Raw genomic sequence first — 72,089 nt, 5'->3', positions numbered from 1 at the left:
CTAAACCTCATAAGAACATGGTGGACAAATCCAAGTTCAAGTGTTTCAATTGTGGTATAAGTGGACACTTTGCAAGTGAGTGCAGAAAGCCAACTTCTGAAAAGAAGAAATTTGACCAAGTAGATTACAAAAAGAAATATTTTGATCTGCTCAAGCAAAATGAGAGGGCTTTCATTACTCAAGAAAAAGACTGGGCAGCTGATGGAGAAGAAGAGGATGAAGATGTGGAATATGTCAACTTGGCTCTCATGGCTGATTCTGAGGAAAATGAAGTTAGTTCATCAAGCAACCAGGTAATCACTACTGATTTAACACAGCTTACTAAAGAAGAGTGCAATGATGCTTTTAATGACATGTCTACTGAATTGTATTATTTGCGTGTGTATCTTAAATCTCTTACTAAAGAAAATAGTAGGATTAAAGAGAACAATCTGTTTTTAAGTAATAGAAATGTTGTGTTAGAAGATAAGTTGATTGACCTAGAGAAAACTAAGCTACATTGTATATCTGTTGAAAATGAACTAGCTAAATCTGTTAAGAAAGTAGAAATACTTTCCAATCAATTAGAGAGAGAGCAAGAGGTGATTAAAGCCTGGAAGACATCTAGGAATGTTAGTGCTCAAATTTCCAAGGTCCAAGGAATTGAATCATTCTGTGAGACTGCCTGGGATAAAAACAAAAAGAAACTGGAATTAATTGATGGGCTGTCAACGGATGTGGAATCAACGGATGATGAAAGTTATCCGTTGAAGGAAGAAAATGAGCATCCGTTGAAGGTTCCTCAATTAAAACAGGCAGATGTTTCTAAAAGTGAAAATCTAAAGAAACTCAACAAAAAGTTTGGTTCAACTTCCAAGAACTTTGTCAAAGAAGAAGCAAGCACATCCAAAGATTTCAGTAAGGTGAATATAGGACACATGACCTTAGAACAGTTAAAGAATAGGCTCAAAGTGGTTGAGGATAAAAAGGAAACTAAAAGGAAATCTAATAGAAATGGGAAGGTAGGGGTTAACAAACATAACAATTACACACCTGATAAGTATGCTCCTAGAAAAAGCTGTGTGCATTATAGTAGTGTTAATCATCTATCTGCTAATTGCAAATCTATTAAGAAAACTCCCATACCTGTGCCCTCTTCCATGCCTAATATGTCTGCATCACCTCTGCATGCTATGCCTGTTATGTCTCAACAGAATCCTTATACACATTTTGCAAACATGCCATATTTTAACAATCCTTATCTTGCTGCATTTAGTATGCCTCAAATGCCATACAATATGCCAATATGGAATAACATGCTTGCACAATCCATGCCTTACCAAATTCCAAATGTGCTAAATGATTCTGTGACTAACCCTACACCTCAACCAACTACATCTAAGATCAAGGTTGACTCAAAGTTACCTAAGTCTAAAGATGCAGGAGGAATGAAGTCTGGGAGAAAGGCTAACAAGAATGGACCCAAGGAAACTTAGGTACCAAAATCAACTTGATTGATTTTATGGTGTGCAGGGAAAAAGAAGAAATCTATGGTACTTGGACAGTGGCTGTTCAAGACACATGACAGGAGATTTCTCCTTGCTCACTGAGTTTAAGGAGAGAGCTGGCCCTAGCATAACCTTTGGAGATGACAGCAAAGGGTTTACTATGGGATATGGCTTGATTTCAACAGGGAATGTCATCATTGATGAAGTTGCATTAGTTGATGGTCTCAAGCACAACTTACTGAGCATCAGTCAACTATGTGATAGAGGGAATACAATTTCCTTCAATTCAGAAGTCTGTGTTGTCACCAGTAAGAAAGACAACAAAGTGATTCTAACTGGAGTTAGAAAAGGAAATGTGTACTTAGCTGACTTCAACTTTACAGATGCAGAATCTATTACTTGTCTCTTCAGCAAAGCAAGTTCAGTTGAGAGTTGGCTATGGCACAAGAAGCTATCCCATTTGAATTTCAAGACAATGAATGATCTAGTCAAAAAGGACTTAGTTAGAGGAATTCCTCTAGTTGAATTCTCAAGGGATGGTTTGTGTGATGCTTGTCAGAAAGGCAAACAAAGGAAAGCATCATTCAAAAAGAAGCTTGAAACAACAATTGATGAACCATTACAGCTGCTGCATATGGATTTATTTGGACCAGTCAATGTATTGTCAATTGCAAGAAAAAGATATTGCTTAGTGATTGTAGATGATTTCTCAAAGTTTTCATGGGTCTATTTTCTTGGATCAAAGGATGAAGCAAGTGAAATCATTATCAATCACATCAGGCAAGTCAATAATCATCCTGACTTGAAGGTTAGGAATATCAGGAGTGACAATGGAACTGAGTTCAAGAATTTGTCAATAAGGCTGTTCTGTGAAGAAAATGGAATCATGCATGAGTTCTCAGCTCCAAGAACACCTCAGCAAAATGGGGTAGTTGAAAGAAAGAATAGATCTTTGATTGAGGATGCCAGAACAATGCTTGAAGAATCAAAGTTACCAACATATTTCTGGGCTGAAGCTGTTAATTGTGCCTGCTACACTCAGAATATTTCTTTGATCAATCAAGCTAAAGGCATGACTCCTTATCAGTTGTTCAAGAGAAGAAAACCAACTCTAAACTTTCTTCATGTCTTTGGATGTAAATGCTTTATACTGAGAAATCAATCTGACCATAAAGGGAAGTTTGATGCAAAGGCTGATGAAGGGATATTTGTTGGTTACTCAGCTGGAAAATCTTATAGGGTCTACAATCTAAGAACCAACATTGTTATGGAATCTGTGCATGTTGTGTTTGATGATAAAAAGATTGATGGACTAACAGATGAGGGACACAATGAGAGACTCAAATTTGACAACATTGAGATATTTTGTGATGATAGTGAAGAGGAGATTGATGGAGATGACACTTCAAAAGGGATTCAAAATATGCCCTTGGATAATGCACAAAAATCTGCATCCGTTGATAGAGGCAATGCAGTATCCGTTGAAAGACATAGTGCATCATCCGTTGAAGTACAAAATGAAGCATCTGTTGATCATAGTTCATCAACGGATAATCAATTTACATCATCAGTTGATAGAACTCCAAATTCCCTGCAAAGAACCAACAACTCAGGGGGAGTTTCAACTAATCAACACTCTGTCTCACATCATGACAATACTGAGGCCACCTCATCTAGAGCACATCTTCCACCTCAAAGGAAATGGACCAAGAATCATCCCTTTGAACTGATCATTGGTGATGCATCATCTAAAGTACAAACAAGAAAAGCTACTCAAGATGAATGTCTGTATAGTAGTTTTCTATCTCAGGAGGAACCTAAGAAAGTGGAAGAAGCTTTATTGGATCCAGATTGGATATTAGCTATGCAGGAAGAGCTGAACCAATTTGAGAGAAACAAAGTTTGGAAGCTGGTACCCAAACCAAAGAACAAGAGTCCTATTGACACAAAATGGGTATTCAGAAATAAGATGGATGAAAATGGCATTGTCATAAGGAATAAAGCCAGATTGGTTGCTAAAGGCTATTCTCAACAAGAGGGAATAGATTTTGATGAAACATATGCTCCTGTTGCAAGACTTGAAGCCATCAGAATTTTTCTAGCCTATGCAGCCCATGCCAATTTCAAAGTCTATCAAATGGATGTCAAGAGTGCATTTCTAAATGGGAAATTGGAGGAAGAAGTCTATGTAAGTCAACCTCCAGGGTTTGAAGATCCAAATTTTCCAGACTATGTGTATTATCTGTTGAAAGCACTCTATGGACTGAAGCAAGCACCTAGAGCCTGGTATGAAACCCTATCAAAATTCCTTTTGGAGAATCACTTCACTAGAGGTACAGTTGATAAAACTCTCTTCTTTAGGAATGTTAATGGCTCTAGTATACTTGTTCAAATTTATGTAGATGACATAATATTTGGTTCTAAAGATAATAAACTTTGCAAAAAGTTTGCTAAGCTAATGCAAAGTAATTATGAAATGAGCCTGATGGGAGAACTAACCTATTTTCTTGGTTTACAAGTTAAACAAGTTAGTGATGGAATTTTCATTAGTCAAACTAAATATATTCATGATCTTTTAAAGAAGTTTGACTTAATGGAATGTTCATCTGCAAAAACTCCCATGGCCACTGTCACCAAACTTGAATTAAATAAGACTGAAAGGTCTGTGGACATTACAAGTTATAGAGGCATGGTTGGTTCACTTTTATATTTAACTGCTAGCAGACCAGATATAATGTTTGCTACATGTCCGTGTGCTAGATTTTAAGCTGATCCTAGGGAGTCTCACTTAATTGCTATCAAGAGGATTTTCAGATATCTCAAGGGTACACCAAATTTAGGTATTTGGTATCCTAGAGAATCTGGTTTTGATCTAATTGGTTATTCAGATGCAGACTATGCAGGTTGCAAAATAGACAGGAAAAGTACAACAGGCTCCTGCCAATTCCTGGGAAACAAGCTTGTATCATGGTTTAGCAAAAAGCAAAATTCAGTCTCTACTTCTACAGCTGAGGCTGAATACATTGCTGCTGGAAGTTGCTGCTCTCAAGTGTTATGGATGAGGAATCAACTCCTTGATTATGGACTTCATGTTGACAAAATTCCTATCTTTTGTGATAACACAAGTGCCATAGCCATAACAGAGAATCATGTGCAGCACTCAAGGACCAAGCATATTGATATCAAGTACCACTTCATCAGGGAGCATGTCATGAATGGTACAGTGGAACTACATTTTGTTCCAAGTGAACAACAAATTGCAGACATATTTACCAAGCCACTTGATGAATCAACATTCACAAGATTGGTAAGTGAGCTAGGTATGCTTAATTACTCATAAAATTTATGTCCTTATTGCAATTTGAATTGAAGCCTGAAATGTATTAGTTGCTAGAACAAATTTGACTTTTTAACACAGATTATTCCATCAACGGATATTTCCTATCCGTTGAAAGTCAAAATTGTTCTGTCAACGGATGTTCATTATCCGTTGAAAGACATATACATTTCTGGAATTTTTATCCGTCAACGGATAAAACTGAAGTATCTTTCAATGGATGACAGTTTACTTTATCCGTTGAAATGTCACATCAGTCGATTCAGGTGTTTCACAGCCGTTGATTCTATTTTCTTAACCGTTGATACTCATACATACAGTTGTATGTATTTGTTTTAAAGGTAGTTTTTAGAATACTTACAGTTTATTCTTAAACGGCTGAAATTCACTAACATATATTTATTGTTTAATCTTTTATTTATACTTTTTAATTTGAGAAAGTATAAAAGCCCTTCTGATTTTTCATTTTTACTTTACGCTTTCTTGAAACTTCAAAGCTTTTACCATTTACTCTCTGCAAAACCTTCAAGTTATTCTCTGCAATTTCTACTTACAACAATGGCACCTGTAGTAAAAATTATGTCTCAATCTGGGTTCATCTATGAGAAGAACAATTTCATAGCTTTGGTAGCAAAGAATGAAGCCCACTCAGATTATCACAAAATGATGGACTTCATCAAAAACTGTAAACTTAGCTATGCAATGCTGGAAGCCCCAACGATTTACTGTGAAGTAGTTGAGGAGATTTGGACAACTGTTGAGTTCAACTCCATAGATATGACTATCTCTTTCACTCTCAAAGGTAAAAATCACTGTGTTAACTGTGATGATTTACTAGCATATTTTAAATTGCCTGAGAACAATGCCATGACACCACACACTGATAATGATGTATCCAGCATGTTAGATTCCATAGGTTATTCTCTTAACTCTGCTAGTTTAGGGAGTATTAAAAGAAAAGGCCTTAGGAAAGAATGGAATTTTCTTGGGGATGCCTTTATCAAGGTTTTCTCTGGGAAAATTAGTAATTTTGATGCCATAACTTCATCTCTTGTTAATATGCTCTATATGCTTGTTTCTGATAGGTATTTTAACTTTAGCAATTATGTTATGCTAGAATTGGGTACTAGATTAGGTAACAAAGCTAATAGACCTAATAACATCTATTATGCTAGATTCTTTATGTTATTGGCTAACCATGTTGCTGAAGGTTTGGTCATAACCAATGAGAATAATAAACTCAAGTGCTGGGCTCAAGAGAAAAGAGTTCTTGCAGATTTATTGAGAATGGATCTCAACAGCAGTGTACCATTGGTATATTTACCAATCATGGATGCACCTCAGGTAAATGAGGTAATTGTTTCTACAACTCCTACTTCTTCCAACCCCTCTATGTCTTTATCTTCTAGTGTGCCCATGGAATCTGTGACAATGCCCCAATAGATTCCTACCAAGGTCACCAAAACTAAAATTTCAAAATCAAAGACAAAGAAAACCACCTCTGTTGTTTCTCAAAAGACAACAGTTGTAACACCTACCCTTAACCCTGAGGGGAGTGAACAGGGTGTGAGTGGTGAGGGGAGGGGTGAACATCAAAGAAACCCCCAGGATAAGGAAGGAGAGATAAGTGCTTCCCAAGCTAGCCAAGCCACAGTTTCTCAAAAAGCTGTGGTGGTTGAAAAGGTCTCTAGCATATCCCTAGCTGCATCCTCCCAAAAGGATGTAACTATTGAAAATAGTTCCCAACCAGGAACACAGAACAAACGAGGGAGGGACACTGAAGCCAAACACTCGCCAACAAAAGCTTTTATTAGAAGAAAGAGGGCTAGAACCCAATCTTCTACACAGGGTGCACATACTGCACAGATACATCCATCTGTATCTATGTCTTCTCAAACTCAGTTTGATGTGGCTCCAACAAATGTGGAGTCACAGCCCCATTCTCTCACAATTCATACACATCAATCACCATACACTTCATCACCATCTCTGGATGTGGATATGTTATTCCCATCAATTCCTGATTCTCCCTCTTTACAACTCAGGGAGGAGCCCCACTCAAATACAGGTGATCATCATCTTTTAGATGATTTGTTGGATCACCCGCAAATTCTTTCAGATGTAATTGAAGGATCTGTGTCACCAAAACTCAAATCAATCCACACAGATTCAACAGTTATATCACTTTCAATTTCTACTTCTTTTCCTTCTTCAACGGATATCACTCATCCGTTGACAAGTGGTTGTTCTTCAACGGATAAGCTTAACAGCAGTTATCCGTTGATACCATCAGTGTCACCTTCAACGGCTATTTCATATCCGTTGATAGTCTCTACACACACAACTGAAACAATTCCAAGTGTAGAAGACATGATTATTGTACAATCACTTTTAGGACTGAGGGAAGGGAGTGACAATTTGAGTGAGAGGCTGGGTTGCACCCAGGCAAAAGGAGAGATTGAGAGCTCAAATAAGCATGCTATTTCTTCCAGCATGGCAAAAGTAAGTGAGAGGAGTACCACCTTAGTAGGTGAAGGTGAGGGTGTGAGGAGTGTGAGCCAGGGGGAGCCCCTGATGCAAGAATATAGAGAAAAAGAGAGAAAGGCAGGTACAGCAGATATAAGGGTGGATCCAGCCATTGCTAGTGAGTCAATGATTGTGGATGATGCTGAAAAGGAAAGACAATTTCAGCAACATTACAAAGCTGTAATTGATAACATTTCCTTGGATGCTGACACTTTTACTCATCCTGTATCGGCCTATCAGTTGTTGGCTGCTCAGGGCAATGAGGAGGCAGAAAAGACACTACATCTAGTACATACAACAGAATCTCTTCAAAGGGATAAAGCTGCTATTAACAAGATGCCTTCTACAGCTGGTGAGTCATCTGAGGAATTTGGAGTAAATTCTGATGATGATGACTCTGTTTCTTTTGATGGAAGCATGAACTTAGGGGGAGATGAAGGCCCTAGTTCTATTCCAAATTTACCTGAATGGGCCTTAACAAAGGAGTCTACATCAGGGCAATTCAATGTCTCCTTAGTCAAGCAAATCAGTACTATCCAACAGGCCATTCAGAAAACTTCACATGCTGGTACCAAGGCAATCCTTACAGCTCACCTGGACTCACTGCATCTCATGAAGTTGCAGCAAGTAAGACAGAATCTGAGTGTGGATGAACTCAAGAAGGATATTGCTGACTTGAAATCCTACAATTCTGAAAAATTGGATTCAGTCATGCCCTATGGTACAATGAAGGACTTATTGATGAGATTGAAAAAGGATTCAAATACTGAAAAGCGGCTGGCTAAGTTAGAAGACAGAGTCCAAGTTATTGAAAATTCTGTGGCCAGCATTCTTCATAACCAACAATCTCAAACAAGTCTACTTATGCAGCTGGCAAAGGTACAAGGCTTGACCCCTCTCCTTGATGATAACAAAAAGGGGGAGAGAAAAAGGGAAGGGGAAGGAGAGCCATCTACAAAAATCCAGATATCTAAAGTGCTAGTTCCTGCCATCACTACTTCTCCAATTATGCAAATCAAAGGAAAGCCTGATGGAATTGACCTAATCCAGCTAGCAGCAGCTGAAATTCAAGTGAAAGAGCAAAGGAGGAGAATTGATGAAAGGGTGCAACAAGTGTTTGGCTCAACACAAGATAAATCAATATCTGTGAAACATAGCACAAAGGTTGAACCAATCATTATGGAACAAGTGTGATGTAAGGACATCCCAAATTTCCAAAGGCCAAGAGGGAGGAAACCAAAAGGTTGAAGAAAGAAGCTGAAAAACTCAAGGCTGACAAAAGAGCACAAGCAAAGCTTGAACAACAGCTAAAGTCAAGTCAATTTGAAGGAGAGAAAGGAATTGAAGTCACGGGTGAAGACAAGATTGCAAACCTAGATGAGGTTTTTGGGAGTATATTTGGTGAGAGTATGGAGGAAAGAGAGGAATGGCAGAAGGGAAACAGAAGAAAGGCCAAGGCACATAGAAGGAGTGAAGATAACACTGAAGAAACTAAATCAATATCTAAACCACTACCTTCCATACCTGAACCTTGTGTTGCTGATCCCACTATAAACATCCATGGTGAACTAATCATCCCAAAAGAGGAACCTATTGATTGGGACACCATCAAATTGCCTACCTTTTTAACCACTCTTCCACTACCAAAGAAACAGAAAAGAAAATCCAAATCTACACCTCCCCTAACCTCTAAGAAATTCACTCAAAAACAAAAACCTAAGCCTAAGCCACCCATTTCTAAAGATGATTATGTTCACATCTGTGACATAAAAGAAATTTCAGACATTGAACTCTATCTGGATGAGCTGGAGGATGTAAGGGGAATAGCTGCCTACAGACAGCTACCAGAGAGATTGGTGTTCAGATATAAAGGAGCAGGGGAAAGAACATGGCCTCTCTACAGGATTCTGAATGAAGGCTACTCTACCTTGATCAGAGTCTTTTCAGCCATACAAAAGGATTCTGGCTTTACCAGGACTGCCAAGACTGAAATTCTCAACAAGATTGCCAACATAAGGAAAACTTGGAGGGAGCCCAATGCTTTGCCCAGAACTTTACTTATTCAAGAAAGGGGAATTACAATCCACAAATCACCTCATTGGTTGATGGAATTTAGAGATGATAAAGGAGTCAGAAGATTTTTCAGACTTGAAGACCAACTCAAGATTGCCAGCAATGAAACTCTCAAGGAAATGCAATCTAAGTTGGATATCAGTGATGAAGATGAAGCTGAATTCTACAGACAACTCCAACTCCAAATTGAGGAAAATGACAAAGGGCTAGGAAAGAAAATAAGGGAACAAAGAAGAAAAAGATGATTTGCTCAGACTAGAGGAGCACCCTTGGAAATTATGTAAATCTTCAATTACCTCCTAGTACATACACTTTTGCAGCACTTTTAAATTTCTACTTAGTTTCAATTCATATATTTGTTAAGTATTTTGTTATCATCAAGTTAACCCTGAATTTATGTCTACAATTCTTATAGACATAAATAGGGGGAGATTGTTAGGAATATATGTGCATTAGTTTGATGATATGTTTAACAAAACACTTAAGTAGAAGTTTAGAGTTTGCAGCCTCAACGGATAAGACCACTTTGGCTATCCGTTGATGGTGCAGCTTTACTTAGAAATAAGTCTAGTGTTGTAGCATATTTCAGTCTCTGTATTTAAGATATAATTCTTAGAAGTTGAGAGAAAATATAAGTCATGTTGACTACTAGAAGATATGCAAATAGGAAGGCCAATTGTAAATATTTTATGCCTTGTAATTTTGTATAAATGAAGTGGTATCAACGGATGTCTTAAAGACCTTCAACGGATGAGAAACAAAACTTCAACGGATGTCTCTAAAGCTTCAACGGATAGAGCTTCAACTGCTAACACATCAACGGATAAAGCCATCAACGGATGAAGGCTTCAACGAATGTTCTGTTAAATAGCAGTTGATAAGTGGTAGTTGTAACAGCAGACAGAGGCACATGGGTTGACAGAGATAACTGAAATGTGGAAGCCTAATTTCAGGAACATCAGAAAAAGCAGCCGTTCTACTCTAGTACAAAGAGGCAATAGTCAACAAAGTACTTGAGTGATATGGAGAAGAAACAAGTGGAGAACTTATTTTATTATTGTATTTTTATCTTTGTCTTCACTTGTACACTTGGTGATATATAAACCAAGTAGCAGCTAGTAATTAGATAAGAATTTTTTCCAGTGCTGTTTAGAAAAATCTTGAGAGAAAAATTATCTAGTTTGTACTAGGACGCAGCTGTGATCAACATCTTGAATCACAGATTTTCTGAAATACCATCTCTGGTGGAACAACAAATCCACCAGAAAAGTTTTTAAGGTCTGTTGTGTTCTTTACATTAGTGCTTGAATATATATCTGTCTGTATTAGCTTAAAGCAATTCACACACTTGTTTATCTTGAACACAAAACCTTTAAAACTGCTCAAAACTTGAAAAAGTTTTGAGATTTACATTCAACCCCCCCCCTTCTGTAAATCTCATTGTTAGTCCACTAGGAATAACAATAGGGTCTCAATATAATTGGTGCCTATTCAGCTTCTATCTCTTTTGTGGATATCTGGTAGAATGGTACTCGTGCAATGAAAGTTGGCGTTTATCAGTTTCGTGTTATCTGATTAGTGTCATCACCATCACATGCTAAGGTTAAGAAAAAAAGGCTATTGAATGAAGTATTTAATGAAGTTAGAATCCCATGTTTATCATATATAGTAATTCAACCTCAATTCTCTTAGTTAATGTTATTTAGTATAATCTCTTAGTTTAATAAAAACCCAATTTGTTATTTGTCTTAGCATTGAGCGATAACCATACATTGTTGCATAGGTGCATAAATTGAACTTAACCTAAACCAGTCTATGTGGGAACGAATCTGATTTATATCTTATACTACTTGCGAACGCGTATACTTGCGTGAATATTAGCGTGTGTTTTCGCCCTAACAAGTTTTTGGCGCCGCTGCCAGGGACTCGGTGTTAATTTTTAGTTTATGTGATTGTCATCAGTGGTCGTTAAAGTTCACTGACTCAGATTCTTTTACTTTCATGGTTTATTTGTTTGTGTTTCAGGTACTCATTACAATGGAAGATCCAGCAGCACAATCGAGAGCCTTGATGGATTTTTCTCAACCCAAGATTAATGACATTCAATCTAGCATTGTCCGGCCAGCTATCACAGCTAATACCTTTGAGATCAAGCCTGGCATAATTCAATGGGTGCAAAATTCAATCCAGTTTGGGGGTTCTCCAACGGAAGATCCCAATACACACATTAGGGATTTTATAGAGATCTGCGACACCTTCAGGTTCAATAGTGTTTCTGAAGATGCTATTAAGCTGAGACTTTTCCCATTCTCTCTGAGGGACAAGGCTAAGAGCTGGTTACACTCTCTACCAGCTGGTTCGATTACTACTTGGGAAGATCTTGCTCAAAAGTTTCTCACTAAATTCTTCCCTATGGCGAAGACAGCTGCAATCAGAAACGCTATTACTCAATTTGCATAATAAATGGGAGAATCGCTAAGTGAAGCTTGGGAGCGCTACAAGGAGATGCTTAGGAAGTGTCCTCATCATGGAATTCCTGATTGGATGATCATCACTTTTTTTACAATGGGTTGGGAGCACAGTCCAGACCCATGCTCGATGCAGCATCAGGCGGAGCATTATGGGCAAAGAGCTATGAGGAAGCTTATGATCTAATTGAACTGATGGCTGCTAATGAATATCAGTATCCAACCCAGAGATATCCACATGGCAAGGTAGCAAGAGTTCTTGAAGTGGATACAGCTACGGCTATCACTGCTCAACTAAAGGCGTTGTCTATGAAGATCGATTCTCTGGCTAACTATGGTGTTAAGCAGATAATTAGTGTGTGTGAGCTGTGTGCAGGTTCGCATGTGACAGAACAATGCGCTATATCTAGTGACTCAGCTCAGTTTGTGAGCAACTTTCAGAGATCGCAGCAATCAGTTCCAGACACTTATCATCCTGACAACTTGAATCATCCTAACTTCAGCTGGAATAACAATCAGAATGCGATGCAACAGCCATTCCAGCAGTTTGGAAATAAGCTGTTCAACCCTCCTGGTTTTCAGCAACAACTCCAACTTCAACAACAAACTCATGTTGCAGGTCTATCTTCGAATGAAAAATCTGAATTGGAGGAGTTGAGGCTTATGTGCAAAAACCAGGCTCTTATATGCAAAAGCCAGGCTGTTTCCATCAAGACTCTGGAGAACCAAATAGGGCAAATTGCTAATGCCTTATTGAATCGACCACCAGGAACGCTTCCTAGTGATACAGAAGCCAATCCAGGCAAGAGGGAAGTTGAAGAACAGGTGAATGCCATCACCTTAAGGTCTGGAAAGGTTGCAAGCCCCCAAATTCAGCAAGACAAAGAGCCTAAAAAGTCTCAAGTTCCAGAATCTGAAGTTTTGGCTGAAGAAGATGTGCACAAGGAAGTAGAGGTGGAACCAAGGAAGACTACTGTGGAACACACTCCTCCTGAGGGTAATACAGGGGAGAAACAGATCTATCCTCCACCTCCTTTTCCTAAGAGGCTGCAGAAAAAAAAGCTGGATAAGCAATTTGCTAAGTTTCTGGAGGTGTTCAAGAAACTTCATATCAACATACCTTTCGTTGAAGCTCTTGAACAGATGCCTAGCTATGCGAGGTTTATGAAAGGTATTCTCTCTCGGAAAGTGAATCTCGATGACTTAGAGACCGTTGCTCTCACGGAGGAATGCAGTGCTGTGCTGCAACAGAAGTTGCCTCCGAAGCTTAAAGATCCTGGAAGCTTCACTATTCCTTGCACCATCGGGAACTTGTCGTTCGACAAGTGTTTATGTGATTTAGGAGCTAGCATCAATCTGATGTCCTTATCTATCTTCAAGAAGCTTGGTCTGCCTGATCCGAAACCAACATACATGTCATTGCAACTAGCTGACCGTTCCATCGCTTATCCACGAGGTATAGTGGAGGATGTCTTGGTCAAGGTGGATAAACTCTTCTTCCCTGCTGACTTTGTAATTCTTGATTTCGAGGAAGATAAGAAGATTCCCATTATCTTGGGAAGACCATTCTTGGCTACAGGCCGAAATATGATCGATGTGCAAAAAGGAGAGCTTTCGATGAAGGTTTACGATCAAAAGGTCACTTTTAATGTGTTCAAGGAAATAAAGTTACCCACAGCTAAAGAGGAGTGCTTTAAAGTAGAGCAAATGCAGGTTTTGAATGCACCTCTGTGGAAGAGGAAGTTGGATTTTCCATTCGATTCTCTTGGGTTACTAGAGCTGAAATTTTCTCAAGACCATCTCGAGCCATCTATTGAAGATGTTTCCACACTTGAGCTTCACCCACTACCAGATCACTTGAGTTATTCATTCTTAGGTGCACCCCCTGACAAGGGGTTGGGATATATCTTTGATGATGAAGAGGGTAGCCGAACGGATCTTCCAGTGCCTACAGAGGGTTCTTCTCATACGCTACAGGTAGTTGATAGGACTGGTGTTGGTGATGAGCAGTACATGCGAGTGACTAGACGTATGGAGGCCATGCACGACATTCACCTTCATTTTGCTGAAGATTTGACACACGCTTTCGGTACTATTTTCCGAGACACTAGTGGCGAGGTTGATTGGCCACCTGATCCTCCACCCGAAGAGGGTGATCTTTCCGATGACTAGGTATGCCTGAAATCCTTATTATTACCTTCAATGACATTGAAAATTTTAAGTTTGGGGGTGATAATGTAAGGATTAGTAGTGTGTGTCCATATAGATTCATATAGATTCATGTTGCATGTTTAGTTGTAGTTCATTCATATTTTTGTATGATTGTTCATTTAGGACATATTTGTTTGTTTTTATGTAATTTCATATAGTTGCATTTGCATGCATATTTAGCATGATCCCTTAAGATGAACTATGATATTTGATAAGTTGATGTTGATTTGAGTGTGATGATGACGAATAGAGGGATGTTTAAGTCCTAATGAATTGATTTGCATGCCAGAAACAAATATTTTCACAAAGTCTTATAGGGTTGCTTTTGATCTAGATCATGATCACACTTATTTGTTGTTGAGATTTAATCACTTGGTTATATTTAGAATTTGTGATATTCTCGTAGTGACGTAAAAACACTGATTCTTTTTATCTGGAGAAAAACTTGGATTTCATTGCTAGTTGTTGTAAGGCTAGGTGTCAAATGGCTAGTAGCCGGCTCATATTTTTATGAGTAGTCTAGGGTTGAATGAGATGGAGCGAAACACACTCATTCAGAAATTATTGGAAAAAAAAAAGAAAAGAGAAAAAAAAAGAAAAAAAAGAAAGAAAAAAGTATATATTTATGCATAATTGAGCAAGAGTGAGCTCTTTAATACTCGAGTTATTAAGTTCTAGGGGACTTTGTGCCTAGTGACCTAAGGCTTTTATAGTCTGGGATCCACTAACCTAACGCTCGCTACATGGGTATTATTGTATAAGTCTTTTGGGACCTCATTCATTGCACGGTCAAATAAGCATCGTTGCTATGTGTTCAATAATAGTGTGAATCCTTGTATAACTCTAGTAGAAAGGAGGTGTTGTGAGTCATAATGCGTTTATTGTCTATTCTGTTTATAAACTTTTGATTGTTTCGATGATAGATAAGTTATGGTTATTAATCTAGTATCGAGAGTATATCTGTTAAGCATCCACACACACACGTTTCTGGTTTGTGAGTTGGTTTGTGGGATTTATTCGAACTCTGTTTTAAGTTATTGCATTCTTAGAGGCATTGGTTTATTCATTTGGTTATGGTTATTCTAAGGGGATCGATTGCATTATCATTTAGTTGCATTCACATAGTTGCATTCATGCATTAGGTTTGTTTCGTAGTTTTGAGTCTATTTATGCTTGAGGACAAGCATCGATTCAAGTTTGGGGGTGTGATAAGTGGATTTTACATCCACTTGGAATGCTTTATTACAAGCTTAAATTGGTGTTTTGGACTCAAGTTGTTGGTATTTTGATGTGTTTTTGTGTTATTGCATTTCAGGTATCAGTTATATGAAGAAAAGAGTTTTTAAAGGAAATATGATGAAAAGTGATCAGAATTGGAAGCCAAGGCCATTGTCAAGTTGTATAAAATCTCAATAGCTTCGCGTGGGCAGTTGAATCGCCTAATTCTGACGAGTAGAACTCAAGTTATGGTCAAAACAAGATTCATCAGAATATTTTCCCAGAAAGTAGCTGAGCGCCCGCTCAGAGAGCTGAGCGCCCGCTCAGGAGAGCTGAGCGGCCGCTCAGGGCGCGGCTGGTCGCTGATTTTGCTGAAAAAGCCTTTTTTGAGTGGAATTTGACGATTTTAAGGGTCCAGGTCCACTAGGGGCGTATATATACTTAAAAAAAAAGGTTTTCATCATCCGGGAAGATTGGGATACCAAGGATAAGGCCTAGAAGCACAGAACAACTCCGAAAAAGAAGATCTTGTTTTCAACTTGTGATTCTTTGAATTAGTTGTAACTTTGGATGCTCGTTTTTGTTCTTGTTGAACCTAGAACTCGTTTATTCATACTTTAATTATTATTCAGTTTATTAAGACCTTGTTTTATACCATGCTTTCATTGGAACCCATGGTGACGATGAGTTCGATTATGGGCTAATCGTTGTCATGGGGTTCTAACGGATTTACTTATGAATTTCAATAGTTAATTTATTTCGATATCTTGGTGTGTGGTAAATTATTGATATCCTAGTATTGGTTGTGCTTATTTGTCTTATGTGCGTAGCTAACATATAAGATAGCGTGTTAATCTCTATTGAAGCGACAGTGAATATAGAGGTTTAGAACTTGCCATGCTAGCATAGGTTCATGTATGTGTATGCATGATTCGTAGGTAACTCTAACCGTTTGACTTGCCCTATGTAATCAAGATAGATAACTTGAGCTTAAACCATTATGTTGTCAAATTCTATAGACATATAGGGTCTCAATATAATTGGTGCCTATTCAGCTTCTATTCCTTTTGTGGATGTCTGGTAGAATGGTACTCGTGCAATGAAAGTTGGTGTTTATCAGTTTCGTGTTATCTGATTAGTGTCATCACCATCACATGCTAAGGTTAAGAACAAAAAGGCTATTGAATGAAGTATTTAATGAAGTTAGAATCTCATGTTTGTCATATATAGTAATTCAACCTCAATTCTCTTAGTTAATGTTATTTAGTATAATATCTTAGTTTAATAAAAACCCAATTTGTTATTTGTCTTAGCATTGAGCGATAACCATACATTGTTGCATAGGTGCATAAATTGAACTTAACCTAAACCAGTCTCTGTGGGAACGAATCTGATTTATATCTTATACTACTTGCGAACGCGTATACTTGCGTGAATATTAGCGCGTGTTTTCGCCCTAACACTTTGCCATAAAACCCCCATACTGAGACCTCAATATCCTTCTTTGATTTGACCTAAATTCCTCTGTTCCCTCACAAAGAATCTGAAAGAGATATGTCCTAAATCCAATCATGTATGAGAATTTAGAAAAACTTTTATGTAATCTGTTTTGATTTCATTGATATTAATAAAAGGCTTGTTTTGTTTTTATTGCGCGCTTTATCTATTTAAATGTTTAAATAAGATATACCATAATTTAGAGTAAAGCTTTTTATGGATTGTGATGAGATCATAATAATGAGACCTAAAAGATGATAACTCTAAACTTAAATAGTTCCTGGTCGTAGGATTACTAACTGGTAATTAATAATCCGCAAAGATCGGTACATACTATGCTTGCTTCATTATGAAGGATGTCTGTTCTCATAGATATTTGTGTGGTGACACTATAGCTAGTATGTAGGTGCTTATTATAGAATAAGTTCACTGAACATGACTCACACAGCTGAACAACTGATGGAGTTCACTCACGTGTCAGCAGTTGTTCACATAGTGATAGTTGTACAAGTATCCTTAGACTTGAGGTCATCATAGTCATCTTGTGTACACTGAACTATGCTTTGGTTTAGTTCTTAGTCTCAAGGGACAATTATAAGGGCTCTACTGGGTATAGGAATTTGTACACGAAGATAGTGTATGATCAATAAAGGATCTACCCCTTCCAGTATAGGAAGAGAATGTTCAATGCTGATCCACTTATGTTAGTTCAGGAATCTCTGGCCAGAGTGAATGAAATTAGAAAGGAGTTTCTAATTTACATTAAATAGAACTAAGCATAGTGAATGCGAAAGCAAGTGATTAAATAAGATAGGCTTGACACAAGTTTCATGCCTTGTATTTAATCGTGACATTGCAGGGTAGAAGGAATTAATTGTACGGTAACTACTCACTGAATAGGTTCTTTGTATTCTAAGCAGTGAATTCATATTATCCGGATAGTCACGATATACTGAGAAGTATCTCTCACGATGTAGAATAAATATGATTAATTAATTAATCATATTTAATGAATTAGAGAATTTATATAAATAATGATAAAATAGTTTTATTATTATTTATTTCTACTACCGGCTTAATATTGAACCTACAGGGTCAAACCATAAAAGAGAATGATTTAATGGTGGAGGAATTAATTAATAATGGCTGATAATTATTTATTTATGAAATAAATAATTAATTGGCAAATTTAATAATTGATTAAATGAGATTTAATTGATTATAAATTAATTAAGAAAAAGGTTCTTTATATTATTAATTAAGAATTTAATTTTTGGAAATTAAATCAAGAGAGAGAATTATTTCTAAAGTGTTTAGAAAAAGGATTAATAATTAAAAGGTGTTTTAATTATTAGTGAGAATAATAAAGGGTTAATAATAATAATATTTTATGGGAAAATTTTCAGCTGAAAATTTTGCCTATAAATATACTATTATAGACCCTATTTTTTCCTCAACCAAAAAGATTTACAAAACCCTAATTCTCTCCATCTCTTCCTCCTTCATTACATTATTTTCTTGGTGGATACCGGTGGAGTGCTTCACACTTGAGGAGCAGCTGCTAAGGATCTCCGTTCATTGTTCTTGGATCGCTATTAAAGACCTCCATCTTTCCATTAACGTAAAGCTTCTTAAGGTAAACATACTGAACTACGAATTAAATATTATTTTTCGCATGGATCCTGCGGAGGGTTTCGTTTATGTGCTAAAAACCCTTCAATGGCATCATAGCTACTTGCGAAAAGTTTTTAATTCGTTTATGTGTTTAACTGTTTTCGATATATGAGCATGTACGTGATTCGCCATGATTTGATGTTGATATAATATGCTTATATATGTATGATTTTGAATATATGATATTCATGTGAGTTGTATAATCATAAGATGATTAGGTAATCTGTATATATACTGATATATACATGATTTATGTTTGTTCTAATTATGAGAATCATATTAGATACGGATTCTGAATTGGCTGCTGCAGATTTGCTGAAATCTGGGTCTGGTGTCCGATTTACGCAAACGAATACCCTATTCCATAGGTAAACGAGCGTCTGAACAAAATTGACAGCTAAAGCTATCAACGACTCGTCTGTAAGGCGTTTGACGTCGTTTACTGCCCGTAAACAGTGATTCTTGTTTTTCTGAATTGATTCTGATTTTTCTGATTTTTGTCATATTTTCTTTTTATGATTAGATCATGGATAATATGATATGTTAAGATCAGATTATGTGTTTTAACATGCTTTTATGTGTTGTATGAGCATGGTGGATGGTTATGGCCTTTCGACCTTAGTGTAATGGTTTTGGTTTTGGTTTTAAATACGACTTGTATGTCGTCAATCTTTGTAATCATAAATCTCGAATGTAACTCGAGTTATTCTTGTAAGTTCATTAGATTAGTTTTACTTTCAATCATGTAATGTAATTGAAGACTCAAGAAGGCTATCCAATGGAGGTGATACAAAGAAGAAGACGAGGCATACAAGAAGACTTATGTAATAAGTAGTTGTATTTATTTCCATCACCATATTAGATTGACCTTGATCTTTATAATGAGCTTGATAAAGATCACATAGGATGGGGCCATAACCAAACACATTTACTTTATTGCACTTTACATTTACTTGTTTATTTAATTTTATATATGAGATATATGCCTATGTTTACCATGCGATGATAGATTTAGGTGAACTTAAATCAATATAAGGCGTGCTCTAGAAAATCTAGAATAGGAATCGTTTCTTGCCTTAACAATAAATATTATGAATACGATCATGAGATTCTTGTGTTTATGAAACACGTAATTGAATATGAATTTTCAATATTGAGAGAAAGGATGATTCTGTCAACAACAGATTTCTATCGGTAAGAAAGGGTTATTAAGTGACGCCTCTTGACAATGCTCCACCCGATCTGGGAATCATCTGATTATCGATTATTGATTTGAAATATTTAATTTAAAAGGAAGAATCTCTTTATAATATGATTATGATTGTAACGTAATATAATCCCTCTAAAATTAAATAATATCAAGTAGTAATTGGCCAATGACACAACGGGCTTGTGTCGGTCAAAGCCTTCCAACATGGTAGAAAGTAGTTCTTATATTTGAATCATTGTCGTTTCGTGCTACAGCCGAGGGATTTGATTTCGAAATAAGAAATACTTGTCTATTACATAGAGATGTGTACATTGAATTAGAATCTAAAGGTCGGTACGTGCCACAGCCGTGGGCCGTTGGAGACTGATTCAATTGTACGAAATGTTGGGTTAGACTTGACTTAGAATATTGAGTTTGTCGTGCCACAGCCGTGACTCAATTATTCAAGAGGCTAAAGTTATATTAGGGAATAACATAAGATGTAATTGACAAGAGTTTTCTGCCTATTAAACATCACATGACGTTTCGTGGCACAACCGAGGTTGTGTGATGGAATGTAGGATCCCTATTCCCACTAGCATTATGAATGCTTAATTTTCACTTAGGGGGTTGAATAAATTAGATAAACTAGTGGGAGACACTTATGAATAAAGACACGATTCATATAGTGTTTTGAAATGAAATTGAATATTTGCTAAGTGTTGTTATGTGTTTATCATTTACAGATTTACTATATTTGTCATGTCTTCTGCACTATCACTCTGAATCATACTAGATGCTCACAAGTTGACTGGTCTTAATTTAGCTGTTTGTTTTCACTGTAACAAGTTGGGGCACTGGAAGAGGAACTGCAAGGTTTACCTTGCAGAATTGAAGAAGAAGAAGGGTAGTAAGACTACCGCTTCTGATTCAGGCATGTTCATGATCGAAGTTAATATGTCACTAGGTCAAATTTCTAGTTGGGTATTAGATACCGCCTGTGGTTCTCATATTTGCAATTCGTTGCAAGGACTAAAGGGAAGTAGGACTCTTGAAAAAGATGAGGTGATTCTACGTATGGGCAATGGAGCAAGGGTTGTGGCCATATATGTAGGATCATTTAGTTTACATATGCCTACGGGCAAGACTATTATTTTGAATAATTGTTATTACGTTCCCTCTATTGTGAGGAATATTGTTTCTATCCCTATGTTGGATTTGGATGGTTTTTCATTTATTATTGAGAATAATGAATGTTCTATCCTTAGAGATAATGTTCTTTATGGACGTGGTATTATAAATAATGGTCTGTATGTATGTGACGTAGAGCATGATTTACTTCAGATTGAACAAACTAATAAAAGAAAATGAGATGATGAAAATCTGACCTATTTATAGCACTGTAGGCTAGGTCATATTAGTGAAAATAGACTGCGGACATTGCATAAGGAATGGTTAGTTGACCCCTTTGATTTTGAATCATATCCTACATGCGAGTCTTGTCTATTGGGTAAAATGACCAAATCTCCATTTAGTGGACATGGAGAGAGGGCTGCGGATTTACTAGGATTGGTACACACAGATGTATGTGGACCAATGTCTACGCAAGCCATGGGTGGATTTTCGTACTTCATTACTTTCATAGATGATAGATCTAGATTCGGATATGTGTATTTGATGAAACACAAGTCTGAAGACTTTAAAAAGTTCAAAGAATATAAACATGAAGTGGAGAAACAAACCAAACTTAGTATTATAACTCTTCGATCAGATCGAGGTGGTGAATACTTGAATGGAGAGTTTCTAGCTTATCTCAAATAAAATGGTATAGTCTCCCAGTGGACTCCTCCATATACTCCACAGTTGAATGGGGTATCTGAAAGGAGAAATCGAACTTTGTTAGACATGGTTCGGTCCATGATGAGCTATGCAAATCTTCCAGTATTCCTATGGGGTTATGCATTGGAAACCTCAGCATATTTACTGAATAAGGTACCTTCCAAATCTGTTCCTCAAACACCATATGAGATATGGAAAGAAAGGAAACTGAGTATTAAACACGTTAAGATTTGGGGATGTCCAGCTTATGTTAAGAAAGTTGACCCAGATAAGCTGGAATATCGATCCGTAAAATGTAATCTTGTGGGATATCCTAAAGAGACTTTAGGGTATTACTTTTACACCGATCATCGGGTGTTTGTCTCCGGACATGCTACCTTCTTGGAAAAGCAGTTTATCCTTGAAGGAAACAATGGGAGCAAGATTGAACTTGATGAAGTTCAAGAAGCACAGACTACTACGGTTCAAGTGGAAACACCTATTCAGACTGAACAACCTTCTGTGGAACAGCCCATTCGTAGGACAGGGAGAGTGTCTCGCCAACCTGAGAGGTATTATGGCCTTGTCATTGAGAATGATAATGAGTTGTCAATTATTGATGATGATGACCCTATGACCTATAATGAGGCTATGAGTAGTGTTTACACAGAGAAATGACATAGTGCCATGAAATCCGAAATGGAATCTATGTATACCAACCAAGTATGGACTCTGGTTGAGGCGCCTGAAGGTGTTAAGCCTATTGGGTGCAAGTGGGTATACAAAAGAAAGATTGGAGCAGATGGCCAGGTGGAGACCTATAAGGCCAGGCTCATGGCAAAAGGATTCAAACAAAGGCAAGGGATTGACTTTGATGAAACTTTTTCGCCTGTAGCCCTGTTAAAATCAATTCGGATTTTGCTTGCAATTACTGCTTACTACGACTATGAGATCTGGCAAATGGACGTGAAAACGGCCTTCCTCAATAGGGAACTTGAGGAGGAAGTGTATATGACACAGCCAGAGGGTTTTCTTTCCAAGGGAAATGAACACCTAGTGTGTAAGCTACTGCGAACCATATATGGTTTAAGGCAAGCTTCTCGTAGATGGAATATCCGTTTTGATGAGACAACCAAAGAGTTTGGTTTTATCAAAAACATAGATGAACCATGTCTCTACAAGAAGGTTAGTGGGAGCGCGGTAACATTTCTTGTATTGTATGTGGATGACATACTTCTTATAGGAAATGATATATCGATGCTACAATCAGTCAAAGTATGGCTATCAAAGAACTTCACCATGAAGGACTTGGGAGAAGCATCCTAGATTCTCGGTATGAAGATCTATAGAGATAGATCTAGAAGAATGATAGGTCTTACCCAGGGTACATATATCCAGAAAATGCTTAAAAGGTTTAGCATGGAAAACTCCAAAAGAGGTCTCATACTGATGAGCCATGGAGTGTCCCTTTCCGAAAAAAATGTCTCCTAAGACACCTGCGGAAAGAGAGCGTATGAGTTAGATTCCTTATGCTTCAGCAATAAGATCTATCATGTACGCGATGTTGTGTACAAGGCCTAATGTTGCTTATTCAATTAGTGTGACGAGCAGATATCAGTCCAATCCAGGTGAAGACCACTGGAAAGCAGTGAAAAACATCCTTAAGTACTTGCGAAAGACTCAGGACATTTTTCTTGTTTTTGGTGGTGAATCTGAGTTGAAAATAGAGGGTTATACTGATTCTAGTTTTCAATCAAAAAGTGATAGCAAATCCATGTCAGGGTACATGTTTACTCTGAATGGTGGTGCAATTCAGATTGTTGAAAGAGGAGATGTCAACGTCGAGAGAGTTGACACACATAACAACGTAGCAGACCCACTCACAAAGCCACTTTCTCAGAGTCACTTTGATCGTCATAAAGACAAGATGTGTATTAGATACCAGAGTTATTGGCTTTAGTACAAGTGGGAGATTGAAAGAGATATGTCCTAAGTCCAATCATGTATGAGGATTTAGGAATAACTTTTATGTAATCTGTTTTGATTTCATTGATATTAATAAAAGTCTTGTTTTATTTTTATTGCGGGCTCTATCTATTTAAATGTTTAAATAAGATATACCACAGTTTAGAGTAAAGCTTTTTATGGATTGTGATGAGATCATAATAATGAGACCTAAAAGATGATAACTCTAAACTTAAATAGTTCCTGGTCGTAGGATTACTAACTGGTAATTAATAATCCGCAAAAATCGGTACATACTATGCTTGCTTCATTATGAAGGATGTCTGTTCTCATAGACATTTATGTGGTGACACTATAGCTAGTATGTAGGTGCTTATTATAGAATAAGTTCACTGAACATGACTAACACAGCTGAACAACTGATGGAGTTCACTCACGTGTCAGCAGTTGTTCACATAGTGATAGTTGTACAAGTATCCTTAGACTTGAGGTCATCATAGTCATCTTGTGTACACTGAACTATGCTTTGGTTTAGTTCTTAGTCTCAAGGGACAATTATAAGGGCTATACTGGGTATAGGAATTTGTACACGAAGATAGTGTATGATCAATAAAGGATCTACCCCTTCCAGTGTAGGAAGAGAATGTTCAATGCTGATCCACTTATGTTAGTTCAGGAATCTCTGGCCAGAGTGAATGAAATTAGAAAGGAGTTTCTAATTTACATTAATTAGAACTAAACATAGTGAATGGGAAAGCAAGTGATTAAATAAGATAGGCTTGACACAAGTTCCATGCCTTGTATTTAATCGTGACATTGCAGGGTAGAAGGAATTAATTGTACGGTAACTACTCACTGAATAGGTTCTTGGTATTCTAAACAGTGAATTCGTATTATCCGGATAGTCACGATATGCTGAGAAGTACCCCTCGCGATGTAGAATAAATATGATTAATTAATTAATCATATTTAATGAATTAGAGAATTTATATAAATAATGATAAAATAGTTTTATTATTATTTATTTCTACTACCGGCTTAATATTGAACCTACAGGGTCACACCATAAAAGAGAATGATTTAATGGTGGAGGAATTAATTAATAATGGCTGATAATTATTTATTTATGAAATAAATAATTAATTGGCAAATTTAATAATTGATTAAATGAGATTTAATTGATTATAAATTAATTAAGAAAAGGTTCTTAATATTATTAATTAAGAATTTAATTTTTGGAAATTAAATCAAGAGAGAAAATTATTTCTAAAGTGTTTAGAAAGAGGATTAATAATTAAAAGGTGTTTTAATTATTAGTGAGAATAATAAAGGGTTAATAATAATAATATTTTATGGAAAAATTTTCAGCTGGAAATTTTGCCTATAAATATACTATTATAGACCCTATTTTTGCCTCAACCAAAAAGATTTACAAAACCCTAATTCTCTCCATCTCCTCCTCCTTCATTACATCGTTTTCTTGGTGGATACCGGTGGAGTGCTTCACACTTGAGGAGCAGCTGCTAAAGATCTCTGTTCATCGTTCTTGGATCGCTATTAAAGACCTCCATATTTCCATTAACGTAAAGCTTCTTAAGGTAAACATACTGAACTACAAATTAAATATTATTTTTCGCATGGATCCTGCGGAGGGTTTTATTTTTTTAAGATTTAAATTTACATTTTCACTGCGTTTATGTGCTAAAACCCTTCAGAATCTCTATTTTCTCCCAGATCTGTTTAGCTGTGTCACAGTTGACAATGTTGTTGTACATCACATTGTCAAGTGACTCTATCAGAATAAATTGCAAGCTATTATCCAAAGAGACTCTCTCTTTTTCAGTTTCAGTGTATTTTGAGGGGTCTTTAGAGGCATAATGAGCTGGGATGACCATATCTCCATCTGTAGATTCCTCAACCCTTTCCATGGGAGTGAAATGACCATTTTTGAGAATCTGAATATATAATGGGTTGGCCATCTTTATGAATAGCATCATCTTTTTTTTTCAAAATATGTAGTTGATTCCATCAAAGGCTGGTATCTTGATACTGCTTATCTTTTGTGCACTCATACTTCCAAGATCTTTATCTGTTTTCTTTCAGATTTTGCTCTGATACCACTTGTTAGATATTAAGTGCAACACATAAAAAGAGGTGAATGTGTTTTCTTGATTTTTAGCCTTTTTGAAGTTGTTTGGATATGGTGTGTGAACAAAGCAGTTTAATTGTAGAGATAATGTGTTAGCATAATTTAAACATCAAGCACAACAAACATAATATTTCAAAACTCACTTAATTTATATTAATTATGTTTGTCTTCTACATATTCTGTGTTTTTAAAAATATAAGAACTCAACTTCTTTCTTAAACATGGGATTAGTATTTACTTTATAGATTATTAAACACGGGTTTACACAACATGCAATAAGATGTACTAAACCTTTTTCTAAGCTATCTCTAATTCTTTCTATTTTGGCTCAGTAAATCTCTGCAAATCTTGTAGGTCTGTGACCATCCTTTGTTAGTTAATCTTGGTCTTTAATCTTGCACTCTTCAAACTGCTTTTGTAGACTTTCCAATCTAAGTGAATAGATCGTTTGTTGGTTGATAATCTTGAATCTTTAACTTGTCTGTATTACTGTATTTGAGGTTCATGTCGAGATCTCAAGTTTGTTCTATAGAGAAGTGACATCTCGATAAGTATAATTACTTATCGAGATCTCTGAGTTCTCTATAAGTGTATTTGACTTGTCGAGGTCTCTGAGTTCTCTATAAGTGTACTTGACTTGTCGATGTCTCTAAATCTCTACATGTAGAAATGACTTGTCGATATCTCTGAGATCTCTATATGCATTTTGACTTGTCAATATCTCTAAGATCTCTAATGAGAAATTGACTTGTCGATATCTCCAATCTTTACATCTTCATTTTGACTTGTCGATATCTATGAGTTCTCTACATGCAAAAATGATTTGTCTATATCTCCAATCTTCACATCTTCATTTGACTTGTCGATATCTCTGTGAATTCTTTATAAGCCATTTTGGACTTCTCGATAAGCCATTATGGAGTTCTCGAATGACTTCTCTATATAACTTGATCTGTGACTTGTCGATACATTGACTTAGAATATTTTTCATAAAACAGATTTATTCAACTCCAAACTTCTACATCTTTTCTCTGAGTCATGATCCTTGCTTGTTTACATAAAAATAGTTCAGTCTAATCTTCTAACCATTTTACAGACTCAAGAAATGCAATACATAATACATATTTAGACTATCATACAACTAAATTTCAGGGTTGTCAACGTGAATTAGTCTTATTATTATACAAGCATGTCTTGCACAACAAGGCATATTCATAAATTCTACTCCTGTGGGATTCAAACCTGTGATCAAGGGGATAATTATCCCCTCTTTAAGCAACTGAACCAACCCTTGCAGGCGACACTGGCATTTGGATTGTACCGATTCAGGAAACTTTAACATTTTCTTCTTTTCAGAGGCCGAATAGTTTTGCCAAAGATTATAATACTTGACTACGAGTCTAAATGGGTCAAACTGTTCGTGAGCTGCTCGATCTCGTCTCGTAAAATATTCAAATTCGACTCGGTAATAATTGAGACGAGCTCAAACTTGAAATATTCAAATTTTTTACCGAGCTGACATCGAGTTTCAAATTACTCGGCTCGTAAGGTTCCCAAGCCTTATCGAGCCTTTACTATTTTTAATTTGTTTAAAACAAATTTATTTTGATATTTTATTTATATTTTACATATTTAATCGAATTGAAATCGAGCTGAACCGATCATATTTCGAGTTTTGTCAATATTTTGTTAATAGATTCAAGTTTCCGAGCCGAACTCGGGCCTATCAAAATTTTTACGAATAAAGTTTCGAGATGAAAATTTAAGGCTCGGTAAAACTCGAGCCCGAGCTCGAGTCCGAATATTTTTAATCAAGTTCGAGCCAAGCTTGACAGTGTTCGACTCGGCTCAACTCGATTACCGCCCTATACTTTAACATTCCGTTATACTTTGTTATCTAAATATTTGAATTTTTTTATGACAACAATTATTTGAATCTTTGAGTACTCATCCCACTTCCAAATCCTTATGAGTAATAGAACATCTCCGGTGGTGATAGTACAATAAGACAATCTTGATTGCTTACCTATTGAAGTGGTGGATTGTTATGATGTTGACAACCAATGTTGTCGGCAATTTTCCTAAATGATGATGAAGACCACATATATAATTGAATAAATTATATATAATGAATATTTTTTTTATTTAAGTATTATTTATAATTTAATTTATGGAATCACATTATCAATCTTCAAAATTGCTAACAAGGGTAGCGGCTCCGCTATTACATAAGATAAAAAAAATATTATCACATTAACATGAAATATAATTTAAATAAAAAAAGAGAATAAAAAGATTAACCTTAGGATAATTTTCACGAGATTATGAGAAAAAATATAGGTCTAAATAGTAATTAACAAGTAATATTTACTTATCATATTTATATGTGTTGTTTTAAAATTAGGAAAGTACATAATTATATACCGAATATACTATCCACAAATTAATCTGTAGGAAAAAGTTTGATAAGGTCTACCTCATGTTCATGGAAACCTCTGGTATTATCATTTGTCGGTGAGAACAAATAGACCAAAAACTAACGATATGGTGGAAGCAAATAGACCAAAAAAAACAGAGAGAGAACCGAGTTCAAAGTTGAGTACCAAGTAGGTATCAAAGAATCAGAGCCTAGAAACTCATTTCATTTCCTTTGGTCTCTTCTGTCCATGTCCACTTGCATCCTTCTTTTGATTATGAATGTCAAATATTTTTTAAAAAATGTCATGTAAATGTCATATTGGTAAACAATAAAATTCAACTTGTATAGGATCATACAGATTGTTGTAATACTCATCAAAAATAACTGCAAGGCCGTGATTTGATCTCGGTGATTCGTTTTTCTTGTTATCCTATTGCCAAAGTTCAGACATCATTACTGCAAATTTGAAAAATATGTAGAGAGATATGTTACAAGAATACACCATATGATAATGAGAATCACAGTTTATGAAGATGAGCTTGGGCAATATAACATAGATAGTACAGAAGAACATGTGCAGGATTATTCTCACGTGTTTTCACGCCCTAAATTAATGTAGCTGCAGTATAAGACAAACCCCAAGGTCTTGTAGCACTATAGTTGTATTGGCTTCCATGGCTGCTCCAACTTAAAATCGCTGATTGTTCATCTTGTTGGATCTTTATAAAGTACTCTTCAGGTTTTAACCTTGTGCAACACTGCAGGCGCCGAGTAGTATAACTTAAAAATCTTAGGAAGCCACACAGGCAACAAAAACCCAAACAGATTAAAGCACCACAACACCATATTAGTCACAGCAATACTTCTTCCAACATATATCCTTACTGCACTACTGCTGTAACTCCCACCATCTCCACCCTTGTTTTCCTTAGCAAACTCGTCTCTCAGCCACTCCATGAGGCTGAAAATTCTCACTGAATTATACACCACTGGCACGTATACTCGTATGGGCAGAGAAAATTTATCCGAAAATCCAACTCCTTCCATAAATATTTGACATAACAAAAGAAAAAGATGGGGAACAGCTGGTTTGATGCTCTCTTTACCGCGTAGAAAGAAACCTTGAGCTACGTAAGCAAAGGGTATGATAAGGCCTATTAGGCCAGTTACGATGATGTAGACGCCCATAAGCTTAAGCTGCTTAGATGTGAAAATGGGAGGATAGGTAGAGTTGGGAATGACAGGGAAAGCAACCATGGAAAGGAAATACATGTAGATGACAGTAAAGATTGCAAATGCAAATTCTTGGGGCCTTACCATTCCAGAAACAGAGAGGAGAAGTATTACAGGCAGAATAATGTAGTGTCTGAGAGTTAAAGAGTATAAACTTTTGGTACCAGGTTTGGTGAGTGCTACCTTGTCACTGGATGGACTAGTAGTCACACCAGACATTGCCACAGCCTCCTGAATTCCTGTTTTGGGAGAATAACAGAAGAATCTCAAGTAAGAAATGCGAGATATACTTCAGAGATTAAGTTGAGTGGATAGGATTTATGTGATTGGCAAAATTAAAAGATAATGGATTTTTATCTTGGACATCCCAGACCAACGGCACCAATTTTGTAGCATCACTTTTTTTCTCTTTCGTACACATTATTTTGACATGCTTGTTCGAAAAATCCTCCAATTAAGTTAGCAGCCTCGCTTGACATCTCATTCAGTAGAATGCACTTGGCATCCCATCCCATTTTCAACAGTTGCAATTTGCAAAAGACTCGGCCAAAGACAAGAGCTTAGCCTAGCTATTTCAGAAACCCTGTCTAGTAGTAGGATTTATTCTTTTTATTTATAATTTATATGACACTTAAACTTCTTGTTGAGCATACAAGCAAGTAATGCAGGTGTTACTTGGGTGCTATAATAATTTCACATGTGTGAGACCTGGATTTGTATCTTGACAGGATAACAGAACTATAAAAAGTTGAGTGTAAGAGTCCGTGACCAATTATTTTTTTGAAAATTCTCAGAAAATAGTTAAATACTTTTAACAACATTTTAGAAGAGAAAACTTAAAAACTCACAAGTGAATTTAAATAATCGGAAATGAAACCTCAAAAACTGCAACAAGTCTATTAATCTTTAAGGAAACTTTAAAGTCGAAAAAGAAACCAGATTGACCAATTACCTCAACTGCATGAAGTAAGAAATACCTTAACATATTTCTCCAAAAGAAACCCCTCTCAATCTATTCCGCCACGGGTAAAATCCAAGACTACTGGCTAACTATAATATAACCAAACTACACCTTCCCTATACCTCCTAGGTGATAATACTTGTTTAATATTGTACTTTTATTAGGTAACCCTTTTTGGGTTTTCTACTAGGCTTGTCACTCACACGTCTGTCGTGTGCTTCCATAGTACCAAAACGGGTTTCCTCGCTTTCAAGAATGCTACGCCCCTCGCTATCATCATTTGTGGCATCACACTGTCCTTGATGTTCAGGTTCTTGGGAGAGGACCAAGGTCTCATGGTCCCCGGAGATAGCCTCCTTCCATCCTACATTGAGAATAATGTCATTAGATACACTAGTATATTAATGCAAGAAAAACATATCTAGTAACAAGTAATAGAATTGAAATGTGTCTTCTCATACTCTGGGTAAGAAAAGCTCTTGCAGAATGACTGGAGAGTGTCAATTTTGGTGGCCGTAAGAATTCATTCTGTTTTCTATTGTTATCAACTTCAGATGATCCAGTAGAGCATTTGCCTGGCATTGTACCCGCTCCCACAATCACGGGTATAGAACCAATCATCACCTCACAACTTGTGCAATCTGTTTGACTTATTTCCCCTACATGCAACATAGCTTTAACACACTCCCGACCATTTTCTACTGTACCTTTTCTAGTGCCAATTTCACTGCTATCAACTTGAGGGTCCCTTGGGGGAAAATACTTTTGCATTGGATCTGGTTTCACTACATCAGGATCGTTACCCTCACTTCCCTGCAATTCAACATTCTTAGCTCCGAAAATATCCAAGAGTTCATTGGTGTATCCATCTTCGACATCGAGATCCTTTAGTTCATTCTTTTGCACAGTATCTGGTTTAACTACATCGAAATCCTTTACTTCATTCTTTTGCACAATTTCTGGTTTCACTACATCAGGATTGTTACCCTCACTTCTTGGCAACTCAACATTCTTAGCTCTGCCAATATCCAAGACTTCACTGGTGTATCCATCTTCGACATCGATATCCTTTACTTCATTGTTGAAGACGTGGACGGCCTCAAAAACTGAGGCATTATGATCTTCTATAGCATGCAACTCACCTGCAGATTGGGGTGGACAAGTTATTTCAGCATCTGGCACATTCTCAACTATAACGGCAGCATCCGCTAATTTATTTGTCTCCTTGTTGGAACGTCCTTTTGTTTTCTGTTCCTTCTGCCGAAGTTTTTTTAGTCGTTTCCTTTCCAACAGCTCAGCTTGCCTATTTATTAGGAAACAAGGGGGAATAATTACTAAAACAACAAACTTGGCCTATAATTTCCATTCTAATTCACACAAACACACACACACACACACACACAGATTTAGCCTTTATCTCTATTTTAATTTCACGCACACACGTAAACACACATAATGATTGCAACTTACAAAATAAAGGTAGGTCTAGCTTACCTTCTCTGGGCAGCTTCTTCTTCCTCCACAAGTAACTTTTGGCACCTTAAGGCTTCAGCATCTTTGTCAGCAATCCATGCTTTAACCTGAACAGAGAAAACATTAAATAGTGTGCAAAGAGCATAAGTCAACACACAAGTCCACTTTTAAAAACTCAACGAACTTGTTTATTGATGTTGGTTGTCCTCTTACATTCAAGCACAATAAACTTTGGTATATCGAATCAGTCAAATATGTTGTAGGAGGGAGGACAGAGACAGGGGTAGTAGTGATAAGACAAAAATATACAAGATAAATACCAGGTTTTGTTCAACAAGAAAGCTGGTGCAAGCAACCAGGTTCTTCATCTCAAGGCCAACTTTCCCAGCATCCCCATCAAAGATAAACTTTTGCAATGACCCTGCAGAGCCACATAAGAATGTGCTTTCACTTGCATCGTCAAGGACAGTAAAAAATTCCTGGGAGGATATCGGGAGCCTGGAAGGTGAAGCTTCTATTACATCCTACAAATAGAATTGTGTTAATAAATAAAAATTAACATAATATAAGAAACTAAAGTGTCTGTGTGTTGCTGGAGGGAGAAGATGAAAAGAGAGTATGCCTTAAACATAATCTCTTACCAAGAGTACATAACCAGCCTTCACATAAACTTGCGGAAGAGCACAGAACCCAGGTGCGCGAACAAATGATGCCAATGCTTTTATTATTGAGGAGCCAGGAACTCCCTATAACATAGTCAAGCTTAAATCATTACACAAAAGCTTTTCTGGAAAAAATGACACCAAGGAATATAGTAGTAACGGCCTACAATTTTTACATAAGTTGAGTGACAGAAACATAACAAAGTACTTGCACCTTTTTAAAGACATATTTGGGTATTGTTTGATCAATGATCTCCATACAGTTGGTCTGTTTCGATCCTTTACTTATCACATAAAATTTTTCATCACTTCATAGTTCAATTTCATGGGACTAATATTACCATGGGAGAGGGTTGGAAAAGAGTCTTTAGCATTACTTAATGTGTTAGGTATAAAATCAATTCAAGTTCTGGATTGTCCAGAGATTATGACCCTTGCATACGAACTTAACTCTACCTTTTACAATAGTAGTACTCAGATAAGGACTAAGGTGCATTATGATTAACATAAAACTTAAAGAAAGTTTCATGAAATACCTCTAGGATCACATCCTCAAATGATAGAATTTTTTTAGCCTCATCCAAGGAGACCTGCACAAAACGAAAGAATTATAACAGATTGCAACCAGAAAAAAGTCCTTGCTCAACTTCTAGCAAGTATTACCTTGTCCCAGAATGCTCCTAATGAATCCCTGTTCTTGTGAGATTCCTGCAATGTGTGATTATATTACATCGCAAACTAGATTTTGACAGTTGTAACAGTTAGATTAATTAACCTATTTTAGGAGAACATATTCACTATACTGTATAATATAAATGATGAAAACCACGATTCTTTATATAGGTACATTCTTTTAGCAAAGTAGAATTTAATATTCGAACGGTTGACATTTCTAACATAAAGAAGCGGTAGTAATCAATTATATACTGACAATTAATGTCATTAAAAAATTAAGAAAACCTTATCAACATTCGATCGTCTGTGCACACGTATATGCCTGCGGTAGTTAATAGGAGAGCAGAATTCCCGGGAACACTTGTCACACTTCTGCATCTGAACCTTCAACGGAGTTGGCAAAGGCCACCCATAAAGATCTGTAAAAGGAAACAAGCGATATAGATGACTTGAACATTAGATACACAACTGTGATTTACAGATCTTGAAATATGCCTGTATGTTAAAGGAGGGTTGCCTTTGATTCGATCAGTAAATCTTTTGAGAAACTGCGTATGTAAATGCAAGTAGATTTCTTTTTACCGAAAAGATAAGTCAATAATACGGTGATCAGATTTCCAATATTCTTGACTTCGATTTGAACCAAATTTATAATATCTAATAATAAATTTGCTAATACCTTGCTGGTCGAAACCATTAAGCAACTGGACCCACTGCACTGGGACATCATTAATCCTTGGAAAACAAAGGTAAGGCTGAATTCCAATCGTCTGTCTGACTAAAGCATCCTGCACATCATTCCCCAGTCCCAAAATCATCGCATCAAGATTTCTACCAGCCCTGCTTCTGCAACATACATCTAAGCAAATAAAAACAATATTACATAAAAGGCACTACCAAATTTACCATAGTACGTTAGACTAGTTCACCTAATTAATACACCAAAAAGCCCTAAATGATATATATTGAAACAAGACCGCTCAGAAGAAAGTTCTAATGATGAGCTAGGTGCGGCCTAGAATCTCATCTTTGATTGACACAGACAAACTCATATAAGGATAATGATGTTCACGGTATCACCGAGAAAGTAGCATACACATGCAAAAGCAGAAACATATAATATATACGAGATTGCAAACAACAAAGCAAATTACGGCATATACAAAACATATCATCGAATACTTTTACACCACTAGTCCAAGCATAGCTCACCTATAACGATATGTATACACACTACGGTTTTCATTATTACTGGTATTAAATAATACAATCAAACTAACTCTGCCCAACCTTAATTCTTGTGTCATTTACCCATACACATTAATCGAAACCATAAACCATATACCTCTACCATTTTAGCCTAGTGTGTACTTCAGTATTCGAAAAAATGTGTGCCTGTTTACATAAATTTCTGGCAATTAACCTTGTCCCAAAATCGAATAAAATCCATTACCAGCTTATTCAACATACCAATCAAACCACAAAATGATAAATTTCAACTACTCCACTTTACAACAAGTGACATGTTAAGTGATGCAATTCACACAAATGCTGAGTACAACAAAAAACAAGTACTAACAATCATACAAATCATTAATCAAACAATTGAAAAATCAATTAAAATAACGGGAAATAAAAAAAAAAGGCAAAAAGACAAGGACATAAGCTAGTTGAGTATGTTTAAGGTTGTTGTTGTTGTTGTCTGATCCATGATCATACAAATGAAAAAAAAACAAAAACAAATAAATAGATACAGGAGAGGTGTGTGTGTGTATACATACCAGTTATCGGAAGATGTTGTAGGGATTCGAGATTGCCGGAAAGGCGGCGAGAGGATTGTAAGGAGAGGAACAATATATGTCTTGTCCCTTTAATATATATACACACACGCACGAGTGTGTGTATATATGTATGTATATTAAATTTAATTTTATATTTGATTATGATTAATTATATTTCTATTGGTGATGATTTATAAAAGAAGAAGATATTGTTAAATTATTTTATTTAATGAGGTATCTCCATAAATATAATATTTTCCATTTTTGTTTGTGGGAAATATTGTCGTGGATACTAACTGGATATTCGCCTGGAAAAATATGATTATTTTGTTTAAATTGGAGAAAATAATAGGATTTTGTGTACTGGGTAAAGGAGGATTTTAAACGTATCAGATACCCTTTTTTCTTGCTTTTGATGATACCTCAGAGAAAGTATTAGAAAAAAAGGCAGATTTAACGTATAAAAGTTATCGGATGTTACGGGGTCGGATGCAAATTTTATTGCTCCATTTTCCTTTACGGAATAAGCCAGTGATAATTTTATTGTTCAATTTTTCTTTTGGATAGTCCGTAGGAATTCATTCGGTTTTATTCTAATTTACTCATTTATCGAATCTATTTTTTTATTTTACCTCATTTTTTTTATCGAAGTTATTGATCCCGTTCTATTCTAATTTATTCTATTCTAACTTACTCGTTTATTGAATCACTCATTCATTTATCGAACTCACCCATTCTATTTTGTTTCAATCTTATTTTGTTTCGGCTCACTCATTTATCAAACGTATTTATTTGTCGAATCTGCGGTCATTAAAATTATTTGTCGAACATGTATAAACCTAACTATTAAAAGAATGTATATAATAATGTGTTGCTCTATTTTAACTTACTCATTTATTTAAGCACTCACTCGTTTATCGAACTCACCCGTCCAATTTTGTTCTATCTCACTAATTTATCAAACACATTTATTTGTCGAACTTATAGTTATTTCCGAATATACGTATTTGTCGAATACATTTGAACCTAATTATTAAAAAACGTATATAATAATGTGTTGACATATTCGAACTTACTCATTTATCAAATCACTCACTCATTTATCGAACTCACTCATCCTATTTTGTCCTAACTTACTTATTTTTGAAACGTATTTACTTATCGAATTTATAGTCATTTATGACTATACCCATCCCATTTGTCGAACACATATAAATCTAATTATTAAAAGAACGCATATTATAATATGTTGTTAATTATGTATCCTTTTGAGAAATATTAAATTAAGTAACTTATTATTTAAAATAAATAATTTTAATAAAACTTTTTTTGCTTAAACAAATTAAAATAAATACATATTACATACTAGAGTAAAATGCATTATGTGTACCCAGAGTTTGTCTTTACTGCACATTATGTACCTAATGTTTCAAGAATGCACAGTGTGTACTTAATGTTTTAAAAACTATGCAAAGTGTGTACTTTCCGTTAAGTCTACACTAACTCCGTCAAGGGCAATTATGTACATTCACAAAGCCAACGGTTATCAGTCCGTTATAAGGCTTGCAATCAAGTTTGGGACCTGTGTTTGTAAGTCACACATCATTTGTAGGGTACCAAAATCAAAATCAAACACATTTGGGTAGTGAAATGGTGGAAAATTGCTACTGTGGGTCTATGGCGATTTCAAGAGCAGTATGGACTGAAAACAACGCTGGAAGAAGATTCATGAGCTGCATAAACGGGGTTCGAGGATGTAACTATTCCAGATGGGTTGATCCACCAATGTCCATTAGAGTACGAGTTGTGATCAATGGTTTGCTAAGTCGCATAAAGGATAATGAAGAGGAGATGCAGAAGCTTCGATTGTTTCACATGGAGGAATTAAAAAATGCTAGTTTTAGGACAGAGAACAAGAAATGGATGAAATATGTTGTAGTATTTGTGTTGGTTGTGATCAGCTATGTAATAATGGTTTTTTTTTTCGTAGGTAACCCGCAGCCGCTACCCTTCGGGTGCGCACTGGGTAAACCCTACGGGCTCACGCAATAGCCTGCAAACCACGTGAACCAAGGTAAACCGTATTTAAGCGACAAGCTCTGACTCAGGAGGCATAATCATAAATTCTCCTCCCGTGGGATTCGAACCTGTGACCAAGAGGACAATTTTCCTCTCTTTAACCAACTGAGCCAACCCTTGCGGGCTGTAATAATGGTTTAGGTTGTTGTTTTTTTAGTTTAATCAAGAGTACTCTTTAATCAATGAAAATGTTATGTTGACTTGAATTACTACATTGTATTTTAGATTAGTTTTGTTTGATCTGATTGTAATTGCTTGATTAAAAAACAAAATCAAAGTCTTAAAAACATAATAGTAACAGTGAATTAGATGGAGGAAATGGATCATGCATAACATCAAACAATCACAAATTTATTGAAAAACATGAAAAAAAAGACACCCCCCAACACCCCTCGAGCTTAGTTTGCTCCCTCTTCAGCAATGATGTCCTTGATGGCATAAGGAGGGTCCTCAAACTCATCGATCCCTCCCTCACCAGAAAGACAATGATTTGCCAAAGCATCGGCAGCACTGTTAGCAGAGGAAGTGGTATGGTAGACTTGGAGATCATCCCATTTCTCACTGAGGAGATTGGTGATCATGGTAACAAGATCATCCATAGGATGATTAGGATCAGGATATATGATCTGATACATTGCTTCAGCATCTTCACATTCAACCATCAACCTTAACTTATCATGTTCCCATGCAAGTTTGAGACCATAATATATTGCCCACAACTGTGAAGTGGTTGGTATTGCCAAGCCTATGACACCTCCACAACCCATGACCCAGTCTCCATTACTGTCCCTTATTATGCAGCCAACAGAGCTCTTCCTTTGTGATCTGTTAAAAAGTCCCTGAACATTGAGTTTGCAGTAGTTTGAGATAGGTTTCTTCCAAGAGGCCATTTTGGTAGTTGTTTGTGTATTATAGTTTGTGTTGTAATATACAAAACAAGGTAAATAGGTCCATGACTTTATAGTACCAGTTGGTTGTAGATTTTAATGGCTAGTAGGTGGTAATTTAAGAGATTTACAAGTTACAATGTTTGAAAGTAGACCAAGAGTATGAGTAGCCAATGCATGTAAGTTATGTTACTACCAAGGAAGACTAATGCTTACAAAGTGTGAATGGTGGAAGAAAACTGTAAATTTGCAAAATAATAATAATATAAAGACTTGAAACTGCAAAATTTTATGCATTACAGAAGTTACCATCTCAATAAATATGAGTGGATTACATATTTTATTAATTCCTTGCAATTGAAACTGCACCTTAATATGATAATTCAATTTCAAAGTTTAAAACTGACAAAAAAATACAGTGCCTAAATCAAGGAAATAATTTAACAAAAAAATCTTGTCATAGACTACAAGATTATAATTTCCATATTGGTAGCTTCTCTGCCTTTCTTGCATTCTTAGCAGCTTCAATTTGTTTTGCACTGGTGGTCTGCTTCCCATTGACAGTAAATTTGTGTGGATGAATTCCCATAGGTGTATTTTTAACTCTATCAGGCTAGCTATAAGATTTAAAAATCTCACCTTAAGTATTCTCGGAATTGACATTTGGCACTGGTTGTTTCATGCTAGTAGTTACATCTGTGGGAGGATTTGCAACCATTGATTTTGGGACTTTTTTTTGGTTTATTAGCCTGTTGTGGGACCTTTTTCTTCTTACTGGATCCTTGAGCACCAACATGTGGCTTATTTTGTTTCTATCACAATAACCAACTTGATCAAATAATGAAACATGAAATATTATGTAGTACACTTATTAAGTAATTCATACAAATTAATATTGCTCATTAATATTACAAGTACCTTTGCTGGACATGATCTGGCATTGCGTTTTTCTTCATTGCAATAACTGCACCTTCCTGTTGTATTTGTCCTTTTAAGTTTGCAAACATTTCCTTTCACAGTCACTGGCACATCATTCCTCTTGTTCCTCTTTTTTTTGGGTCTTCCTGGTTGCACTTTAATTTCTGGAGGCAATGGTGCAGGAAATGGGGTCTTCTCCCAATATTGTTCACTATTTATTGGCAATACTGTGTATGTGTATGTGCTCAAGAACATATCCTTATAATAGGTCTTGTGAATATAGTCAACCATTTCTAGATTTTTCCATTTTATGCATGCACAAGCATGATAGCATGTCAATCCAGTTAGGTCATATTTTCCACATGCACAAGACGTAGAGTCCAAGTCAACCACTATCTCATGCCCCCCATCAGTCATTGTGCACACATATTTACTTGCTCCACTCCACTGAACCATACAGCTCCCACTAAAACCAATTGCCCTAATTTACAAGTATTTTACACTTGTAAATATTGTTACATAATTTTACTAAAGAAAATATTAAAATATTAAAATAGAAGCATGATGGCCTTACTTGCTAACTTTTCTCATTGCATTTGGGCATATTGGATTAAGAGCATAACTTTGCAGCATTTTGTCCCTCCTTGTCTGAATTCTTTTCATAACAGCTTTATGTATACCTTGCAGTAAGTTAATGATTGGCAGGTCCCTATACTCCCCAATGCTATTATTGAATACCTCACAATGGTTTTTGACAAACATATCTGATAAACATGTTATCAAAAATGCAGACCTTGACCACTGTGACCTAGGCCTCTCCATCAGCCATGCATAACACTTCTTGGATAACTACAGTTAAAATTATGAAATTAGGAACTAAGGAGGTTGTTACTATGAATTATGAAATGAAATTGCAGTAGCATTACCTTTTTTAGTTCCTCCATATGTTTGTTAAACATATAATCTGTTGTAGCTCTAGAAGCCATCCATAATAGAGTTCTTAGGCCAATCCCTTTATGTTCCTTGTACATATTTCTGTACAAATGCATGACACAGAATTATGCTCTGCATTTGGTACAACATTTTGAAGTGCATTGATCAAACCCTGCAAAAATAATAATGTGCAGTTAGTTTTTTATGATCATGAACATATAAAGACAAACTAATTCCTTACCTTTTGTCTATCAGAAATGAAAGTCCAAGCTCCACTGTTTTGAATGTCCACATCAGTAGCCAAGAGCTCTAAAAACCAATTCCATGATTCAGTGTTTTCAGCCTCAACTATTGCCCAATAGCTTTTTTCACTTCATTTATGTAGTCCCATATTAAACCATACTGTTTAATATGGTTACCCTTGATCTCGGCAAGTGCCATTCTTTTTGCCCTTCCCACTGTATGGATGCTGATCTCACATCTCCAATCATTTACAATTTTCTTCTGAAAAGCAGGTGTTGGCCAGGTTGGATTCATTTTTATGTCATTTTCATAATGTTTTGCAATCCAAGATGATGTCATATTCTTCTGCTTAAAGCTCTCGTAACAACTGTGAGTCCTTTGGTAGGTTTTGATTTGCAAACTAGCAGATTTGGGCTTAGGGGGGGCATAAATCTTCCACTTGCACTTGGGATCTTCACATATAAATTGAACCCTATGTCCAAAGTTCCTAAGTTGCTTCACTGCCCTCCTATGTTTAATGGACTGATTTCTAACAGCACTTCTAAATGTACTAGCACTGCTAAAATGTTTAATGGACTGATTTCTAACAACACTTCTAAATGTACTAGCACTGTTTAAAACCATTCCAACCTCAAATTTGGGATCATTCATGTCAGTGGCTTCATTAAAAAGCAGGGTACCTAAAATCATCATCATCATCATCTGTACTATTTGCAACCCACCTTTCTACATCACTATCATCACAGTCACTCAAGTCAGATAAAACACCTCCTTCTCCCTCATTAACATCCATGAAATTACCACTGTCAAGAGTCCAATTAGTCACATTGTGTGTCTTAGGAAATTCCTTCTTTTTTTCCCCTAACTTTCTTGACAGCAGCCACATCTTCATCTGTACTATCTACATTGGAGCTGTCATCATGGAATGATACATGATCAACCTCTTCATCAACATTCTCAAATTCACAGTTTTATTCTTTGTCCATAACTTCTTCTTCAAGATCATTGGGGGCTTTACACATGCCCTCTAACTCCAACAGTTGCACTAATTCATCATGCTCCCTTTGTGCAATGTTAGGGTCCTCAATGTAGTCAAAATTCAACCACTGAGAGGGAATGAAATTCATAATTTCCTGGCTCGTTGGGTTACTCTCACAATACAAATGCATCAACCTAGTTGAGTCAATATGTTTACACATCTCAAGCACATCTGCATCATTTACCAGGGGGAATAATGCTACATCCATATTAGATGATGGATGTTTATAAAATAATTCCAAGAAGCTACAAGTTTCACCACATTCATTGAACATCCTAAATACTTCTATGTAGCTAATTTGATCAACATCACACATGTCTACATATCGGACATGGCCTTCAACATAATTTTTAGGGTTTGACTCAAAATGTCCCCCAAAATGACACTTAATAGTAAAATTATCAGGTGCACTTGCAAATTCAATACATGGTATAGAAGATAAAGTGATTGTAAACATTCATACCAAATCCTAATTTATCAATATACACGACCATATTACTTAAGACGATTCTATGCAGATTTTAACACTACAAAATAAGGCAAAAATCAACATAAACACGAGAACCAGTTACATGATCAGTTACATGAAAGTGTGTAAACGAACATAGAGAAACATAACAAAACTGTTGAACATAGGACTTACGGCTATAATCAGGGCACTCGTTTGGATAATAAGCCAGATGATCATCAAAATCACGCACAAACCAAGACATTGTTGTAATGGGTTTCAATCGATCAAGAACCAGGTGACTAAGCTACATGTGTGTTTTTGTGTGTTGATGGCTGCGGTAATAAAGATGTAGGAATGATATTAAAGGCGGGATTGCCTTTCTTTATGGCGCCTTTTAAGCCAATTTGCAGTTACATCACTGCTGTTTGAAGACTTTTGCAATGGATTTAACAGACACTTAATGACAAGTACACACTTTGCAGACTTTCTAAAATATTAGGTACACATATTGCATTCTTGAAACATTGAGTACACACAGTGTATTAAAGGCAAACTCTGAGTACACATAATGCATTTTACTCTACATACTATTATCTAAATGAATGAATTTCAAATTAGAAAGACATATAAAAATATATATTTTAAAATTAATATTACTAGAAAAACAAATAAATTGAAAAAAAAGTATTTCATTACTAACTTTTAATTTATAATTATATAAATTGAGTCGATAAACACTCGTCGATAAGTTATTACACGAGTTTAAAAATCGTGAGTCACTTACGAGTAGTCACTCAGGCAAAGCCTCTATATATATATATATAAATGAATATTTTTTTCAGAAGAGGATTGGAAATTAAAACCAAAAAAAACATAAATTAAAACTGCACCTGCAGAAAATTGACTTCTCGACTGTGAGCAAGAGAGGAAATAAAAAAATTCTACTTTAAACAGCAGCATCTGCAAAACAGTCTAGCATTGTTTAATCCATCCATTCGCAAAGATTAAAGCTTATTTAATTGGTTTACATATATATTTCAAATCAGAAACACATTTTGCATTCTTGCCTAATGTATAAATGTACAATATGACTATTTGCAATATCCAGACTTCTAATTACAGGACATTGCCTACTGCTATAACCAGGTTATGGAAATAAACAGGATCAGTAATAACTTCAAAAAAGGACTGCAGTTGGTTTCATGATTGTTGTTCCCACTCTTGAATTGCATAATAAAGCGCGGAATTAGGTAGTAAGTCACAGTGATCGAGCATAAGGTTTGTCATTGGCGATGTCTTATGGCCACTGTTCAACCATCCCTTTATAGCATCTGCCTCGTATGTAAAACCATCTGCTGCTATGTACGGATCTTTCATGACTTCCTGCAAATTCAAAAGTTAACAGCAATTTAACTTGATATCAGGTTCGAGAGAATAAATAAACAAAAGAAACCAACTCTTTTTGTAAGGTGAACTGTGGTCATCGATAGAATGAATAAATAATAGGGTACTGTGTAGCTGTCCTGGTCCTTACCGTAAATTAAATAATTGGATCCATGTAGAGAACATGTACATAACATACATCGCAAATCATGGTTGTAAGTTATTACCTGGAAAATAGGACAGACAAAATGGGAGGGAATTCGACGCTTTCCCTCGGTGCCTAGAGAGGCAGGTGCACAGAGATTTCTCATCGGCTGGATCATTCTCCATATATCAGAAATGATGTTTGGACGATTCACTCTCTTCTCTTCGCAACATCTTAATGCCAAGAGAGCTGCCTGTTTTGCCAGCTCAGGAGGCCAATCTCCAGCGGAAATGTCCAAAACTGTTTCGAAATTCCCATTTTCTAATGCACATTTCACATCCTTCACAATCCCCGATGCTTGCATCCTCCCAGTTAATAGTTGTAACAAAACAATTCCAAATGAGTACACATCTGATTCTGTAGTAAGCTGTCCAGTCTCGTAAAATTCAGGATCCACATAAACAGAAGCCTCTAAGCCTATACAATTGCTTGTGTTGTGGTTTCTACCTTCATGGCTGATAAAGCGATAATATCCCATTTTACTAAGTTTACCAACATAATTAGAATCAAGGAGGATGTTGGTGAGCTTTATGTTCCCATGGACAATGCAAGGACTGCTAGAGTGGAGAAAGGCAAGACCAGAGCAAATATCAATGACCATTCTTACTCGACTTTGCCATGGAAGAGGTGGCATTTTTTTCTCACAAACCAGGCGATCCTTAAGGTTTCCATTTTCACAATACTCGTATACAAGGGATCTAGATTCTGGACAGATGCCAATCAGTTGTACAAGGTTCGGGTGCCTCACCCTACCCAGAACGCCTGCCTGCATTAACCAACATAACAAAGAATAGATGTCAAAGGAGATGATTCGTTCAAGCAGTGAGAAAAATGAAACAGAAACCTATTACACTTGAGATTCAATATATTATAGGGAGAAAATAAGAAGTGCTTTTACATTAACCCTTGAATTCCATCTTTCTAAAGACTGAGATAAACAATGCAGGTTGGATCTACTTATTTAGACCACATCCTATTAATGGATCCTCAGCAAACGTGACATATCCAAGAAACACAATTAAAACAATAGGTACAGGTTATCGATATGTTCATTTGATTCCATAATGATACCAAACAGTTTTAAATTACCATGTACAGCATCATGCTACATACTATATATATATTATATATATATATATATTGTGCATGAATAAGGACTTCAAATGGACTGCAACATCAAGTGATCCGATATACAGTATCATGCTCACCTAATGTTACTGATTCAGCTCGCTTAAAGAACCACGCAAAATTATAAACTTATGATGATCATAACTATAGCCTACAATGTGAGATTTCGACCTTTCATTTCATCATTTCATACGATTAATCTGGAGAAATTCTGCAAGAGCGTTTGCTTTAAGATTATTATTTTGTTACTTTATAAAAGAATTTTACCTCAAATTCAAATTCCAGATCACTTTGGGAACCATGCGAAGGCAACATCTTGATAGCAACCTTTACATGTCGAAGAACGCCCTTATAAAAACATCCAGACTTTCCTTCTCCTATCTTCAAGGATGGGTCGAAGTTCTGAGTAGCCTCAATTATCTCCAAGAAAGGTAATATGAAGAATTGCGAGCAGCTTAAGCCCACAGTGTCCTCCGGATTTCTTTTTAGGTCTTTGACTTCCCCTGTGGCCATTTCACATTCCATTTGCAATTCATCTCGTTGTTCCCTAAACTTGATCAATAAATCAACAGCTTGAATAATTTTCTCCTCTAGTTCCTTCTCCAGATGATGAGACTCTGTGATTTGACTCTCTAACACTGGTGTTTGCTCCCGGATTACTTGAAGTTCTTTTATGCACTGAAGGTGTTGATTCTTCATGCTTTCTATTTCTTGTCTTTGTTTAGCTAACATTTCTTCCAGTTCTTCTCTTTCGCTGGTCTCCTTCATGCATATACTTGTTGATGTGTCAGCCTAAAACACAGTGCCAAGGAAGATACATTATAAACAAATTGTATGCATTTGCCAGAGCTTTGGCATGCGGAATTTATAATACTGTAATTTAACTAGTGATATTTGAAGAAAAAAAGATTGATGTTAAATTAAAAAGCTATTTAATTTTTTTTAATATAAATTAAAAAAATTTTGATATATATAATAATGTAGTTTTTATAAATAAGTATATTTTACAAAAAAATTTGAGAGAGAAGTACTAATTATATATGAAACAAAATTCTGTTTTATATAATATATAACAGAAAAGCATAGCATCCATCAGACAAATTTTATTATTTAGTTCTTTTTTGTGCACTTTTTGAGGTGTATAACTAAGTAATTAGTATTAATATTGAATTTTATTTAAAAAAATGATTACTGTGCATATTAGTGATATATTACACGAAAGAGTTTACCGCATCTATAAGAGAATCTAATCTAGCAAAATGAAGGGCATAAGAATTAGCAGTATGCACGAATTACCATTTCAAATATCTAGTTCTTGCAATTACAAGGATAAGCATCTTGTTGACTATTCAGATGTAGATGTTAAGAATATTAGGACTACACTATGTAAACTGAAATAAGGGGCCTTCTGCTTCAGGGTATTTCAACCCGGTTCATGTGAAAGGAAGAGCTATTCCCATTTTCTAGTGTTAGAGCCGAGGTATTTTGATTGGTTAAAAAAGGGAACTCATCCGTTTTCACCAGGAAAGCCCTTCCCCAGGCACTACCCACATGCCCCGAAGGATTCCAAATCTCATTCAATTGATTCTCATTCATGGTATAAAAGACCCTGTGTATTGATTTGGTAAAGTCCTTCCGATTCCAGTGTGAACGAAACACCATTTTTGAAGTCACTCCCATTGCCCATCAACAATCCAAACACCTCCCAAGACTTAGACATCATTATTTCATAATGCGCTACAGAAGGCATTTTATTGCAGATATCTGAAGGCTATGTCAATACAGAGATTAATTTATGCATGGGCACTTAAAAGAGGTCCTAGGAGACACAGCTGGACTAGCAACTGTACAAATGAATCCTATATAATCTCCCAGTCCTACAGGGATAGGCATTATATTAGTTTCCTTTTGCCGTATTAGAAAATCACTATGAGATTATTTTAATTAGGATTCTACATTCTTAGTAAGTCGATTTATTATTTTTAGCAGGTTCATAATCTTCATTTTCTTACACTTTTATTTTATGAAGTTATTGGTAAATAGAGGGTTCTATATGTGCTTTTCCTCCACTCTTTCTATCTAAGGCCCATTATTTTTAAGTTATTACTACCTATAGCATCATATCATAATAAAAAAGAACAAATACACACACAACTACACAAGAAATTTATAAGGTGACTAAAAATATATATATGAGTTGTACCTTGTGTAAGGCCTCCCTGGCATCCTCTTCCGCATTCCATCTTTTGATTGACTCTTCAAATGCTGCTTGCTTTGACTTCTCAGCAAGTGTAGTAGCATACTCTAGTTTATGATACAGGTCACTGGTTCCTTGACCTTGAGGACTTTCTGCCTAAGTATTAGAGCAATATGAAATTATGCAAGTCACAATAAAATATCCTAAATGCAATAAATGAAATCATGTTGAGTTTGTGATCTTTCTAAAGTATGTACACACCAGCAAATTGGCAGGCGATGAACGAAACAGAAACTCAGGGGGCTCATCAGGTAACGCTAAAGTTAAATTATCTTCTTTAGTTTCAACAATCATCAAAGCGGTTGACGTAGGATTATCAATAACTTTTAAATCATTTAGACGCTCCAAAGACTCTGACTCATCAGCGTATTCATATGCATCCCCTATATCATCTGGTTGTAATGGGGCTCCCCTGGTATTTGTTTTAGAAGATATAGTCTCAAAGCGCTCAATCTTGGAAGTAACATTAGCAGGCCTTTCCCAGTCAAAGAAACATGGTATTTGTTAGTAAATTAAAAGATTACACCAAATTATGCAAGAAAACTCTGAAATGGGTACATAACAATGCAAGTTTTCTAAGAAAAACCTAAATCGTGTAACAAGGTTAGCAAGTTGGTTAACATAACCTATTTAGTCAATATATCTCATACCTGCTGCAAATAAGAAATCCTTTGCATGTGAACCAAATTTGACAGTAAACCGGAGCTTTTTTGTATACGTAGATTGCTTTCTTGGATTTTAGTTCTGAATGCTTCCTGCAATCTTAATAGAATAAGTCAGTTGCTAAAAGGAGCAAATAAGTTCAAAATGATATATTATCATGGTCATGTAAATTTAGCAGAAGAGTTTGAAATACTAAAGTTAGCACATGGGCATTGCAGCATACAAAGACATTTGGTGGTGTAACAACTTACAGCAGCAAACTCATTGCAAAAACTGAAATCTTATCATAAATATTCCTTCCATTTACTAAAGAACAACAGTGTTTATTAAAATGATGTGATTTCTCACTTATACCCTATACAGTAACTTAATGGTTTGATAGTAATCTATATTTCTCTATAATGTACCTTCACCAATATCCTAGTAGTAAATCATTTGCCTTTCAATCATCCAAAAGCAAAAAAAAATGAATAGAACTATAGAAGAAACAAACTGTACAAGTGATAACTCTGTATTATTTTGGGATATGATGAATAGCAGTAACCATGCTTCTAGTGTTTTATGAAGGCGAAATATTGGCCGTATATCAACAGTTATCTAAAGAGATAAGTGTTCTATAATGATACAATTGTGCAAGAAATTAGAAACATTATCACAATGATTAAACTGTAACTCAAACAGATGCTTCATACTTTGAATATTGTTTCTCTGTTGCTGCTCCCATGACAAGCCACCTTATGCGTTTCTGAGCAATTATGTGCACTATACCATCATCAACTCTCTCCATTTCAATCCACATCTTACCTGCCTGCACCCACAGAAGCACAAAGGTTGATATGTACAGCAATAAACAAATGAATGTCATTAAACTCTACAGCAGAAAGATTTGTAAGATTGATATTGACAATAAAATGCTGTTTTAGTTAATAATAATCAATGTGTATTCCATCCTTACCATTTACCATCATGACATTATGCCAGTAACTTATATAGATCAAACACTTAATTTGAGAGAAGAGTAGACTATAGCTACAAGATTGATATTGACGCTCTCAGCAACACAACTAATTTTGTGAAGCTATTTCAGAAAACAATACCTCTACTTTGTCAAGAACCAGAAGGTACTGATTCAGAAGTTTGTGCATCTTTTGTCGTTCAAGTTCTCGATAGGCCTTTGATGCCTGTTGCTTGAGTTTACTCGCAGAAAGTTTTTCATCAACTGAAAATAAAACAAATATATTAAAATATTCTTAAAGTGTTGTATTAAACTGATCTAAACAACTCATCCCCGAAAAAAGAAGTCCAAGGAAATTGCAGATTATGAAAAACTCTACAGTCAGATGTTAAAGTCATCTTGAAGGCATGTATAAGAAAGAAGTCTTCTCTCTGATACCATAAATTAACATTAAAATAAAAGCTATAGAGATCTTACAAAAAGAAGATAAAAAAAAACAAAATATTACAACTGCTTGCATAGACGGTCGTCACACTCCTATTGAGTTATATTTGCTTGTTTTATGAACTACATGTACTGATTCGAATACATAAACTAAAATTGCAAAGTTAAGTAATCATAAATCTAAATTGTTTCTTGTTCGAAAGTCGATACAAAAGTTGTGATCCCAAAACTGTACAAAACCCCATCACATCACTATGAATATTAGTAAGCAGTTTTACATCTGTCTCCAGAATTTTCTTCTTGGTACCTTGCAAATTCGAATTGCTGTTATACTACTTACATCACTCATATCCCATTCCAAGTAATTTGTTCCTCTCGAGAACCTGTGACACAAGTATCTCTCACAAGTATCCTTAATTATATAAACTGAATACATACTAAAATTCTGTTGCCATTCAATTTCCTTGTCACAACTGCAGCACAACACCACATGCCATAAACCGTAACACAAACACCTAAAAAAATGTTCCGTAAATTCACAATGACAAGTGATATCTACAGAACTGCAGCGCACACTAATATAGAAAGCACAAATTAATTACTCGACCAGGCGATATACTAGGTATGTTTGGCTCAAATTAATTACCCAATTTCCACAACAAAATCCACAATTCATCATACAATCAGCTCAAATACATCATTCCAATCCAAATTAAATACAGATCATGATACGCGAATAATATAAAATCACGTTATAATTAAAAAAGAACTCACTGAAATGAAGGAATTGAGCAGGCTGATGAACATGCACAAGACAAATATTCCTACCAGCAAAATACTCCAAAGCCCATAACAAAGTTGATTTGCTCTCCTTCACATTCTTCCCCACCGCAACAAACACTGTGTTTTCGACATCACATGATCCTTCAAACTCAATCACTCCTTCACTCCCCATTCTTTTTAAACCAATCTTATCTTATGCAATCACAAAATTCACATTTATAAACGACTATTTCATTAATCACACTAAAACCCTAAAACTGAAATTGATTAAGACATGCAACTATTCAATTACTTACTAGGTAAGACATAACATATTGGTCTCCTACTTGCAGAAAAAAAGGGTTGCTTAAGAGTTTGTGATGTGCTTTAAGAATATAATAATACTATGTAGTATGTGTGTAAAAGGTTTGTTTGTGATAAACTTTCATATGTAGAATTTGTATGTATGTATTGGAGATAGAGATGTGTATGCATATGTAAGCATTAATAGGATGTAAGAAATTGTTTTTGCTTTCCTTTTTATCCTCATTTAGGACATGGCTTCTTTTTTTTGCATCGAGAAAGCTCGATATTACAGAAACTATGACACGTGTTGAGTTGTTATTGGTTGGAAGCTCTGACTCCCGCGGCTTACTTGGTAGTTTACCGATCTAGACTTTAGAAGCAAAGTCTTTATGGGAAAAAGAATCTTTTACTATATGTGTTCATATTTATTTACATTTTCTTATTTTACTTAAAAATTACAAATTGCTATTGTTATTCTATCAGGCTTACAAAATACTCTAGAAGTAAAAGCAAGTGCTAAAACTTTCCTTATTTTAAACAAAAGCAACTTGGTAGACTTTATTCCTGAATTTACTGAACTGCAATTTCACAACTCTATAATGTTGAAGAAAAACGTCCCAAAATACTTAATTAGGCCACTTGAAGTAAATAGTACAATTCAGGGGCATACTTGTAATTAGTTGGTCAAAAATTTCAATTACAAAGCCCCCGTATATATTAAAAATAAATTAATGGTAAATCCTCGTGTGCACTGATAAATTACTTTCATTGATAAAAAATTTGTAGCTGTTCTGGTGACATTGAACAGATAATGTCAGGCAAGTTTTAATGCATATATATCAACATAAGTAAATTGCTTTCTCCTGATGTCTGAAGTTAATTTGTCTACTAAAAGCAATATTTTCTCCATCAACATTTACAGGCACCAGTCAGCAGGATATGGAAGAGCTTTGGATAGAGTCACATGAATAATTCATGGAAATATATAATCTACACTTCGATTAAATGAACTTTTTCATTCATGTTTGGCGGTGTTCCTTCCCAAAGTTCTGTTAACTCTCTTCTCATCCGTGATATAACTACTATGGGTCCAAGCGTAGATGGTACCTATATTCATTGTTATACAAAGGAAAATATCAGCAGTTTGTTCATGCTCCATTAATTTTCCCTATCTTAACAACGGAAAGTTATGCACTTGCATGAAGAAACATGGAACAAGATAATTCTAATCTACATAGTTCTATACAAGAAACATCTTATCGGCTAAAGGATTTCCAAGCCTCAAAAAATTAACATTCCCAATACTGATTGATATGTGAAGGCGAAGCCAACTGTAAACTTTTTGCTGTAAACTGAAAAAGTTTATAAGGAAAACCCCCTGCCTTTGTTCAAGTACAAATAAAATTGGGTAAGAGGGAGGGGGAGAGCATTCTAGACATAGGAGATACTTCTTAATCAATACCAACAGCACAGGTACACGATGACATACCAGATACAGCAGGGCCGGTTGAGGAGAGTGTGTCAGAATACCAGCTGACAAAGCAGCTACCAGACCAATTGCATATCCAGAGAGGGCATACCAGATGTATTTATGTCCTTTAGAAGACTGTATATCCAAGGGACTCACAGATACTTTCCCCTTTCTATGATCAAAACAAAGGACTAATGCCAAAAGCATCGAAGGAATAGCCTGTCAAATCAGAAAATTTGACAACGTAAGCAAATTTTTAAAAAAATTATTCAAGTTGGAATCAAGCAAAACAATTATTCAAGTTGGAATAGAGCAAAACTCAAAAAATTCTTGCAAAATTACTTTGCAAATCTGGAGAACTAAATGAAAAAATAAGTAAATTCTACTGTATTAACTCTTGTATGGACCACTGGTAGAACATTAACACAAACCACTTAATGACATACTTGACAAAAAAAATAATAAAAATTTAAACATTCCGATCTTTCTTTGACACGTGACTTGCTAGAATACAGTACCCAGACACTGCCAAAAGTTGAAGATAATGGGTGGTTACATGTACTTGATTACAAGAGATTCAATTCCGGGGATTATTACTATTAAAATATGATAAAGAATACATTCAATCTATATCACAAAAACACAGGAGCTTGACACAGAAATTGCATTGCTTAAAAACTTCAAATCTAGACAAGAAACAGGTAAGCAAATCGTTGAATTGTAATCTAAACAAAGCACCAGATTTCAGTAACACCTAACAATATGATTAACTGGAAACACAACGACATGCAACAATTTAGTTTATGAAGCAGGATTAAGCACCCAAAATTTATGTAGACAACTAGAGAAACTGAAAAAAGATGATTTTACCATGTCCCCAAGACCAAGCATCATGAAGTCACTAGCAGTATTTCCGGGAACAATACCACCTAACAAATTCCTTGGGAACACAATCTTAACCGGCAACTCCAGCTTTTTTGTAATCAATTGCAGCCCAGGAAGACTCAAGCTATTAGCTACTGTGTGAACAGGGTTTGATGCTTGCTGAGTAGCTACTGAAACCATCACATTTGCGCCAAAAATTCTTTCCGAGTAAAATACCCAAAATATGTCATAAACGAACAAACAAACAAGGAGCATTGCACAAATTTTAATGTTGGGAAGACGCACATGACTCACAAATGCAACACAAAGAGAGATTCCCAACAAGTTGTTTAACAACCAATGCCCAGAAATTAGCCATGCTACAACAATTCCAGTGCATAGCAACACAAGAAGCCCTTCAAACCGTGTAAATGGCTTGTAGCAACACCGAGATACGAGTGGGTCAGCCAAACCCAAACGTGACTTCAGATAAGCAATAAAAGGTGACAGAAAGAAGTACAGAGATGTTCCGGATGCAATAGTAGTGAAAACAGTGAGGAGTTGTGAAACAGAAGAGAATAAGTAGAACATCAAAAGCAAGCTACAAGAGCTCATTACAGGTATCATAAGGGCTTGTGATCTGTCCAAAGTGATGGTTGCCTCTGACATGTCACGATTTCGCTCCATATCTTTCCCATAATTTAACGCACGGAAAGCAGATCCAAATGTAACAGCCACCGCAGTCAAAATGAGAGTGAAGGGAGCCGGCTCTAACAAGTATACAAGCTTCCACAAAGGTTCCATCTCAAAATTCTCTAAATGACTTTTGCCTACTTGATTAATAATTCGCCTCTAAATTCTAATGAAGCTTTAAGCTTGCTATTTCTTCAGGTGCGTTAATAAAAACATCAAAAGCACCCTTAGCATCTAGCCACGCTCCTACAAGTAACTAACGACTGCAAGAAACCCAGACAGCCTGCAAAGCAATCCAAAACCAAAAGCTCGATTAGAAGTTGTATGGAATGCACTCCAACACAATGCGATATCCAAACACCACAAGGAAAATTATTTACTATTCACTTAGTTTTTCATCAATATAGCTTACCTACATCGTAACTCCAAAGCGCAATAACAAAATCCTTGATTAAATATGTTCTACATCAGGGATCGATGTTTTGGTCAATGGACTAACTAGACTAAAAACTAACAGAGTAAAGGTATACAATATTCCCCAAAATATAAATCATCTTGAAATGTATATCAACACTATATCCACATACTATTTCCGACTTCCGATAAAAATATAAACCTAAATCAACAAAATTATGCCGAAGCAGAAAAATATTTTTGAGAATCGAATAGTTCAACTCTCGAAACTACAACAAAACACAAAAATGTGAATATCTAGGGCTTGCAAATAGAAGCACAATCGAAATATTCACCTCCCACACTACAATCATTACATATTTATCTCAAATTCAAAAAACAGGAGCTGAAAATAAACGAATTATCAATTGTAAAATCAAGAAATGAGATTAAACAGGTGATTGATCAGCTTAGTGGATCTAACATGAAGCAATCGAAAATTAATTAAATAATTTAAAATTTAAAATTGAAAAGGATTATATAGAATGATGAAAGATCAGATGGACTTACATTGGACTTGAAAAATATGGCAGCAAAATTGTTGATGAGGGGTGTAGTACAAATAAAGCTCCGTTATTGTGAAGATTTCAGTTTTGACCCGTTTTTACGGGTTATGATATTATTCTTACTTTCTTAATTTACTCACTACGCTTTGCTTTTCTCTTTTTCGGCAACTATTTATTTTTCCGATTTATATTTCAGAATTGTTACATTTTATTTAAGTAAATACGATAATAACCTTGTGATTTTATGATTAAATTGCATCATGAAATAATGTAATCAACAGCTTTTATTTCAACTTGAAAATATGTAATAAATAATATACGAGACAAGATAAGAGTCCGACGAAAACAACTTTTAGAGCATCTACCACCATATAAAATAATTATCTAAAAATCATTAATATATATTATAATTAAAAAATATAAAGATTATGTAAAAAAAATCCATCTCCAATGGCACATTCCTCTTTGTTTATAAATATAACCTCTTGATGTTGACCACTACATACATGTAATAAATCTTTACAAAAATTTCTAATCATTTATTAACATATTGAAATAATATATTTTATTTATAACAACATAAAATTTTAATAACATACTATTTTTAAAATATCTTACAGGTACAACAAATTTTACATATGGTTGTACATGTCCTCTTTAGTCAATCAATTATAACCAACAACATTGGAGATGTTCTTAACAAAAAAAGTCTTACATGACAACTATTATACATAATATATTATACATAATATATATAAATTTGGACACTCCTGCCATTTAAAACTCTTAGCTAAATTTATAGTCAATATCGATTAAATTTGTCGAATCTCACGAGAGTTGTAACAAAGCATTAAACATAAATTTAACATGATAACCACCTCCATTGAACCTCATTACCTCACATATTTAGAAAATTTTACATAATAATTATTTTATATTAATGTAACCAATCATTTTAACTAATATCATTATAAATACACTAAAAGCGTTATCCATGCAATAATAATGTTAAATTTTGTCAAGTTTTTATTATTTTAAAATTTTTATTTCTTTCGTTGTCAAATATAGTTGTTCTTTAGAAAAAGAGAAATAATGAGAATTCCAAAAAAAATTCCCAACTTTTTTTATGTGTCATATATAAAAAAGTAACTTTTTTATAATAATGTGGGATGAGTGTATGTAAATATGTGCTCCAAATAAAAAATCTACATGTGTCATGTCGTTATTTGGAAAAAATTTGGGGAAAATATTTGGAGAACCTGGTATTGTTCTTAGAAATTTTAATATATACTAGAAAATTAGACATATTTAAAGAGACTATTAGTTGACTTATAAATATTTTATTGTAAGTAGTTGCCTTATAAATATTATTAAATATCATGTTATAGTATTTTTAGAATAAGTTCAATGGTGATATTAAAGTTGGTGTTACTGCTATGATATACTTCTAATAAAAAAATTAACTACAACGAGATGTTAAACTTGGTGCTAAAATAACAAAATATTATATTTTGTGCTACATATATAACCAAGTATAAAGATGTTATAATTGTCAGGTAACCATGCACATAGTAAAACTAATTAATAATATAACAATAATAAACATCCTTGGGTACTTTAACATTAAATTATTGAATATCTTTATTTGGATATATTTCGTGCTATTTTACATGAAGGATGAGTTCAATGTTGGCACAAAAATTACTTTTTGATTTCAAATATTATATATATATATATATATATAATAGAGGAAATAGAGGGTTGGATGAGACATTTTATTCCATTTAAAAGTACTAATTTACCCCTCATTAATAAATATAAATAATTGTCAAATGTAATACCATGTATTATCACACCTAAGTCATTATTACGCCTTATTGATAAATAAAAATAATTGTCATATTTAATAACATATGTTAATTACGCCTAACTCATTAATATTAATAATTTTATATATGTTACCCATTTATTATTGAATATTAACAACCTATAATTAGATATCTAAAATTTAACAATATTTGCCTATATATATATATTAAATTCTTATTTTTTTTTGAAGACTCTATATAAAATAAATTTATTTTCAGCAAATAAATTTAATAGGTTATCTAATATGAGAACAACAATATTAGTGTATCAAACATTAAACCCAAAAAAATATAAGAGATATTCTCTTTGTATACTAATAAAAGAGCGGGTTTTGAGGGGGGTTTATAATAAAGTTGAGATTCTTATTATATGGTCAAATCAAATATAAATTAATATTAGTTTAAAGATTCTGAATATATATGATAAAATATTAAATATTAAGTTCATTACGGTTACAACAATGGTTTACAAATAGTAAAGTGATTCATATTTATTACATTAACCGGTTTAAAGTTTTTTTAGAGGTATATGTAAAAGATTTATAAGAATACTGTAGTGTTACATAAATCGGCAATTTCACTGATAAATCGTTGGAAGACAACCAAACGATATTATAGGGCAAAATCAGAGCATATAACATTTTCGCCATTTCCAGTCAAAATCGGCGATTTTCTTGTCAAAATTGGCGATTTTCATGTTAAAATGCGACGAATCAAACACACGATGAGGCTCTGCAGAGAAGAAAAGGAAAAAGAAATATACTCAGCCTTGAGTTGGTGAATAATAGCTATTTTAAATGAAGAAACCAGACGGCCAGCGAATGGAAACTGGAACTGGAAAGATAAGGGAAGAAGAAGAGAGAGGCACAAAGATGATTAAGACTCTTATTATTTAAATGAATAATGCACACAAAACAATGTTATAACTTGGTATGGATGTACCAATGATAACATGACAATTTTAAACATCTCAAGTATAATCATTTTACTTATATATTTTAAAAAGAATATAAAATATGTCCAATTTTCTTCCGATTTAACATTTCGATATATTCCTGATTTTTGATAAATCGCAAATCGGCAGTTCAACCGACTCAGTCCAATTTCCAATTTCTATAACAATGGATTACTGACCTAATTATTAATATATTTATCATAAAAAATGAATTAGATTGAAAAATGTATTCATATTGTCCATTGTACAATAGTATATTCAATATGTCGGCTTTCATATTTAATTATTACATTTTCAGCTAAGTAAATTAATAATTAGCTCATATTCATTGTATTTTGTATCATTAATCGTACCATGTAAACAACTGTAGTAACCCTTTAATTAACTCTGTAATATTTCATTTTTATGAGTTGTCTCTTATGAGTTGTAATTATTTTCATGAGAAATGCGTGCTTTCATTTGCATTATATTTTTGTCGTATGTTTCGATTTAATTTCCGCACATATTCAATTCATTTTGAGAGAAAACACGTTAAGCATGCCATTGATCTCAATTCTATTAAGAGAGATATTTAGTTAATCGATCAATTAGGAAGCAACATGAATATATCATCAATAATTACAGTCAAAATATGTAACACCCCCAAATCCGGGGTCGGGGATCCGGGTTGTCACGAGTTCCATTTCCCTTAATAACACCCAATCTTAATAATTACTCAACTACTCTGTACTGTGACCCCACAATAAACACACACACCACACGTTATAGTCTCAGAGATGAACATCCAAAAATAACCACAAGTCATTTTATTCCACAATTATATGCCAATACACCTTAAACAGGTTTCTGAATAAATTTACATTTCTTTGCCATTATTACAATTCATAAATATACATAATCTGATACATCAAAAGTTGAAAGCCTAGCCTATTGGTAGTTCCTACCTCAGCTATGGCGGCATCAGTGCTTCTAGAAAACTGCGGAACGTCTCCTAACCTCTTGCGAATCGGGAGCTTGGTCCGGTTCATCTTGTCTATCTGATGTTGTGTGATGAAAGAAGAAAGCAAGGGTGAGCAGCAAGCCCACCAAAATAATATGTATAATGATTAATAGTATATGAGCCTTCTCTTAGTACTCATGAAAGTCTTGGTCAAAAGAAATGAACCAAGTTGATATCTTAATGCGATGAAGTCGCAAAATATTCAGTATATATATATATACATATATACTTTTCAAAATATTGGAAGTCCTCTTCCATGCATAATATACACAAAGTCCCAGTGTATAACTGTATAAAAAATATCGTTGCAAGGTGATCTCATATATCTAACCTTGTCTCAATGTTTTTCTGAAAGTCTTTGTCATTCGTAAGATAATCATTTACTAGATATAAGTTTAAAAGATAAAGTTACAAGATACTCCAATATACTTATATCTTTTCTAAATACTACTTGAACTACCACCGTTCAAGTTATAATTAGTTCAAAAGTTCATCACATAGATGAGACTACAAGACCAGATTTGAATAGATTAAATCTTTAAAATATCATCAAAATAAAATGAAGTTACGAGATACTTCATTTGATGCAAACATCATTTTGAAAACTTGACCCTGCCAACACTCAACAATCGCCCAACCGTAGCCTTTCTGTCGAAGTGCTCTGGGTAGTGTTGCAGAAATATCCAATTGGATGATGAACTCATTACGGGAGTTTACCGCGCCAGGAAGACCACTTACGATGATCAGTCGTAGTAGTGCAACCCCACCATTTTCTACATGTAGAGGAGAACCTGTCGGATTTACTTGTCAACCGAACACTGAACTCCTAAGGAATGGACCGCCTTAGCGGAACTTCCAGGCCATTTGGGCCAATATAATAAGGCTGGGCCGGCGCTACTCGACCACTTACGCCACTCCTAGTTCAGATGAAATCCATGACTCTGAAACGTAAAGCTCGTCCCCCCTTTCCCCAAGTAGAAACTTGTTGATACGGCTCCACCAAGAAGTCGTATCTAGTTGGAAAGGAAAACTCACCGATATTTCCCAGGCGATGCCTGTTAATGGATTAACTTGTTCCAAGAATTTTACTTCCCGAGTATTGGGTAAGTAATCAAAAACTCTTTTATCAAGACAACAACCTTGTTGCGAATATAAAACACACCACAGAGCCGGATCCCTCAGGTTTTGAGCGAGTATTTAAATCCCCTTCGAAAGGAGGATCTTAAATATAAAAATGAGTTTTGGGATCCGCTCTAACTTTTAAAAATCATTTTGAAGACTCGCAAAACATTTTTAAGAATGTTTGGAGTGATGCTGATTTAACAAAATAAATCAGTCCCAATATATTAGAAAATATCTGAATATTATTATTTAAATAATATTCCCATAAAGAATAATCTTTATAAAAATAATTGAAGTAGAAGTATTAAAACTTATACTTGAAACGAGTAGCAAATAATCAAAGATATACTTATACGAAAGTAATATCTTTATTTGAATAATCAAAAATAAGTTTGATTATCGACACCTTATTCTTTAATACAATAAAGAATATTATTAAGTAATAAGCGGAGTCATAATACCTCAAATGAATACTATAAATAATATTCATAAAATAAAGGAGTCATACATCCTCAAATGAATATCCAAGTAATATTCAATAATAATATAAACTGAGTCATAAGCCCTCGAATGAATATTCAAATAATATTCAAATAATAAAATAAACTGAGTCATAAGCCCTCGAATGAATATTCAAATAATATTCAAATAATAAAATAAACTGAGTCATAAGCCCTCGAATGAATATTCAAAATAATATTCAATTAAGTAAAATAAAGGTATCGAATAAACCTTATTCGATCAATAGTTTTAAAAATTATATCCATATATATATATATATATATAATATACTCGGGAACATCGACTCCCGGTTTAGAAATATGTTCACCTTTTATCCCCTATACTAAGGGTATACGCAACTACTTGCTTATTTCTAGCATAGGTATTATGCAACTATAAGCATTGAAATCAACATATAGATAACCAGATTATGAAACAGACATGCATATATACCATATCAGCATGCTCCAATATATCGCAAAATTTGCTAATAACAATCATGCAATATCACAAGATAATGCATATACATATATTTACATCACAACAACAGTATAACGGGTAGAAAACTTGCCTGAGCGACTTGGGGGTGAGAAAGGCTCGGGACGAGTCTGGCAACCTATAAACAACAAGTAAGTTGGAATTAAACCAAAATCACTTGTAAGTCTATGCTTTAACTAACTTAGACTCTAATGCTAGTTTTACGCTCACCGATTCGCTTAAGTCACTCGGGTACCCTCGGCTCCACCATTTTTAATAACTTGACCTTTACGAGTTTTAACGCGATTCCTTCGCGAATGACTTACCAACTGCCTAACACACTTACCATAAATGTTTCATACATTAATTAACCCTTTTTGGTCTTTAACCTACATTCCAAAATAAGGCGAGGGAAAAAGTTTCGTTCGCGAAACGCCGTTACTTGAAACGGTCGTCTCTCCTAAACCGTAAATCGGAATCGAACGAACTACATATCAAAACGAAGCTCGTAACATGAGCTATCTAAACCTGGCAGTGGTCACAATTTAGCAGGGGGTTCTCGGGTCCTAATGCTATGCACAAAAACAGTCCAAAGAAAATCGGACGTTACGACGGCTATGTTTACGCGATTTCCCATTTTTAAAACTACCCACAATCATCACAAACCATCCTCAAATCCACGCACATCAAACACCTATCCTTACCACATCATAACAATCCCAAACAATTCAATATTACTCATTCATACATATGCTTAACCTAACTTTAATCATGCTTTAAGTTTCTTTAAATCAAAACCACTAAATTATCATTTCATTTCACCACCATTCCAAATCTCAACTCTAAACATAACAACAAGATACCATAACATCTTACTCATCAAAATCACCTTATAATATATATGAACCTAGGGTTTGAAAGTGGTATACCTTCCTTGGATTGGTGGGTGAAGCTAGGAAGCCTTAATAAGCTTGGAGTAGTCTTAAGAAAGCTTGGATCTTCAAGAAAACAAGAAAAAAAACTCAAGTTAAAACTTGAAAACACTATTCATTGTCTTCTCCAATGATTAAATCAAGAAGCTAGAGAAAGAATTTGTGGCTTAAACTTATGATATAGCCATTACTAAGCATAAAGAAGGTTAGGGAATTTTCTTACCAATTAAGGATGCTTGGATCTTGATTTTGGAAATTTTTAGCTTTGAAAATGCAAGAAAGCCGAGAGCAAAGTGAAGACAATGCCTTGGTTGATTTTTTGATTTTGATGAAATGAATTGCTAGTTGGTTGGCTTGTTTTTGTTTTCCATTTAGCAAATTACCACCTTGTCCTTGCATTTGTGTGGTCCTAAATCAACCACACCTCCTTCCTTCCATGTCATGCTTATGTCACCCCTATGATGTCATCCTCCCTTCCTTGTCTCCTTTCTATTGGTTGGATGACATCACTCCCCTTAATCCCTTTGATTAACTCCCTAATCGTTTGCCTAATGACCGCTGATCTGTTGTACGGTTCGCTTAACTTTCGTTCTCGTTTATCGTTTGAAGGATCATACCCGGGATCTTATTACTTAGGTTCCCTTAACCTTTCTCAATACATTATATTCCTTTTTATGATCCTCTAATTTAAATCCTTTTTATTTTGTTACCTTATACTCAATTCTCTCCGTATATTGTGGATTTCCGGGAAAAACCAAAGTGTTCGGAATTGGATTCTGACGATCTTTACATACACTTATATACTCCATAGAGTACTAATAATATCCCATAAGATCAATAACAGAACCCCTACATAGCGTGGCATGAAAAGTTTTCTCATTCAGCAAAAACACTATTCATAAGGGTTTCAAAATTTTCCAAAAATTGGGGTTATTACAGTCTCCCCTCCTTAAAAGGATTCCGTCCCGGAATCAGATAGAAAACAAATGGGGATACTTTCTTAGCATTACACTTTCTAACTCCCGAGTCAATTTTCCCACATTGTGGTCCTACCACCAGACTCTGCCTAGTTTAATAATCCTTCTCCTAAGCACTTGTTCTTTTTCACTCTATAACCCTTCCTGGTTGCTCCATACAGGTTACGTCGGGTTGCATATCTATGCGCTCATATGCCTCTATTTATCTGGCATCTAAATTACACTTCCTTAACATTGATACGTGAAACACGTTACGACCTGCTACATGTTCGGGGTTAGGGCTAGCTTCTATGCTAACTTCCCAAACGTCTTAATATATCCAAGGGTCCAACAAATTGTAGACTTAGCTTTCCTTTCTTTCCGAACCTCATCAATCCTTTCCAAGGGATACCTATAACATTACTAGGTCCCCTATTTCATACTCTTTATCCTTTCGTGTCAAATCAACATACTTATCATGTCCATCTTGGGCTACTACCAGCCGTCCTCTGATTAGATCTATCATATCCTTGGTCTTTTGGACTACTGCGGGTCCGAGCATCTTGCGCTCTACAACTTCATCCTAACATAAGGGAGATCGACATTGTCTTCCCTCAAGGATCTCATAAGGCGACATCTCGATAATGACATATGATCTATTGTCGTAAGATAACTCAATCCGAATTAAGTGATCATTCCAAATTCTTTCAAGTCTATTGCACAGACTCTCATCATAGCTTTTAACATTAAAGCTTTTGCTTCTCAATACCCATTCTTTTCCAGTTCGTAATCGCTATCACCTTCCGTTCCTAATATTATACGGGTTATACTATTGCTCGCTAGCGTTCTATAACCTTTTAATAACCACGTCAACCTCAGTATCACGAATGTGTTCCCATTCCGCATACTACCACCACTTTATTACTCCTTTTTCAGTTGTTTCTATTTTCCAAAATTTGATCAATCAAATAGAAGTAAAGGAATTTGTTGAGAGATCACTATGATCATGAACACTTGTTATATCGCATAGTTAGTACAGAAGGTGGCCAGCCTTTAGTACTTGACAAGCAATTAAACAACATGTGGTATCCTACTAGGCTTCTATCACAAAGATAGATAGTCATTCGGCAATACCTCCCCTTCTGGAAGGGTTGTTCTTCTCAGCTTACATGAAATGAAAAGAAGAGAAAAGAACGAACTGAAGAGAATTGTATATATGAAAAAAATATACAGCCACAAAATATCTGGCTTGGAACCTACCTCTGAACTATAGAGGTTTGTCATAGGAGAACAAAACATATATGCATTTATATCAACATCAAGTATTATAGCATCGCATTTCACGTGCCTAAATATTTTCTCTATCCCGTCCATCATTCTATGGACCCATGCTCTTCCTCGAGCTTATACACAATCACCTTTGAAACTCCCTCGACATCGAAAATCGAATCTGGGATCTCATTCTATACATCATCGCTACTAGAATTCTATGCTTGCACCGCAACCTTCCTCGTATAATAATACGACTCTCTATTGATAAGAAAGAATAATAATTCACTAGGTAGATACTCTACTTAATTAGTCTATCAATGATAACTTATACACTACCACGACCCGATTAGTGGTACTCAATCTCAACACCCATTCCAATACAACTCTCACGGTTGTAATCAGCTCAATACTCGCAGAATCATTGCTGCCTTACTATGGTCCACCACTGACCTACTGTCGTCATTCATTTTTCATGAAGTCTTAATAGCTAACCATACAAAGTCCATACATGTCGTATCAAATCCTTCTAAGGAGGTAACATAATCACCATTCATGATTCATGGAGTACACTCCTGATCCTGACATACATACATGACATGAAGCATATAAAATTGCAGAAGAGTTTCAATCAAAGCACCGATAGCAGGTTAATACCATTCTTAATCATATGCCTTCAATAGAAGACTTAACTCAAAGGTTTGTTTGGTCCTTTTTGAAACATGGTCCTGGCTTATCTCAAGATAGGACCTTCTAAGATAGATAGCCCGTTCATGGCGATTACACAAATTAAACCTTTACCAACTACTATTACGGTTGGGTATTGCACAGTCATCAGAAGGAATGCCAATCTTTCAAATCATAATACAATCTTCACGGCTTTAACCATTATCATTGTATTCTCCTGGCACGAGCGCCGATAATTATCTTTTTACCTTTAAAGTGTCGGCCACCTCTTTGGCCTTTCCTGATAGTAAAATTTCCTTACAGTCAATGTCATTTTAACCACCTCCAAATAATTTTCTATCTCATTTCAATCACAGCTTATGTGAAGATGTTTTCTTTAAAGTCTGATGAGTAAAAATAAAAAAATTATCACCATTTTTCCATAAGTTATTGCCTCAGTCTTTAGAGGTTAATCACTGTCACGACTGACTTTTAATCATACTTAGAACATCTTTTATCTTAAGTCCTAATTTCCCTGAATAATTCGACCATTACTGGTTCGATCCATACCTTCTCGTGGTTTAACACGTGCCTCACTTGGCATCATTATAATTACGTCATATTTCCTTTATCAACATTTCTATTCTTGAGAATTTTGAATATTACCTTTCTCCTTGTAAAACCTCTAAGGTTATCCTTGAATCGTTCCTCCTGTATTCCCTAGATACAGGGCATATCAAGATACCATTTATTAATACCAGAATCATTGTCTATATACTTCTGAAAAAATTTCTCCATTGATTCTTAAAGGTTGTTATTACCTTAATCCTTTCCAATTCATACTGTCAAAACTCATACTATCCCTATTAAGGGTGAAATGCCAACCTTTAGGCATTCCCCTAGGATTCGTTTTAAGTTACCGATGTTCTATCCTTAATTCCACCTTTAAAAAGGTACAAGCATCCTTCCATGGATAAATAAAGTCATATATCCCTGATAGATTATCATATTCATCATTCCCACCTCGATAGTCTATACCTAACTTCATAATAGCATCCTTATTCATATTGAGGTCAATCCATATGGCCTCCAAAAGATAACAACGGTTTTCCGCTTGTCTTGCCTAATTTGGTAATGATAACAAGGATGTTCTGGAAGATATTGGTCGTGTTCAACGTGAACTTCTTCTTAATAATTCCTTATTTACTTTTATTGTTTCTCAACAGTCACCTCAATGTTAGGATATCTCTCATACCTAGCGTCTCCCTTTCTGGGTATCAAGCCACCGGTCTTACACTTCACATTCTTGAAGGTCACTTCCTTCATCCAATTTTCCTAATTTCTTACTTCCTTGTCTCCTCAGTCTATCCGCGCCTCATATTTAACCTTCGAACTATCTCAAGTTTTCCTCAAATCCTCCCAACTTACAGGGGATAAAATATATGTATCTCTTATGCCTTCACCCAACAATTTTAACTCATGGTGAATCACCCTCATCCTGACGATTACATACTTTTTCTATTTCTATTGCTACGAGTCTTTAGGGTTTCCTCATACCCAATTCCTTTATCATTCCTCAAACTCTATTGCCTTTATATTCCTTTCCACTTCAGTTTCTTTTTATTTTCCTTTCTCTTATCGTTATTTCATGGACCAACACAACATAAACATTGATTTCAAACATCCCGTCATTCTGGATTCGTGTCCTCAGAACGAATCTTGACAACTTTTACAACTTAGATTCATAATTTATCATACTCGTCTGCCTTTGTTCTAGCTCCAAAGCTTTTACACTATCTCCTTATCTTTGGGAATTACTTTCCCGAAAACAATTGACTGAACTTAAATCAGTTTATTCTAACCTCTGGCTCCGTGCCTTTCTTGGTCTTTCACCAGCGGGTGGTCTCTCTCTTAGGAGGGTAAGTGACAAAACAGTCTTTTGTGGTTCATCAATCATTTAGAATCTCAAATGATTCCTCTATTTCCTTTAGCCAGGCTCTTGCCTCGACTGGGTCAGCTTGTTCCTTGGAACTCTGAGAGCTTAGCGACTTAGAGGTCCTGAAAGAATTTCACACCACATTGTTTCCTCAAGGTGGTGGTTGGGGATAATAGTCTAAGTTCTGTCTAGACAGGTCCATGAATTACCGTATAGGAGTACCGTCTCGGGTCTCCTTTCCTTACTCGACTTTCTGTTTCCTTAGTATGAAATGTTTCATCCTACTCCCCATAATTGGGGTCATCTTTTAATTTAAAATCCTCATTTTCCACTTCATCATGTTATGGGTTCCTTTTTGTCTTGGTGGCAACCTCCCTGACTATCACGTTCAGGGTTTGCTCTAACTCTTATTCCTCAAACTAGCTTTCATCTAAGATTTCATCTTTAAGCTCTTAAACATTTGGAACCCAAATTCTATGGGAATACCTCATTATTCCCTTATCATCTCTCTCGGTATTAATCTCATATCTATTTGTTGGCTCTCTGCCTTCATTCATCACTTTTACTGGCATAATATGTTCTTTTCCAATAATTCGGGCTGTATTGCTATCTCAAACAGCTTTTCGGTACCGGCTCCGGTTACCTTCACTACTATTTCCATTTTCTCAAAATCTCTTATAAACTCTCCAAAAGACATTATCATCTTGAGTCTCTCCTTTTTACTAAGGGCATCAACCACCATATTGGTTTTCCCCGAATGATAAAGAATCTCCCAATCATAATTCTTGATTAGCTCTAACCGCCTCCTCTGGCGTATGTTGAGCTCTTTCTACGTAAAAATGTACTAGAGCACTTATGGCTTAGGTAATTCTCGCACTTCTCTCCATACAAGTAGTGCCTCCAATCTTTAGGGTAAACTATTGCCACGAGCCTAAGCTCATGAGCGGGGATATCGAATTTCATACTACCTTAATTGTCTTGACATGTACGCGATTACCTTACCGTGCTGCATAAGCACGCACCCTAAGCCCTTGTGCGAAGCGTCACTACACTTCACAAAATCTCCTTTTCCATCCGGCAATGCCAGCATAGGGGCCATCACCAATCTTTGCTTCAGTTCTTGAAAGCTGTTCTCGCATTTCTCTGTCCATTCAAACTTCTCAGTCTTACGAGTAAGCCGCGTTAAAGAGGCTACTATCTTTACAACTTGAACGAACCTCCGGTAGTGACCGGCCAATCCTACCTCTGGTAGTCGACCAAACCATGGTCATCAATTCATCAGTGGTCCTTTATCCAATCCTGTCAGGATCCTCCATGGGATCCTCCTCAACAACTATCCCTTCTAGGACAACATCATCAACCGCTACATCCTCACTATCAACATCATCCGGTCCTGCATTAGGACACTCTATCGGATCCGTAATCCGATCTCCAATTAGTAATAAAATATCATCGCGATGTTGCTCCTCAACCTCAGGGTTCGGAGTCCCGCTACCATATACGATAACGAACTATGCTCCTATCACGATATTTATAAGGGTTCCCTTAAGGGTTTTAACTGTCAGTGCTACGTTAGGTAGCCCGACTATGAACTTGGCAAGAGTTCTTATTATCTTAGTGAACTTATTATCTTAACGTCCCATCATCTCTGAGGTTTATAACGCTTAGCTCTGATACCATTTCTGTAACACCCCCAAATCCGGGGTCGGGGATCCGGGTTGTCACGAGTTCCATTTCCCTTAATAACACCCAATCTTAATAATTACTCAACTACTCTGTACTGTGACCCCACAATAAACACACACACCACACGTTATAGTCTCAGAGATGAACATCCAAAAATAACCACAAGTCATTTTATTCCACAATTATATGCCAATACACCTTAAACAGGTTTCTGAATAAATTTACATTTCTTTGCCATTATTACAATTCATAAATATACATAATCTGATACATCAAAAGTTGAAAGCCTAGCCTATTGGTAGTTCCTACCTCAGCTATGGCGGCATCAGTGCTTCTAGAAAACTGCGGAACGTCTCCTAACCTCTTGCGAATCGGGAGCTTGGTCCGGTTCATCTTGTCTATCTGATGTTGTGTGATGAAAGAAGAAAGCAAGGGTGAGCAGCAAGCCCACCAAAATAATATGTATAATGATTAATAGTATATGAGCCTTCTCTTAGTACTCATGAAAGTCTTGGTCAAAAGAAATGAACCAAGTTGATATCTTAATGCGATGAAGTCGCAAAATATTCAGTATATATATATATACATATATACTTTTCAAAATATTGGAAGTCCTCTTCCATGCATAATATACACAAAGTCCCAGTGTATAACTGTATAAAAAATATCGTTGCAAGGTGATCTCATATATCTAACCTTGTCTCAATGTTTTTCTGAAAGTCTTTGTCATTCGTAAGATAATCATTTACTAGATATAAGTTTAAAAGATAAAGTTACAAGATACTCCAATATACTTATATCTTTTCTAAATACTACTTGAACTACCACCGTTCAAGTTATAATTAGTTCAAAAGTTCATCACATAGATGAGACTACAAGACCAGATTTGAATAGATTAAATCTTTAAAATATCATCAAAATAAAATGAAGTTACGAGATACTTCATTTGATGCAAACATCATTTTGAAAACTTGACCCTGCCAACACTCAACAATCGCCCAACCGTAGCCTTTCTGTCGAAGTGCTCTGGGTAGTGTTGCAGAAATATCCAATTGGATGATGAACTCATTACGGGAGTTTACCGCGCCAGGAAGACCACTTACGATGATCAGTCGTAGTAGTGCAACCCCACCATTTTCTACATGTAGAGGAGAACCTGTCGGATTTACTTGTCAACCGAACACTGAACTCCTAAGGAATGGACCGCCTTAGCGGAACTTCCAGGCCATTTGGGCCAATATAATAAGGCTGGGCCGGCGCTACTCGACCACTTACGCCACTCCTAGTTCAGATGAAATCCATGACTCTGAAACGTAAAGCTCGTCCCCCCTTTCCCCAAGTAGAAACTTGTTGATACGGCTCCACCAAGAAGTCGTATCTAGTTGGAAAGGAAAACTCACCGATATTTCCCAGGCGATGCCTGTTAATGGATTAACTTGTTCCAAGAATTTTACTTCCCGAGTATTGGGTAAGTAATCAAAAACTCTTTTATCAAGACAACAACCTTGTTGCGAATATAAAACACACCACAGAGCCGGATCCCTCAGGTTTTGAGCGAGTATTTAAATCCCCTTCGAAAGGAGGATCTTAAATATAAAAATGAGTTTTGGGATCCGCTCTAACTTTTAAAAATCATTTTGAAGACTCGCAAAACATTTTTAAGAATGTTTGGAGTGATGCTGATTTAACAAAATAAATCAGTCCCAATATATTAGAAAATATCTGAATATTATTATTTAAATAATATTCCCATAAAGAATAATCTTTATAAAAATAATTGAAGTAGAAGTATTAAAACTTATACTTGAAACGAGTAGCAAATAATCAAAGATATACTTATACGAAAGTAATATCTTTATTTGAATAATCAAAAATAAGTTTGATTATCGACACCTTATTCTTTAATACAATAAAGAATATTATTAAGTAATAAGCGGAGTCATAATACCTCAAATGAATACTATAAATAATATTCATAAAATAAAGGAGTCATACATCCTCAAATGAATATCCAAGTAATATTCAATAATAATATAAACTGAGTCATAAGCCCTCGAATGAATATTCAAATAATATTCAAATAATAAAATAAACTGAGTCATAAGCCCTCGAATGAATATTCAAATAATATTCAAATAATAAAATAAACTGAGTCATAAGCCCTCGAATGAATATTCAAAATAATATTCAATTAAGTAAAATAAAGGTATCGAATAAACCTTATTCGATCAATAGTTTTAAAAATTATATCCATATATATATATATATATAATATACTCGGGAACATCGACTCCCGGTTTAGAAATATGTTCACCTTTTATCCCCTATACTAAGGGTATACGCAACTACTTGCTTATTTCTAGCATAGGTATTATGCAACTATAAGCATTGAAATCAACATATAGATAACCAGATTATGAAACAGACATGCATATATACCATATCAGCATGCTCCAATATATCGCAAAATTTGCTAATAACAATCATGCAATATCACAAGATAATGCATATACATATATTTACATCACAACAACAGTATAACGGGTAGAAAACTTGCCTGAGCGACTTGGGGGTGAGAAAGGCTCGGGACGAGTCTGGCAACCTATAAACAACAAGTAAGTTGGAATTAAACCAAAATCACTTGTAAGTCTATGCTTTAACTAACTTAGACTCTAATGCTAGTTTTACGCTCACCGATTCGCTTAAGTCACTCGGGTACCCTCGGCTCCACCATTTTTAATAACTTGACCTTTACGAGTTTTAACGCGATTCCTTCGCGAATGACTTACCAACTGCCTAACACACTTACCATAAATGTTTCATACATTAATTAACCCTTTTTGGTCTTTAACCTACATTCCAAAATAAGGCGAGGGAAAAAGTTTCGTTCGCGAAACGCCGTTACTTGAAACGGTCGTCTCTCCTAAACCGTAAATCGGAATCGAACGAACTACATATCAAAACGAAGCTCGTAACATGAGCTATCTAAACCTGGCAGTGGTCACAATTTAGCAGGGGGTTCTCGGGTCCTAATGCTATGCACAAAAACAGTCCAAAGAAAATCGGACGTTACGACGGCTATGTTTACGCGATTTCCCATTTTTAAAACTACCCACAATCATCACAAACCATCCTCAAATCCACGCACATCAAACACCTATCCTTACCACATCATAACAATCCCAAACAATTCAATATTACTCATTCATACATATGCTTAACCTAACTTTAATCATGCTTTAAGTTTCTTTAAATCAAAACCACTAAATTATCATTTCATTTCACCACCATTCCAAATCTCAACTCTAAACATAACAACAAGATACCATAACATCTTACTCATCAAAATCACCTTATAATATATATGAACCTAGGGTTTGAAAGTGGTATACCTTCCTTGGATTGGTGGGTGAAGCTAGGAAGCCTTAATAAGCTTGGAGTAGTCTTAAGAAAGCTTGGATCTTCAAGAAAACAAGAAAAAAAACTCAAGTTAAAACTTGAAAACACTATTCATTGTCTTCTCCAATGATTAAATCAAGAAGCTAGAGAAAGAATTTGTGGCTTAAACTTATGATATAGCCATTACTAAGCATAAAGAAGGTTAGGGAATTTTCTTACCAATTAAGGATGCTTGGATCTTGATTTTGGAAATTTTTAGCTTTGAAAATGCAAGAAAGCCGAGAGCAAAGTGAAGACAATGCCTTGGTTGATTTTTTGATTTTGATGAAATGAATTGCTAGTTGGTTGGCTTGTTTTTGTTTTCCATTTAGCAAATTACCACCTTGTCCTTGCATTTGTGTGGTCCTAAATCAACCACACCTCCTTCCTTCCATGTCATGCTTATGTCACCCCTATGATGTCATCCTCCCTTCCTTGTCTCCTTTCTATTGGTTGGATGACATCACTCCCCTTAATCCCTTTGATTAACTCCCTAATCGTTTGCCTAATGACCGCTGATCTGTTGTACGGTTCGCTTAACTTTCGTTCTCGTTTATCGTTTGAAGGATCATACCCGGGATCTTATTACTTAGGTTCCCTTAACCTTTCTCAATACATTATATTCCTTTTTATGATCCTCTAATTTAAATCCTTTTTATTTTGTTACCTTATACTCAATTCTCTCCGTATATTGTGGATTTCCGGGAAAAACCAAAGTGTTCGGAATTGGATTCTGACGATCTTTACATACACTTATATACTCCATAGAGTACTAATAATATCCCATAAGATCAATAACAGAACCCCTACATAGCGTGGCATGAAAAGTTTTCTCATTCAGCAAAAACACTATTCATAAGGGTTTCAAAATTTTCCAAAAATTGGGGTTATTACAAAATAACATCAATTCATGTAATATAGAACATATTCGTGTATTGCACGGGTTATAAAGATAGTTATAACCATAGTTACATATATAATAACACCACAATTGGACTTCCTTTTAGGACATGATTTGTATGCATAAACTCCAACAACAGGGCTTATTTTTATTCCATGTCATTAAGATAACACTCTCCCTGTCCTAATTTATTTGTCCAGTTTTACTTTTATGCGTAATTTAATGTGCATTGACCATATATCTTCGTTGATTATTTTTAAAATTTTTCTTCTGTGAAAAAAAATTCAAATCTTATTTTTTATTCACAAAAAGAAAATTTAAAAAATAATCAACAGAGCTATGCGGTCAATGCACCTAAAATTACTCATAAAAGTCAAATTGGACAAATAAATTGGGACAGAGAGAGTAATAATATATTTAAAATGCAATAATTGAGGGAGGATAAAAGAAGGGTGAAAAAAGACGTAAAAACATTTTTTTATTATTAAAAATGGAATAAGATTTGACTAGAATGCCTTAGAGATTTACTTTTTCATGACTTGATCAAGAAAATTAAATTTATTTCTGGTTGCATTACAAGTTGCATATGCATCAATAATAGTAAATTAAGAGTAGTTTAGCATACCTAACTCACTTACCAACCTAGTAAATGTTGATTCATCAAGTGGTTTGGTAAAGATCTCTACAATTTGCTGCTCACTTGGAACAATATAAAGTTCCACAGTACCATTCATAACATGTTTTCTTATGAAATGATACTTGATGTCAATGTGCTTTATCCTTGAATGTTGCACATGATTTTCAGTAATTGCAAGGTCACTTGTGTTGTCACAGAAGATTGGAATTTTGTCTACGTGTAGACCATAATCCAACAATTGATTTCTCATCCATAGAATCTGTGCACAACTGCCAACAACAATGTATTC

At 35.3% G+C, this 72,089-nt stretch overlaps 5 protein-coding genes and 1 non-coding gene across 6 annotated transcripts; all 6 read right to left on the bottom strand.

Annotated features, from left to right (window-relative positions):
- Nucleotides 1-11,850: 11,850 nt before the first annotated feature.
- Nucleotides 11,851-11,957, bottom strand: LOC141710083 (small nucleolar RNA R71). The gene has a single exon (XR_012570622.1). It is a non-coding gene; the product is annotated as a small nucleolar RNA R71 (small nucleolar RNA).
- A 16,809-nt stretch (nt 11,958-28,766) lies between these two features.
- LOC141698147 (uncharacterized) lies at nt 28,767-29,483 on the bottom strand. The gene has a single exon (XM_074502778.1). The coding sequence runs from the start codon at nt 29,481-29,483 to the stop codon at nt 28,767-28,769; it is 717 nt and encodes a 238-aa protein (XP_074358879.1).
- Nucleotides 29,484-30,137: 654 nt separating this feature from the next.
- On the bottom strand, nt 30,138-34,943 carry LOC141708216 (uncharacterized). The gene is made up of 10 exons (XM_074511722.1): nt 34,817-34,943; nt 33,715-33,894; nt 33,321-33,454; nt 33,024-33,068; nt 32,897-32,950; nt 32,340-32,444; nt 32,019-32,222; nt 31,720-31,805; nt 30,687-31,528; nt 30,138-30,589 (listed from the first exon to the last, which is right to left on the bottom strand). Exons 2-10 carry the CDS (start codon nt 33,851-33,853, stop codon nt 30,369-30,371), a joined length of 1,830 nt encoding a protein of 609 aa, XP_074367823.1. The 5' UTR covers nt 33,854-33,894; nt 34,817-34,943; the 3' UTR covers nt 30,138-30,368.
- A 3,311-nt stretch (nt 34,944-38,254) lies between these two features.
- On the bottom strand, nt 38,255-40,527 carry LOC141698132 (uncharacterized). The gene is made up of 6 exons (XM_074502756.1): nt 39,989-40,527; nt 39,627-39,735; nt 39,275-39,549; nt 38,701-39,181; nt 38,544-38,594; nt 38,255-38,395 (listed from the first exon to the last, which is right to left on the bottom strand). Exons 1-6 carry the CDS (start codon nt 40,525-40,527, stop codon nt 38,255-38,257), a joined length of 1,596 nt encoding a protein of 531 aa, XP_074358857.1.
- Nucleotides 40,528-42,292: 1,765 nt separating this feature from the next.
- On the bottom strand, nt 42,293-50,076 carry LOC141708214 (U-box domain-containing protein 33). The gene is made up of 10 exons (XM_074511720.1): nt 49,481-50,076; nt 49,176-49,376; nt 48,100-48,221; nt 47,695-47,810; nt 46,990-47,094; nt 46,541-46,814; nt 46,286-46,435; nt 44,350-44,874; nt 42,977-43,720; nt 42,293-42,749 (listed from the first exon to the last, which is right to left on the bottom strand). Exons 2-10 carry the CDS (start codon nt 49,354-49,356, stop codon nt 42,567-42,569), a joined length of 2,400 nt encoding a protein of 799 aa, XP_074367821.1. The 5' UTR covers nt 49,357-49,376; nt 49,481-50,076; the 3' UTR covers nt 42,293-42,566.
- A 140-nt stretch (nt 50,077-50,216) lies between these two features.
- Nucleotides 50,217-53,615, bottom strand: LOC141708215 (signal peptide peptidase-like 1). The gene is made up of 4 exons (XM_074511721.1): nt 53,461-53,615; nt 51,811-52,780; nt 50,959-51,159; nt 50,217-50,576 (listed from the first exon to the last, which is right to left on the bottom strand). The coding sequence occupies exons 2-4, from the start codon at nt 52,606-52,608 to the stop codon at nt 50,460-50,462; spliced, it is 1,116 nt and encodes a 371-aa protein (XP_074367822.1). The 5' UTR covers nt 52,609-52,780; nt 53,461-53,615; the 3' UTR covers nt 50,217-50,459.
- Nucleotides 53,616-72,089: the final 18,474 nt, after the last annotated feature.

Source organism: Apium graveolens, chromosome 2 (assembly GCF_009905375.1).
Source record: "Apium graveolens cultivar Ventura chromosome 2, ASM990537v1, whole genome shotgun sequence".
NCBI classification, from domain to species: domain Eukaryota; kingdom Viridiplantae; phylum Streptophyta; class Magnoliopsida; order Apiales; family Apiaceae; genus Apium; species Apium graveolens.
This window is presented reverse-complemented; position numbering and strand designations above follow the sequence as displayed.

What these genes read in the sequence shown, in the direction of transcription:
- LOC141698147 (XM_074502778.1), bottom strand. Translation starts at nt 29,483, where the DNA reads ATGTCTGGTGTGACTACTAGTCCATCCAGTGACAAGGTAGCACTCACC.
- LOC141708216 (XM_074511722.1), bottom strand. Translation starts at nt 33,853, where the DNA reads ATGATTTTGGGACTGGGGAATGATGTGCAGGATGCTTTAGTCAGACAG. An exon ending in TTGAGGATGTGATCCTAGAG is followed by an intron (nt 32,445 to 32,896) that starts GTATTTCATGAA and finishes ACTATGTTATAG; the next exon opens with GGAGTTCCTGGCTCCTCAAT. An exon ending in AGGCTGGTTATGTACTCTTG is followed by an intron (nt 32,223 to 32,339) that starts GTAAGAGATTAT and finishes TTCTATTTGTAG; the next exon opens with GATGTAATAGAAGCTTCACC.
- LOC141698132 (XM_074502756.1), bottom strand. Translation starts at nt 40,527, where the DNA reads ATGAATGATCCCAAATTTGAGGTTGGAATGGTTTTAAACAGTGCTAGT. An exon ending in GAAGTGAAAAAAGCTATTGG is followed by an intron (nt 39,736 to 39,988) that starts GCAATAGTTGAG and finishes GCATTTGTACAG; the next exon opens with AAATATGTACAAGGAACATA. An exon ending in GCAATGAGAAAAGTTAGCAA is followed by an intron (nt 39,182 to 39,274) that starts GTAAGGCCATCA and finishes CTTGTAAATTAG; the next exon opens with GGCAATTGGTTTTAGTGGGA.
- LOC141708214 (XM_074511720.1), bottom strand. Translation starts at nt 49,356, where the DNA reads ATGGGGAGTGAAGGAGTGATTGAGTTTGAAGGATCATGTGATGTCGAA. An exon ending in CCAGGGAGGCCTTACACAAG is followed by an intron (nt 44,875 to 46,285) that starts GTACAACTCATA and finishes ACTGTGTTTTAG; the next exon opens with GCTGACACATCAACAAGTAT. An exon ending in TTGTCTGTCCTATTTTCCAG is followed by an intron (nt 42,750 to 42,976) that starts GTAATAACTTAC and finishes TTGAATTTGCAG; the next exon opens with GAAGTCATGAAAGATCCGTA.
- LOC141708215 (XM_074511721.1), bottom strand. Translation starts at nt 52,608, where the DNA reads ATGGAACCTTTGTGGAAGCTTGTATACTTGTTAGAGCCGGCTCCCTTC. An exon ending in TGCTTGGTCTTGGGGACATG is followed by an intron (nt 51,160 to 51,810) that starts GTAAAATCATCT and finishes CTGATTTGACAG; the next exon opens with GCTATTCCTTCGATGCTTTT. An exon ending in AACCGGCCCTGCTGTATCTG is followed by an intron (nt 50,577 to 50,958) that starts GTATGTCATCGT and finishes CAATGAATATAG; the next exon opens with GTACCATCTACGCTTGGACC.